Raw genomic sequence first — 72,089 nt, 5'->3', positions numbered from 1 at the left:
TCAAGCTTAGTGGAAGAAATAAGCAAAGTGGTGAAAGGAAGCCTTCTTTGATTGATCGAATCAAGCTCTTATCGATCACACAGTGATCTTTCCAACCATGCCATGATGGATCGAGCCTTTTGTCCTTATCTTTAGGAAATTTCCCTGCTCGATCAATCCAACATTCCTTTCGATCGAATGAACATTTTTGATCTTATCCTCACCTACCACTTTTGTCCTTTTTCCTAAAAATATCCCGAAAATATCTCAGCTTTGTCATTATTCAAAAAGGCGCCGCCATAATTCGATCGATCGAAGCACCCTTGTGATTAATCGAATTGCCTCAAGTGCGAGAAAAACAGAGTTCCAGCCAATTAAAAGGTGTATTCATGGTGCAATCATTTGGAGGTCCTAGTACATGAGGTCTGATCATTGGGGGTGACATTTGAGCTACCTATATAAGGATTTTGGCCATTTGGAAGAAAAAAAGAGAATCATAAGGAACCATATACAATATAGAGGTTGGAAGAGTCTAGAGATTTGAGAGAGAGAGATACACACCATTTGGGAAAGTTCTTTCACTCATCTAGGGTTTCTACCAAGAAGAAGAAGATCATTTCTACCATGGAGATAGCCCTTGAGGGTTGGATGACAACATCAATGAGTGGCTAAACCATTCTCTTGGGGCAAGAGATAGCCCTAAGCATGCCTCCTAGACTTTGATGTTTTATAATTAAAGGGGACTTATGTTGTAATTCTTGTCTTGACATCTTATATATATATATATATATATATATATATATATGAATCTTGTTTCTATAATGATTTGTGTTTCTTAATACTTTTAATTGATTATTTAATTTTATCCATATGTCTATGTATGCTAGAATGAATATTCATGTGTTTATTTCTAGATTTTATGACATTGATGCACGTCTATGTGTGTTGATATTATAAATCTAGTGATGGTCAAGGCATGATGCTTAAATAGATTACTCTTGTGGTTTATTTGATGGTACATGGATTGTACCTTCTACTTAGTTTAATTAGTTTAATTTTCATGTCACTAACTTAGTTGTAGCGTAATTGCTTTACTTTCTTAGATAGGAGGACAATTCATGCTTATTGCTTGATGTTCCATACTTATGAATGCAAGTAGTATATTTCTCTAATTTGATAATATGCATTAATTGTGGACTTAAGGGAAGGAATAATGGTTTGATTTGAAACGTTGTGCTATTCACTAGTTTGACTAAACAATGTATACTTACTTGACCATCCATGCTTGTTAATTCAATTAATGGCGCACACTTTCATTTACAACATATAATCCCCCTAATCCATCAAACATTGAATGTCTAGGAAGGTAATGCTTAGTAGTAAATTCTAAGTCCCAAAACTCCTCTTTTATATTCTCTACACCTCATTTTACTTTAATTGCCTTACATTGTATTTATTTAGTTTAAATTGTAGTCTAATTCAACCACCAAACCATCTTTGATCATTCGACCTACTAACCCGACATTGATTTCCAAGCAAAAATACCCTTCCTTTCCCTTGGGACGATCCTTACTTACTCTACCTACATTAATAGTTAGTTGTGGTAGTGGCATTCTATAAATTTAAACTTGGCCACACTATACACTTTTGTGCTTTGGTGCAACGACAACCAATATATTCTTTAAATTCGAAGAAGATGGTATGTGTCTTTTGATTAGATATTTATTCTGAGGAAGAAATTAAAGCTCAGAAAAACAACTAGAACCATGGCAGTGCCATGGAGTATGACTTTTTGGATAGTAAAGATGCATGGTATTGGTGGCTCTGACTAGGTGGGTCACATCATGTTTGACTGGTGCTGATGAGATCCTTGGTTCTCTCCGAACCAACGAGATCGGTCCTTTCCATGTTGGTTGGTTGAGGAATGTTCTGGTTTGATCTTTCGAACTTCTTGGTTTGTGGTTCATTAATTTTATTTTAACATCAATTTCAACTAAATACCTTTATTTGTCTACCTATGGTCTAACCAGAACAGAAGAGCAGAGTGTTGGAGCACGTTAGACATGCGATCTAAGGAAGAAGATGACTAAGGACAGCGGTTGACCCCGGTGCTGTCAGTGCCGACAATTTGAAGCATCGTAAGAAGCCAAGCTACATGGAGAAGACGATAATGGGTATCGGCACATGCCGTTCGCGGCGTTGTTGTTACAGCTGGTGATGGAGGAGGAGAAACAGCAAGAAGACCCCATTCAACAGTAAAAGGGGCACTTCGGGAATGAAAATACAATGTACAGTAGATTTCCATAATTTTGGCAATTAACCTCCATAAATTTATTTTTTTGGAAAGGGTAGATTTGACTCCATGGATTTGGCAATTCACCTTCAAAAATCCTTTTTTTTGGAATTATCCCTAATTAAAAGTATCTAGTTCAAGTTCCTAATACAAAATTTCATTCATTAATTTTTCGTTATTACAAGTGAGAATTTTCTAGGTTTGTTGAGCACTAGCTAACTACCATTTTGACTCATTAAATTTCTTTTTAAATAGTTTTCATTGTAAGAGGGAATGAGAGATAGACAAGGTCTAAGGTTTGATTTTACTTGAGTGTAAATAGTTCCTTGAAGAAGATGTGAGGAATACTGTACACAGTTGAATTTATTTTCTTTTGTTTAATTGTGTTACTTAAATGTAAATAATTTTTCTCTTCAATTTGTATGGTCTTGCTTAATAAAAAAATTAATCGAAAACAATAGTAAATGTAATAAACAAAAGTATTATCAATCCATACTAAATTTTTATGTTTATTATTTTTTTTCAGAAAATTTTTATCTTCAAAATAGTGTTTATCTTATTATTTTTAACCCCTTCAACGGGATAAATTATTTCACATTATTGGTACAATTAACTAATAGAAATGTTTTAATAAAGTAAAGTGTATATTAGTTTTTTAATAATTTACTAAACTATTGCCTAACCAGTAACCACTAAACTGTAACAGTTGTGGAATCACTTCAGTTTAATAGAGCGTTACTAATGAATTTCTAACTGAGTCAAATGATATTGTTTGAATTTCAAGATTTGTAGTCCATTACATTGAGACGTTTTTGAGATGCCTTTTGTGATCTTATAAGTTATAAATCATGACTATGATCTTATAAGTTATACCAGTGCATCTCATATATAGTCATAGGTAAATTAACCTTCGTGCCCCTCCACTACGTAGCTTAGACTTTTACAGTCTTAGAAAATGTTATTTGGTTGTCGGTCCTTGAAAATTGTTCAGTTTCCAAGAAAACTAGGAAGAAGCTAAGTCAATGTAAACATGTACCATTTGAGTGTCTCCGTATCTTCCTTCAATTTTTCTCCTTCTTCCTTGCAACTTCTATATATAAGGATATACATATGTGGTTTTCAATTTTTTTCATGACAACTCATATCCTTCCAATCGATAAAGACTTCTCTGCATCTTTAATAATTCGTTATATATGCTATCAACTAATTGTATCATGTCACGTAAAAAAAATTATTTTACTTTAATATATCATATCACTACATGACAATATTTAATAGATTGGTGGATATTAGGGGATTTTGCGCACATGTAACACAGTTATGTGGGTGTCACTTATTTGAAGCTGATGTGGCATGTTGATAAGTCAATACAACCTTAGCCGAATCCTCCGTGGTAATTTGAAAAGTCAAAAGCCTCGAAAGGTCAAAATTCGAGCACTCTAAGCCCTGGCATCGCTCCAGGCTCATCAAACCTCGAAAGATCAAATCTCGAGCACTCTAAGCCCTGGTATCGCTCCAAGCCCTCAAGCCTCGAAAGATCAAATCTTGAGCACTCTAAGCCCTGGCATCGCTCCAGGCCCATCAAGTCTCGAAAGATCAAATCTTGAGCACACTAAGCCCTAGTATCGCTCCAGGCCTTCAAGTCTCGAAAGATCAAATCTCGAGCACTCTAAGCCCTGGCATCGCTCCAGGCCCTCAAGCCTCAAAAGATCAAATCTCAAGCACCCTAAGCCCTAGCATCGCTCCAGGCCCATCAAGCCTCGAAAGATCAAATCTCGAGCACTCTAAGCCTGGCATCGCTCCAGGCCCTCAAGCCTTGAAAGATCAAACTTTGAGCATACAAAGCCCTGGGATCGCTCCAGGCCCAATAAGCCTTGAGAAGCTGATCCTCGAGCACCCCAAGCCCTGGCGCCACACCAGGCCCATCAAGCCTCGAGAGACCAACTCTCGAATACCTCGAATCCTGGTGTTATGCCAGACAATACTGCTTTGAAAGGCTGGAGCTCCTTAGCACGGGATGAAGGTAGGATCTTCGTGTTATAGTAATCCATATTTGAGAAACTTAAGAGGATCTTGGATTGGTGGATGAGAAGTCAAGAGGTGCCTTCGCTCTCGGCAAGACCCAATTAACAAGATGATGTGATTATACATGTCATGATAGCAAACCTTAAAATCACAATTAATACTATGTCAGACTTGACCAGCCGACGGCCAAGCAACATTTAATGCCCCTGATTAATGGAGAAGTGACATGACAACATGGGACAAGACTCGAGGAAAGGATTTGACCATTCAGACTCCTAAATCTCCAGGATTACTCACGTAATCCAGATTGGGGGTAATGCATGCGAGGGACCATGCATGGAAGGAACCATTGGATAATAACCAATGGAATCCAGATCTATAAATGGCACTGTCCTATGAAGCAAGAACTAACCCCGAAAGAAGAAAAGCTGTCATGAGATATTGTATACTCGCCCTACCACCATCTTTATCTTGATAGTTGGTCTTCTTCTCCTCCTCCTACACTGAGCATCTCCTCTGTTTTCCTTCGTATTTGTATTTTTGATAACTTTATTTTATTGTTGTTTTATTATCTAGTAGAAAAGAACCCCTACAAGCTACATCACACATCTTTATCAAAATGCAACATAGTTACATCACAAAATACAACGTTTTTAACACTCATGCAACAATTTTTAAAAATTATAAGATGCATTTATATCGAAAATACAACACATAAATGAATAATTCAGCACATTTATGTAATTGTTGCATTATCGTTTTTAAGTTTGCATTAATAATATAAAGTTGTTACATTATGTAAAAGACAGAGGCATTACAAAAATGATACAAAAAAGTAATTTAGCTAAAATATCCTCAAATGATAACACAAATGGTAAATGCACACCAGCAATAGCATGAACTGTTGAGTTGACAGTCTTATCGTGATCCAGGAAAAATGAATATTTGGTGATTGTTTCATTATATATATGTGTGCGCGCGCGCGCGCGCAAAAATATAACAATATACATATGGATTAAGCAGAGTAATTTTGATATAACATCGATCTTCAAAGAGAGAAGATGTCGCTTGAAATAGATGGTCTAAAAAAATAACCAATTTACGCTTGTTGATCATATGCGTTAAATGAAATATATATATAGTAAAACATAAAATAAAAAGAAAAAAAGGTTGGTACTGAGAGTGGACTTGGTCTTGGTCGTCCTCTCTTTTTAGTTTTAAACTTGTATGTGAATGTATTTTGTCTAATTCCTACCGTGGGGGACAAGTTTCTACAATTAAACAAATATTAATTCATGATGTGGAAGGAACCCTCTATTATTGAATTTTTTGGCTTCAATATCTTTGAATATCATTGCAGAGCCATTAAAAAAAGTCGGAACTTGGAAAAGAAGTTTACTATTGGATCATATATAAGATAGAAAAGAAGTTTACTATTGGATCATATATAAGATATAAGTACTAGTACTCTTCTGAACTATTAATTTGGGACTGAGAAGTGAGAACTCAAATTATTCTCATAGAGATGGTGAGGGCTCCTAGATCTGAGTTTTAAAGAAAGGCACATGGAGTCCTGAAGAAGATCAAAGGTTGATAGCTTACATCAAAAGATATGGCATTTGGAACTGGAACGTGACTCCAATAGCTGCTGGTATATAAGAATCAATTCTCTGATGCCACGTTTGATAGCACTGAATCGATGATTGGAATTGGATGAAATTTAATTGAAACTTTCAACTAATTTTTTTTTTCAATTTTAATTCCAAAACGCCAATACTCCCAAAAATAACTTGAATATTTCATATACTATTAAAAACTTCATCGATCTGAGTGTCTTTTCATTTGCTTCATTTATTACATATATGTTTATGCTAACCTTCTTGAGTTTGATTATATATTTTCCAGGTTTGTTACGTTGGGTGAATTATTTAAAGCCGGGCATAAAGCACGGAAACTTTAGCAAGGAAGAAGACGAAACCATAGTCGAACTGCATGAAATGCTGGGAAACAAGTAACTGGTCATCTTTAGAAATACCTTTTATATATATTCAGTTATGTCAAAAAGCAACTGCTATATATACAACCAAAACCTTGCTATACAGCCTATACATTAACCATACTAGTTCAAACTAAGCATGGTTAAAGTATAGCAAACCTTGCTATGCATTATTCTCTGTGGAATACTGTGTGCACCTGAAAATCTTGAGCTGTAAGTTTATTTCTTGGTAAGGTATAGTCTAGATACTGTGTGGAATTTGCCAAATTAACATGCAGAATTTATTAATTATGTTTCGATAAAATTAGGTTGCAAAGTTCTGTTTGTTAGAATCATTAAAAAGATACTTTACTAATCTATTGATTAGGATTTAACTTTGATGCACAAAAACCCCATGAATTATAAACTTTAGAAGTAGTATAGATCTCACCTTGATCCATCATAAGTAATAAATAAATAAATAATTAAAACCTTAGAACTTGATCACCGCTTTTGTGTTTTTTAATTTCGAGTGGAGAAAATTCAGACTGCAAAAACACTTTTTAATAAATCTGTTATAAATTGATCAACAGAAGTCCAAATTCGATTATGTCTGTCCAATTAGAAAGTAGACTCAGAGATCATTCCAACCATATATGACTAATCAAACCCTAGTTCCTTATGTATGGAGTTTGGTTGGACTTCAAAATTGGCCCTAAGACAGATTCAGCACATATATTGTCTCAATCTTTTATGTAAAATAAGATCTTCAAACTACTAAATAGTGTGCTATTTCATTACACATGCAAAAGCCTTATGAGAGAATATTGATTATATACCATTAGTAAACTATTGGTACGTCTTCCCCATCAAATTTTTCATTAGGCATAATAGAATATTGATCACCTAACTAGAGAAGTGAAAGAGATTATTGTAATTCAAAGTTCCTTGTATCAACCTTTATGTTGTCATTTTTACACTTTCAATCTTCCAAGCACTTAACAACAACAAAATTCTTCCAAACACTTTGGGCACTTAATAATTGGATGACTTACCAATAATTAATTTCATAAAATTTCTTTTTATAGAAGAATCTAGTACAAAATATGCAAAATAGTCATGCAAAGGACACATTAATTAAAATGATAAATTTCTAACATGTGATTATGATATAAGCTAATTTCTAGCTGCATAAATGAAGATACAACTCTTACATATATATAATTCTAAACTTTCTTGTAGAATATATGTAACTTCCAGAATTGCTGAAGATATTTTTTGGAAAGTAATTGCTGAAGATATTGCATGTGATATTGATGCACTGTGTGCATTATGTTAGGAATTGTATCTCAAATTCTACTCTAATTAGGTTTTTATTTTAGAGGTGTATTTTTTTAGGTAATTTATTGTTAAAAAAGTCTTGGGCTTCAAGGAATTGTAATTATTAGAATTGATTTATAATTTTATAAATAGTTACCTAGGTTTGAAGTTGAGACTTATGAGAATGAGAGACATGTAGCCCTAATTCTAAAGTGGATGGTGGTAGCCCTAATTTTATAGTGGAGTGTGGTAGCCTCATGAGAGAGTTGATGGGTAGAGGTAGTTTATGTATGGTTTGATAGAGTGGGGAACATCGATGGCAAGAAGGAGTCGCGTAGTAGCCCAGCCTAAATCTTGTGTTTGGTTGTGTGACTGATTTATTTATGCCTTTTGCATTTTTTATTTATTTTGGAGTTAAGAAAAAAAACCTAGCATTCACAAAATTTTCTTCCTAGTATCAGAGAATGTATATTCATAGTAACCTGATATATTATATATGCAAATTGCAATGTTAGAGAGCTGCATATATTCATCTATTATGTACTGAAACTGACTTGATCAGAGAAGGATACATATATTTAACCATAAAAAATGAACTTCAAACCAAATGGCACCAGGTGTGGCACAAATTCAAAATATGGGAGATTGAAGTTCAAGGTCAATGTTTTTTTTTCCTATATACAACACACACATCTATAACTTATACAACATTTATTTGTAACATATAATTATATATAAGACCTTTTTGTGATAATTGAATTCTTTTGTTGGAGGAAAATATAATGTTTAGGACTTCTATGTTCGGATTGATATTACATAGGTTTCTTGTCTTCTTTCTCTTACTACAGAAGGTCAGCAATTTCAGAAAAACTGTGTGGAAGAACTGATAATGAAATTAAGAATCACTGGCACTCCCACTTGAAGAAACACTTGAAGGACAAAATACCAGCATTAAACAACTTAGCTGAGACCAACCTTCCACTTTCTGGTGTCATAGAAGCTTCAAAGTCAGTAGGCTCCATGAACATCGATATCCCAATTTCACCACTCTCATCCATGGGTTGTTGCTCTTCGTCACATGCAGCTGATCCCGCTGTTCAAATTGATGAATACATGACCATAGAGTCGATTGGCTCATCAGAAACATTCGGAGATCTTTCAAGCTTTTGGGCACAACCATTTTCAATGGAAGATTTGTACATGGATGATCTCCAAGCGACGTATATTGATCCCGAACAAATAGTTCAAATTTGTCAAGTATGGTACCAAGAACATATAAGTCCATATGGCTTTTATGACGATGCATGCAGTGATTTTTGGTTCAACCTTCAAATTCCAGAAGATGCAGATGCAACCAAAGAGCCTGATGTCCATTTTTAAGTGACTGCCTCCCTGGTCTTGGCTGGGTTTTGGAAACTAAAGAGCTAGTGTGCATGGACAAAAATGACAACTACATAAAATGCAAGAGAAATGAGGAATATTATACAGATAGTGTGAGTTTTTAAAAAAAAAAAAAATTTCATCAGTTTTTTAAATCGTATACGTGCGAACAAAATATGAAAGGGCCGGTGTAATAATAGCCATGCAACTGGCTATTATTTTTGTGTTAAATTACGTTTATGAATAAATAAGTGTTTTTGGTTAAATTACATTCTCTTTATGTTTACTTGAATGGAATTATAAATGATTATAAATAAAATTATTAATACTATAAATTCTCTAACAACTAAATTCTTTGTAGCACTCTATTTTAGTTCATTGATTTGTTAGTGCGTTGCTGAAGTTATATAATTTATATAAGCAAATACCTATTAAAATAAACAATACAAATTTAAACAATTTACAATAATTTATCAATAGGATTTTTATGGGCTAGTTTATTTCTATATATATATATAAAAATATATATATATTTAGTTAAAAGGTAAGCATATATTAAGATGGAAAGAATAAAATGTACAGGATACCCCCAAGTAGGGGGAGTGTACAGCATAAAAACTAAACATGAACAAGCAAAAACATCAACAAACACTAGTATACATCAACACTAACTGGGACTGAACATCCCTATGACCTATAAGACAACCTCCAAAATTGGCTAATCCTCTGAAAGAAGCCATGTGTGGCAACCAGCAAATGCACATCCATCTGGGAACATCTTCTGCAGATTCTCTATTGAATGTTTTTGGTTTAGCTCAGCCTCTTTCTTCAAAACCAGTGTTGATAATCTTGCTCTGATGCAACTTTTGATAAGCTGAATGATGTGTTGAGCATTAGAAGCCTGTTTCTGAAGGCCCTGGCATTCTTTTCAAACCAGATAAAGTAGACAACAGTCGAGAGCAAGAGCTTATGCAGTGTGAAGTGATTCATTTGCTAGTTGGATGAAGACTAGGAAATGAGATAAGTCCAACAATTAGGCCTAATGTAAAACCCAGCAACATTCTGTATGAATTTCCAAACTGAGCTACTGAATGGGCACTTGAAGAATAAGAGATCCAATGACTCCCAACCAGATATACATAAGTAACATCTATTGGTGCAGTGTTTATTCCGCATAGGCTTTGAATCAAGGGTGTAAAATCTCTCTTTGACATCCATCCAAAAAATATGATTGTGCTTGGGAATGTTGTGCTTGAACCAAACAAGTTTGTGCCAACTAAATGACAGTGAGGGAGGGGAGAAGTAATCCATTGTGGACCTCTGTGAAAATCCAGTGGTTAAACTTGGTAACCATTCAATCAAGTCAGGTGAGGCTGAGGGGGAATGTAAGCTATGTAGTTGAGAATTGAAGGAGTTAGAATTAAAGAAAGATATCTGTTGAAGAGATACTGGAATTGACTACTGAAAGTTGGAAATTAGGCTATCAACTTTGACATAGGTTATGCTTAAGTTGAGAGGGATTGAAAGGTGGTTTTAGGTGATTGGGTGATTAGGATTTCAAGTTGTTGGCCGGCCGACGAGGTAGTGTTACTGTTGGAGGTTTTTCTCTCATGGTTTCTCTCATGGTTCTGAGGATGCCAAAAATGGTGTGGGTCAGATACGATCCACATGATAGTAATAGGCCGGGTAATTGATCCTGGTCCAAACCAAGCTCTCGCAAAACAGGCCAAGATTGAAGAACCATGCCAAATGTGATACCCCTCGGATCTGAGACACAGGTAGATTAAGCCCAGGCCCAAACCCGAGGAAATATCAAACAATTAATATTTAAAACGAACACAGATTACAAAATAAATTTAGAAGAAATAAATAATAACACTAAACGAATACTAAATAATAGATACCTCAATCGTTAATCATTAAAACTAAACTTTCTAGAACCTCCAATCCATACAACTTGGGAATCCATCCAATGGACCACTTAATAAAATCCCAAACTAAAACTAAAACAACTGAAGTAGAATTTAAAACTAAACATAGAAAGCAATCCTACATAATCAAAAGAATGAGTGTCTGTATCTGCTCTGCACGTCCAAGCTCTAACCCTGGAAATGACGAACACCTGAAAAATAAGAGAGTGGGTCAGGCCCACATGCAAGTCCTATCCTACTACGATCCATACAGAAATCCGATATGCAGATACATTCTAGATAGCTCAACAATATCTAGAGTAGTCCATATATGTATATGTTACACACTATAGGACGCTCGCTAGTCCAATAGGTCTGTCTTAACCTGAATAGAAGACAACATGCGAAAACGCACCCACAGGTGGGCATGAGTACCTAGACCTACCAGGGAACAACACCTATGTCCAGTTATCCATCTTAGGCGAAAGACGCACCCTAACCATGGTTCTGAGACTCAAGCTCATACCATGGCACCATATCATAAATATATAAAATTCGTATACTCCTAATACAAAATATCATCCATCTAATATAGTGGTTTGATATATGTATAACAATCCATCCAGAAACCAAAGTAGGTCATACAATTATTTTATTGACATGACACAAGTAGGAGATGGATTTAACCTTTATGGTTAATCCATACCTTAATCCAGATTAGGTAGGATTTAACTTATTTGGTTAATCCGTCCCTAGAATGCCACCGTCCCATACCGATGCATTAATCCATCCAGTCCAACAAATGATGTAACAAAATAATAATACATCAATTAAACCAGAAATATTATGATACAAAATTAAACCATCCAGTCCAATAAATGATGCAACATAAAAATAATACATCAATTTAATCCACAGATAATATAATACACATCATACAGATAAATATGGCATTTATTTAAGCAATACCACAGTTTAAATAGCATGCAGCTAACTTACCCTCCAAGTCACAACATACATCTCAGATAAACAAATATAACGTTTCACAAACATTGTTTAATCCGTTTAAACATTAATTTCAATTGTCAAAGTAATTAAATTTACCCTTCCATCTGATCTAAATAACATATAAGTTATTTAAATTTCCAAACCATCCACCCTTTTAGCATATATAAATATAAGATACATTTTGGGATCTTCCTAAGTCCATTAAACCCATTTAGATTAATTAAAATAGGTTTAGAAATAATTCTGGGCAATTAAAACCAACATCCAGGTCGCTGTTCAACTTAGCTGGCTGAGTTGCCAACTTAGCAGGCTAAGTTCCCAACTTAGTCGGCTGAGTTCCCAACTTAGTCGGCTGAGTTGGTGCTAAAGTCATCTTCTTCGTCTGTTCAGCCTCTGTAAACCCTAAAACTCCATAATTAAAGCCTCTAAGCTTCAACCTAAGTCCCATACATCCATACTAAATTATTTTAGATATTTTAACATGCAAAGATTTAACTTAAACATCAATTATGCATCAAAAATTCCAGAATCATTCAAAACAAGAATATAAAACTAAAAACATACAATCCTTTGTTTTAGTTCAATTAAGTATGCATAATTACTCAATTTTAGCATTCATTAAACCCCTGGAGACTAGTTAGGCATGCACAGAACACAGATTTAAAGGAAAGAGTAGAATAGAGACTTGCCTTTGAGTTTCAGATTTGAAACTCTAATTCCATGGTCTCTGAATGTTCCGTTAATGTCCTAGACTGTAGTTCCACCTCTGTTGCTATTGGTTTCACCTATGAGCAACCTCTCCTTCCTCCTCCTTGGTCCAACCTAGCCTTCCTCTCCTATCTCTCTCTATAACTCTCTGTTTCTTTCACTACGGGAATAGGGGTTCTCTGTTTTTGGTTTACAGAATTAAGTTTTCTGTTCTAAAACCCTAAGTCGACATATCCTATAGTATTTATAGGCTTCAATTAACCAAAACCCTATTCCAATTCTAACTATAAGTCGACCATGCTGAATCCTAAAACCCTAAGTTACGATAAACAAAAAAATAGATACGATAAACAAAATAAATAAACAGTGAACCAATTAAATAAATTAATTAAATAATTAAACTAATTAAAACAGTTAAGGCAACCCAATTACTAAATACAACTATTAATTTTAATTTAATCCAAATAGTCAAACAGTTACATATTAATAAAGCAATTAACTTAATTTAAATAAGTCAAATAATACAAATAATATAATAAATTCAAATCATACAACTAATTCAATAATCACCACAATATAAAACAATTAAGCAAATAATCAAATAAAATGACACATAATCAAATAAAATGCAATTAAATAATAAATTAAATACTAGGAATATCCTTTTAAAATTAAGGGTATTATATTCTTCCCCCCTAACAAAAGGAATTTCGTTCTCGGAATTCGTTCTTACCTTCTTCCACTATTTCAGGAAACTGCGAGCGAAAAACATCCTCCCGTTCCCAAGTGGACTCAGCCTCATTGTGATGACTCCAGTGAACACGCACCAAAGGAATAACCTTATTACGAAGGAGTTAATCCCTCCGGTCGACAATACGACACGGTGGCGCCAAATATGTTGCATCCGGCTGCAATTTAATCTCCCTAACATCGATATGCTGATACCGATCCTCATCGCGCAGAAATTTTCGTAACATGGAAACATGGAACACATTATGCACATGATCCAAATTATCCGAAAGTGCCAACCAATAAACTACAGTGCCCACTCGATCCGTAATCATGAATGGACCGACAAACCATGGTGCCAACTTCCCTTTCTTCCCAAAGCGCATAACACCTTTCATAGGTGACACTTTGAGTAGAACCTGATCTCCAACCCTGAACTCCGAGTACGACGATCGGCATAACTCTTTTGCTTACTCTGAGCAGTACGCATACGATCACGAATGAGAACGATCGTCTCAGAAGTATCCTTAATGAACTCAGGACCCAAAAAGTCTGTGCAGTTGAACAAGCTGAACGACTAACTGGATTTCTTATGGATGGATAGGATAGGACTTTAAATATACATTTATGGTACCGTGGCATGAGCTTGAGTCTCAATGTCGACGGTTAGGGAGCGTATATGTAGTAAGATGCGTAGCTGGCCATGTTGGTTGAGGTATACCCTGTTAGGCTTAGGTACTCATGCCCACTTAGGTGCATTTTGCATGTTACCTTCTATTCAGGTTGAGACCCTCTTCATAGTTCAGTAAGAGTCCCGTAATGTGGATATACTTATGTATGGACTATTAGCTATTGTTGAGTTGGTTAGAATGTATATGCATATCGAGTCTCTACTTGGATTGTAGTATGATAGAACTTGTTCGTGGGCCTGACCCACTTCTATTTTTCAGGTACTCGTCAGTTCCAGACTTAGACTTGTTCGTGCTGAACAGAGACTACTACTCACTCTTCTGACGACGTAGGACTTCTTTCCATAGCTTAATTCTAGTTGTTCTTTTAGTTATTTATATTTCAGTTGGACTGTTATTAGGGGTCCACTAGAGATGGATTCCCGAATTGTTTATAATGATGGAGGTTTTGGAAAGGATTTGGATTTTATTAATATTTATTATCTGAGGTTTTTATTTAGAGATCTTTCAGCTTTTATTATTTATACTTAATTCATTTTGTAATCTGTGTTCGTTTTAAATATTAATTGTTTGATATTCCCTCGGGTTTAGGCCTGGGCCAGATCAACCCGTGTCTCGGATCCAGGGGGTATCACACCAAAGGTCTACTGAAAGTAATTAGGCCTATAACTAGAGAGGCCCAGGGTGTGGGCCCAACATAAGAAGTTAGTTAGGTAGCTTCTAGAAAGATTGTAACAGTCTATAAATAAACGGAAATTAAAGGGAAAAAGGGTTGGAAAATCTTGAAGTGTAAGGATATTCTGTCCAAATAGAGAAAGATATTTCTTGCGTCTTCAATGGCACCGTCTGTGTGAACTGATCAAGATTGATTCAATCAAGACTAGTTCGTAAAGAAAAAGCTTGATCTCTGAAAGTTGAATCCAAATTGGTGCGATCGGAATTTATCTTGCAGAGTTTCGATTCTGGCTGGTGGTGAGAGATTCACATTAAATCTACGCAATTGTGATTTGTTTAGTGAGGCTAAATCTGATAAGTTTGAGGTAGGAGAGATTCAGATCCAGCAAAAGAAGATCATAATTCAGCAGGTTCGAGTCTAGATCTAGTACGTTCGCATTAGTGAAGCTCAGATCTAATCTGAAACTTGCAGCTACTGACTTTGCTTTGATCAGGAATGATGATAGAGGGTGAGAGCTCAAATCCATTAGAGAATGGCCAACAGTCGAAGCTTGATGAACTGATGAGTATGATCGAGGTCCTGATGAGAAAGAATGTAGAATTGCAAGCTAGAATTGAGTATCGAGAAGTGTTGGCCTAAGGATTTTATCTAAAGGTCAATCTTATGTTTTGATGATTACAAACCATTAATGATGTTTAAGTACTAATGTTTTAATTGAGTGATATATAGTTGATCAACATTCAATCCTCAATGATGAGCTAGAAGATCCATTCCAAGTATTCCAAAGCATTCCAAACATTCAAGCAATGGATTCAAGGAAGCATCAAAGTTGCAAGAAATCAAAGAAAAACTTGGACTTCAAAGATCACACAAAGCATTTCAAAGAAAGAAAACAAGTCTTCATCAAGCCTAAACGATCATGGTCAAAGAATGAAGAAAAGGGTAGATAGGATGGTGAGAGCTTAAGATTCAATGTCAAAGTATATTTGAATATTTTTTGAAGCTCAAAATTATAGGACCATGCATATCATATCTCATTCATATGCTCCTATGACCATTTGCAATAGACTAGGAACTTCATTTATATATATATTGTCATATGAAATCTTTGCTAAAAAAGAGTTAGTTCATGTTTGATAAGCTTTGAAAGAACTCATTTTTTAAGCTAGAAATTCTAGGACCATACACATTAATCATTATATTTATTTTGGTCTCTAAAAAGAAAAGGAAAAGGCATTGAATTAATTTTTCATCTTTAAAGCCTTTGTTGCCAAAATTTGGTAAATAACTCTAGGACACAATGCACTTGAAATTTATCATCTTCATATGTCCCTAGACTCTTAGAAACAGGCCTTGAACTTAATTGAATCATTCATCAAAGTCCTAGGTGCTAGAAAGATGGATATCTCAAAATAAGCTATTTTCAGCCTAGAAAATTTCAGACCAGCTTGCACTAAAACTGCTATAACTATTTGTGTAGTTGGAATTTTTACACAAGGCCAGTGGCATTGGAAAGCGGACTTCGAGCCCTTAAGTTTAGACTCAAATTTCACCTAAATTGGATTAAAAATGACTGAGATATGAGCTTCACAAAATACCTGATTCTGCTCTGCAAAAATTCTGACCAGGTTGCACTTAAACAGCCATAACTTTTTTTATGGTTGGAATTTTTGAGCAAGGCCGGTGGCTTTAGATAGCTGACTTCAAGACAATAAATTTAGACTCAAATTTCACCTCATTTGGAGTTTCATGGACTGAGTTATGTCCATTTGAAATCATGCACTTTTTTCTGTCCATTTTAGCAGCAGCCTTCATGAAGCAAGAGCAGCCTCTATATGAAATAGAGCCAGCTCTCTCAAAGACTAGAAAAGGCTCTACAAAATTAGAGACGGCTCAGGAAAGTAGAGAAGGCTCAATGAAAAACTAGAGAGGGCTCTACCAAAACGTAGAGAAGGCTCTACGAAAGTAGAGAAGGCCCTAAAAATCTAGAGAAGGCTCCACTTTTCCATTGAGCCGTCTCCTTTTCAAAAAAAAGAGCCTGCTCCACTTTTCTAATGGAGCCGCCTCCATTTGAAATTGAGCCGCCTCCACTTTTGCAAAGAGCCGGCTCCTTTGAGGGTTTTGAATTACAACGGTAATTTTTCTGCATTTATTTCCTCTAACCACTTCTAACAGCTATATTGAGCTATGAATTTCTTTATATATACAGAGGGTTTGTCTGAAAAGAAAATACGTTTTTAAGAGAGATCATATTACATTGCAAAAAGAGCTTGTGTTCTCAATCTTCTCATCATCTCTCTCATTTCACTCTTATTCTATCTTGAGAGATTCCAGTAAAGATTGAAAGGGCTGTTGCTCTTGTTTTAATCTTCATAGAGTTTTTGCTCTATTATACTTCTTGAGAGAGCATTCAAGAACATTCATTCAAGTGCATCAAAGAGAGCTTTTGGCTCTACCATTATACAGAGCTTTTGTTCTGGTTATACTCACTCATAGAGCCTCTGTTCAGACATCGATCTGTATCTCATATACAAGCTTCCATAGTTGAATCAGAGTGAACTTCAGAGAGCATTTAGTGAGCCTTTGCTGAACTTTTGTTCTAGTATTTCATCAGAGCTTTTGTTCTGTATTTTCCTCATCATCTCTCATACATTTCATACGTAGAGTTTGAGCTTCACTTGATTTCATATATACTCTATTGTGAGGTTTGATTTGTATCAGTTCTTGAGAGGATTTCTTGTACTGCAAATTCTATCTACAAATCTGCTGTAAGCCTAGGAGGAAGAGTTTCTCTTAGCAAAGAAATTGTAAGGGCTGGTGTGGCCTATGTAAAACTAAGAGAGGTGGTCTCTTAGCAAGGATACTGTAAAGGGTTGGTGTGACCCAAAAGGAAGCCTAGGAGAAGGATGTTCTCCTAGCAAGAAAGAGAAGCAAGGTCTTGCTTCAGTTGAAGGTTTGCTTTCCACCATTAAGGAGAAGCTCTAAGGAATTTGGGAAGTCTCAAGAGGAATCTTGAGCCGAGGAGTAGGAGTTTCCGAACCTCGCAAAAATCGCCGTGTTATTGTTTGCAATTTCTCTTCCCTTATCTCTTTTACAGTTATGCTAAATTGATTACTTTCATATCTTGTTTATTACATAATTGGTTATATTGTTGATTAGAATTGTACTTCTATAATTTGCGAAAATTGGCCATTGACTCTATTCACCCCCCCCCCCCCCCCTCTAGAGTCAATTCTTGGGTAACAATTGGTATCAGAGCCTAAACTCTATTAAAGGACTTAACCGTCTTAGAGCACGATCATGGCCAACAATGGTAGTATGACACTCTTAGAAGGTTATCCCATTGATAAACCTCCTTATTTTGATGGAAATGATTATATCTATTGGAAAATTAGAATGAGGGCATTTTTAAAAAGTATTGATATTGATGTGTGGAAAGTTATAGAAAATGGTGGTCATATCCCAACTAAAGTTCTTGAAGGAAATAAAATTCCTAAGTCGAAAGGAGAATGGGATGAAAATGATCATAGATTAATACAGTGTAATACTTTAGCCATATGCCATCTTTATTGTGCATTAAGCAAAAATGAGTTCAATAAGATTATCTTTTGTAAAACGGCTAAAGAAATTTGGAACTCACTTGAATTAGTCTATGGAGGATCAATTAATGGTGAGGAATCATATATGCCTATGTTTATTGAAAAAGATGCTGTTTCCATCATAAATGAAAATGAATTAGTTAGTGAGATGTATTCTAGTTCTACTAACTTTACTAATCATTTGAATTTTCTTAGTAGAACTTACTCTTCTTCCTATAGTGAAGTAAATAAAGCAACTCAAAAGAAGAGTATTGCTCTCCAAGCTTCTAGCAAAGAAGCAAGTGACATTAAAGAGTTGGACAAACTTTGTCTCATGGCCGATGAAGATGAGGTAAATTCTAATTATGAATTTTTTGATATAGAAGCCTCTTATAATGAACTAGTTGATGCACATAATGGATTACTTGATGCGTTTAAAGAGTTACATGGTGTGCTAGATAAAATGACTGTGAAATGTTCTTCTCTTAAAAAGGAAAATCACAATCTCTCTCAAAGACATGAAAAAGTCCAAATGGAAAATGATTCTTTGAAAATGAAAAACCATTATCTTGTGCAAGAATTACAAAAGATCCAACTTGAAAACGAATCCTTGAAAAAGGAAAAGGATAATGTACTATCTATAGAGCCACCATCAATTGATTGCGTTTCCGAGTATAATTTTTCAAAGGAAATCATTGATGATCAAAATGGCACTTTAGCAAAGACAACCAAAGGAAAAGAGAACTTAAGTTCTATACTTGGAAATCAAAGAGTTGTCTATTTCAAAAATGAGATAAGACGTGATCCTCATACTAAAGATGCATGCTTGTTGAGAAGAAGAAATCCTTTATATAATCACTTTGTCAAAAGTGGTACCCATTCCTTTAAATGCAATTATTGTAAGAGGCTAGGACACACAATTCATGATTGTCCATTTAGAAAGAAGTTGAGGTCAATGAAGGTTTGGGTTCCAAAAGGAACTTATGTTCCATTGCCTAACTTATATGGACCCAAGAAAATTTGGGTACCAAAAGAAGAATACCCTTCTTATAGGGTTATTTGATGGCATCAATCAAGGATTTTAAATGATGCATCTATTTGAGAAACAACTTCCAAGCTAATGAAGTTAGTACCATGGATAAATAATTCCTTTCTCATTATTTTGCTCTTATATAAAATATTCAATCATGAAATTCTAAGCATGACGCTCTTGATATGCTACTTGTTCCTAATAGATGTAAAAATGTCTATGTTTTGATATTTTGCATAAAAGTTTTTTTTTTTGAGTTATGAACATGCTAACAAGAAATGTTTTTCTATCTTTCAAATGATCTTTAGATTAACTATGCCCAGTCTTTGTGATGGATTTATTGGAAGATATGCCATCAAATGAAAGCATACATTATCTAATGTAGATCATCAATTCTATTTCATGTGAACCTTATCAAATGTATTAAAGTAGCAATGTATAAAAAGTCATCTATATGCTTTTGTGATCTTAAATGTTTTATCTACTTATTTGTGTCACTTCCATACATATAGTAAATGAGGTTGTTCAACTTGAGGAACAAATCTCATTGGAAGAGCCATCTCATTAAAATGAAGAATGAGAATGTATATTGTTTTCCTAAGGGTTAGAAGTGTGTGGTCTATACAAAGGCTGTTATAACAAATTGAAAGGGTAAGCATCAAAGTAAAAAGAAAACCCTTGAAAAGAAAGCTAAATGAGAGTGTCTCGAGAGGCCATATGAACACATGATTTCCTGAGTTCTTAATCAAGAATGAAAGCTGAATACATTCTCAGAAATCAGTAAGCAAATGTAATATACATTAAAGTGATGATGGATGCTTAATAAACTGAAAATTTGGTGCAAAAGGTGTCTGGAAGGACTTAAATTTGCTGGAATCACTATCTTAGCTTGAAGAAGGTTTAAATAAGCTCTTATATCAAGTTTACATCTGCAGGAGGTGCTCACTTGAATAAAGTTGAGCTGAAGTAAGTTTTTCATATCCCTAACCCTCATTTAAGCTTATTTTCTGGTTCAACCTCTAATTTATGAAAGGAAGTGTTAATATCTTGTTGTGATTCATCTGCCAATCATTCTAGCAAATGTCTGTGGTTGAATAGAGACTAGTGAAGTTCAGAAGTTACATCAAAACTGACCAACTTGAAGTTTGGCCTAGTAAACCTAAGCTGTTAAGGTTTAAGGCCTGAAAATCTGGGATTCAAACTATGAAAATTGTTTACCATGCTTATCTTGATGTATTTACTGTCTGAGTAAGTGTATTTACATGAAATATATCTGAGAGGTTCGAATTCAATGCAGTGGTGCAGTGATTTTACAGCTTTGTCCCTGAATGCAGAGTTTCTACAGAAACTGGTCTATAACAGATTTTGAGGCTGAAATTAAATTATGAAATGAATTGCTTAACCTCTGAGCTTTTGTGAGAAGATGAACCAACAAACTGCAGCAGAGCCAGCTCCATTCAGAGTAGAGCCGTCTCTTTGAAGAAAAAGAGCCGTCTCTACACAAGGCAGAGCAGTCTCCACAGATGATATCAAATTGCTTGCTCTCGGGATCTCAAAAATTTTAAGAAAGAGCCTGCTCTATTAAAACAAGAGCCGACTCCACAACCTGCATACAAAATTGGAATAGGAAGAGCCGTCTCTCGAAAAAGGTAGAGCCGGCTCCTTCAGTGCTATTTTCTTCCAACTCTCGGGATCTCCTCTGCAGACAATTGAGCCTACTCAACAAAAGGAAGAGCCGGCTCAAAAATTAATCTTGAGCTGTCTCCAAAAATTTTAAGAGCCGTCTCCAAAAAAAATTTTCGAGTAGTCTCTACAAAAATTTTAAGAGCCGTCTCCACAAATTATCCAAGCCAGTTGCCAAACTGCTTTAAAATCTACTCTCTCAAGATCTAAGATGTGGGTGAGCGGCAGAGCAAAGAAAATATACAATGTTTTGAGCCATCACAATGAGCTCCACTGAACTTCATAGAAAAATGTCTTGGAGAGCTTAAACGGAGAGAGAAGAGTATCAATTCAAAACCAGTGAGCTCCATTGATACATGACTGTAGATTTGAAAAAAAAAAAAAAAAAAAAAAAAAAAAAAAAAAAAAAAAAAAAAAGGAGAGAGCTTCTAGGTCTTGGGTGTGCTTCGGGTGTCTATTGACTCTGGTGACGCCCGAGCTACCTTTGAATTCCATATCAGTCCAGCGAAAGTCCGACCAAGTAAGCTTCAGTCTATCAAACCAATTTGGACTCAGCTGTAGCTCCACTAATGTGAAGACGAATGGCAGATTCAAACGATGGTGAGTTTCAGTTCCTAAAAGGCGAAGTTACAGTTCAGCTACAGTAAGGTTCCAAGACCAAACTGAAAGCTGCAACAGCTGCTGCCATAGCTTACATCATCTACAACCTCCAGCGAGCTTCCTTCTATTTCAGAACTGAGTACATCAGTCCGGTGAAGATGCTACAGCAATCAACTTTCCGGCAATAGCTCAGATCAATAAGACCCAAAACCAAAAGCTCTAAGCTTGCATTCAAGCTCCGATGACCAAATCACAAGTTCCAAGCTGCAATTTCAGTCCACCGACGAGACACAACTATCTCCGTTAATACCGGCGAGCTTCATACTACAGCAATAGTTCAGGCAAGCTTCACAAATAATTATATTCTATAGTGTTTCAGCTCCGGTGATCAAACAAGCAGAATTTCAGTCCGGTGAAGTTTCCATTGATCTCGGAACGAAGAAATCATTGATTCCATCAAGCTTCACAGTTCGTCCAATTGAATCTCAATCCAAGCAAGTTTCAATTTTGATCGAGCTTTAATATACAGTCATATCTTTGAGCAGAAAAGAATATTGAAAGAGATGTTGTGGGTTGGTTCAATGATGCTGTGTGGAAAGTTTCTTGTCACTCAACATAATAATTGAAAACACGAAGTGACAAGTGGTTGTGCAATTGGAGCTTGAGTATATGCATCATTATTGGGGTTTTAAATTCTGAGGGCACATATGCTTGCTTACAAAGCCTCCTTCCAGGATCTCTTCAATGATGGAAAAGAGCCGGCTCTATTCAATGTTGAGCCGCCTCTAATGGAACAATAGAGCAGGCTCCTGATAAAACAAGAGCAGGCTCCAAGGAATTTATAGAGCCGACTCTATATAACATAAGAGCCGGCTCCCATGATGGTTATAAACATCAGTCTCTCAGCATCTCAAGAAGAGCACAAGAGTAGGCTCCAACAATGCTATGAGCCGGCTCCATCTTTGTTGTTATATTAGTCTCGGCATTTTCTATATTAGGCATTTCAGTTGAACATTCTAGAGACATCTCAAGGCAGCCATCACTTGCGATTTGGGCATTGTGTTCTAAAATTTTCTAGAAGTATAAATGGGTAAGCATCTCGGCTAGGACTTTTGTTGAGCATCCTTACCAGTAAGTTTCCTTCATCAATATTTTCTTTAAAGTTAATATGATTCTTGCTTTTAAAATGAATTCTAGTGATTAATTTTGGTGTCAGATTTCTTCTCTTTCATATGAAAAAGATTTCTTGAAATAAGAATTGCTTAGTCTATGGTCTCCAAATTCAAACCCCATTTGTCTTGAATTTATCTTTGCATAAATTTTAAACATATGTTATCTATGGTTCATTTGGGCAGAATATTTCAAGATTCTACTGGATTTCCACTTTTAGGCTGAATTTATCAATTTCAATCTCTAGATCTTGTTATATTAAATTTTGTTTTGGGGTTTTCAAGTATAAATTTGTCTTAGCACTTAAATTGACTGAATGTGAAATTTAAACTAGATTGGTTCATTGTTTCAAAATCATTTTAAGTACTTCTATTAATCTTCAGCCAAAACTAATTTGAGTCTTAAAATTTTCATTGTATTTTAATTAGATTTTTATTCTGAGAATTCCTTTTGTAATTTCAGTCTAAACTCTAGAAATATCCATGGCTTCTATAGATGTAAAATGAAAATTTGCTTCAAATTTCTTCTTTTTGTTTAAATCTTTCAAGTTTCTTATGCTTTACTACTTCAAAATATGGCAAGAAACTAGATTTTCCTCCCACCTTTTTGAGATGACAAAGGGGGAGAAAGATGTGTGATTCATTATGCTTGTTATGCTTATGCGTATATTGCTTTTCACTTATTTTAGATGCATATTGAAAGGGGGAGTCTTATACACTTTAATGTCTAAAATATTTGTTGTAAAATCAAGCATGCTATGATATTCAAAATATGCATATTGATAGGGGGAGCATTCTTTCAAATGCAACTTTACTTTGACAATAAACACATCAATGTTTTGTCATCATCAAAAAGGGGGAGATTGTTGGCCTAAGGATTTTATCTAGAGGTCAATCTTATGTTTTGATGATTACAAACCAGTAATGATGTTTAAGTACTAATGTTTTAATTGAGTGATATATAGTTGATCAACATTCAATCCTCAATGATGAGCTAGAAGATCCATTCCAAGTATTCCAAAGCATTCCAAACATTCAAGCAATGGATTCAAGGAAGCATCAAAGTTGCAAGAAATCAAAGAAAAACTTGGACTTCAAAGATCACACAAAGCATTTCAAAGAAAGAAAGCAAGTCTTCATCAAGCCTAAACGATCATGGTCAAAGAATGAAGAAAAGGGTAGATAGGATGGTGAGAGCTTAAGATTCAATGTCAAAGTATATTTGAATATTTTTTGAAGCTCAAAATTATAGGACCATGCATATCATATATCATTCATATGCTCCTATGACCATTTGCAATAGACTAGGAACTTCATTTATATATATATTGTCATATGAAATCTTTGCTAAGAAAGAGTTAGTTCAAGTTTGATAAGCTTTGAAAGAAATCATTTTTTAAGCTAGAAATTCTAGGACCATACACATTAATCATTATATTTATTTTGGTCTCTAAAAAGAAAAGGAAAAGGCATTGAATTAATTTTTCATCTTTAAAGCCTTTGTTGCCAAAATTTGGTAAATAACTCTAGGACACAATGCACTTGAAATTTATCATCTTCATATATCCCTAGACTCTTAGAAACAGGCCTTGAAATTAATTGAATCATTCATCAAAGTCCTAGGTGCTAGAAAGATGGATATCTCAAAAGAAGCTATTTTCAGCCTAGAAAATTTCAGACCAGCTTGCACTAAAACTGCTATAACTATTTGTGTAGTTGGAATTTTTACACAAGGCCAGTGGCATTGGAAAGCTGACTTCAAGCCCTTGAGTTTAGACTCAAATTTCACCTAAATTGGATTAAAAATGACTGAGATATGAGCTTCACAAAATACCTGATTCTGCTCTGCGAAAATTCTGACCAGGTTGCACTTAAACAGCCATAACTTTTTTTATGGTTGGAATTTTGAGCAAGGCCGGTGGCTTTAGATAGCTGACTTCAAGACAATAAATTTAGACTCAAATTTCACCTCATTTGGAGTTTCATGGACTGAGTTATGTCCATTTGAAATCATGCACTTTTTTCTGTCCAATTTAGCAGCAGCCTTCATGAAGCAAGAGCAGCCTCTATATGAAATAGAGCCAGCTCTCTCAAAGACTAGAGAAGGCTCTACAAAATTAGAGACGGCTCAGGAAAGTAGAGAAGGCTCAATGAAAAACTAGAGAGGGCTCTACCAAAAAGTAGAGAAGGCTCTACGAAAGTAGAGAAGGCTCTAAAAATCTAGAGAAGGCTCCACTTTTCCATTGAGCCGTCTCCTTTTCAAAAAAAGAGCCTGCTCCACTTTTCTAATGGAGCCGCCTCCATTTGAAATTGAGCCGCCTCCACTTTTGCAAAGAGCCGGCTCCTTTGAGGGTTTTGAATTACAACGGCAATTTTTCTGCATTTATTTCCTCTAACCACTTCTAACAGCTATATTGAGCTATGAATTTCTTTATATATACAGAGGGTTTGTCTGAAAAGAAAATACGTTTTTAAGAGATATCATATTACATTGCAAAAAGAGCTTGTGTTCTCAATCTTCTCATCATCTCTCTCATTTCACTCTTATTCTATCTTGAGAGATTCCAGTAAAGATTGAAAGGGCTGTTGCTCTTGTTTTAATCTTCATAGAGTTTTTGCTCTATTATACTTCTTGAGAGAGCATTCAAGAACATTCATTCAAGTGCATCAAAGAGAGCTTTTGGCTCTACCATTATACAGAGCTTTTGTTCTGGTTATACTCACTCATAGAGCCTCTGTTCAGACATCGATCTGTATCTCATATACAAGCTTCCATAGTTGAATCAGAGTGAACTTCAGAGAGCATTTAGTGAGCCTTTGCTGAACTTTTGTTCTAGTATTTCATCAGAGCTTTTGTTCTGTATTTTCCTCATCATCTCTCATACATTTCATACGTAGAGTTTGAGCTTCACTTGATTTCATATATACTCTATTGTGAGGTTTGATTTGTATCAGTTCTTGAGAGGATTTCTTGTACTGCAAATTCTATCTACAAATCTGCTGTAAGCCTAGGAGGAAGAGTTTCTCTTAGCAAAGAAATTGTAAGGGCTGGTGTGGCCTATGTAAAACTAAGAGAGGTGGTCTCTTAGCAAGGATACTGTAAAGGGTTGGTGTGACCCAAAAGGAAGCCTAGGAGAAGGATGTTCTCCTAGCAAGAAAGAGAAGCAAGGTCTTGCTTCAATTGAAGGTTTGCTCTCCACCATTAAGGAGAAGCTCTAAGGAATTTGGGAAGTCTCAAGAGGAATCTTGAGCCGAGGAGTAGGAGTTTCCGAACCTCGCAAAAATCGCCGTGTTATTGTTTGCAATTTCTCTTCCCTTATCTCTTTTACAGTTATGCTAAATTGATTACTTTCATATCTTGTTTATTACATAATTGGTTATATTGTTGATTAGAATTGTATTTCTATAATTTGCGAAAATTGGCCATTGACTCTATTCACCCCCCCTCTAGAGTCAATTCTTGGGTAACAAGAAGCTCCGGTTATTCCACGACCACCTCTAGTAGGGGACAGAGTTTTGCAGTCCAATGTTACTCATCAAAATGATTAGGAAGAAGACAATCACATGGATCTTCATCGTGAGGAGATCGTGCCAGGAGATTTACGGCCAAATGTTCATCAAATGGAAGACCGAGAGGGATCTATCCACTTGGATTCGCATCGGTTGTGGGTCATACGAGAAGAAGCCACAGCGTTTGATCCAAATCAAGGAAGATTGAGGCATGAGGAAGCAATGGAGTTTGGCCATTATAGAGCTACGTCAGCATGGCAGAGGGAGTTCACGGAGGAAAGATCGTTTGATCCACCCTACTAGCCTTCAATGGCTATATATGATTGTAGGAGTTCAGAGAGGAGATCTAAAGATCAGAGGATTCCCTTACAATTTTCAAGGGAAAATGAATCCCTCCGTTCGACAGCACGAATGGTTGTCTCTCCATTCACTGATGAGATCTTGAACGCTCCGAATCCGAGGAAATTTTCTATACCGGTATTTATTCTGTTTGATGGAACGACTGATCCAATCAATCACATTTACCACATTCAGCTAAAAATGGCTCTGAACACGGGGAATGATCCTTTGATGAGCAAGTGCTTCCATATAAGTTTGGTCGGGCCAGCACTCAATTGGTTCAAGAATTTGGCCCAAGGCTCAATTGCTAGCTTCCAAGATTTGTGCGACAAGTTCATAAGCCAGTATTATGGGAATAAATGCCTGGCCAAAGATGTTTCAAGCCTTTTTACAATAAAGCAGCACGAAGATGAGAAGCTCCAAGCATTCCTCACCAGGTTCAACCTTGTCAAGATCATGGTAATGGAATTTCATCCGTCCACGGCGGTTCAAACATTCAGGCTAGCCATGAAATGAGGGACACCGTTCCACACAAGCCTGGTGGTAAATACGCCGAAGACCATGGATAAGCTGAAAGAAAGAGCTGACGGATTCGTACATCTGGAAGAAGAAGAGGCAGCTAATGCGAGAAAGACATTGATTATATCAACAGAGGAGAGGTCTAAAGCCAAAATCCGGCAGAAACAAGCTCCGCCATAGTGTCAAACCTCTTGGAAGGCAGAAAAGAGGCCGAAGGAAGAAAAACTGGTCACTCCACTTAAGGTCACCTTGGCTAGGTTGTTCTAAGAAAAACAAAGATAAGTTTCGCTCTCCCCTACCAATTAGAAAACCTCTCGAACAGAGGGATCAGTCCAAACACTGTGCTTTTCATAGTGATTTCGGTCACCTAACTAATGAATGCAGGAACCTAAGGAGGTAAGTGGAAATGCTGATATCCAGGGAGGAGTTTGCAGGATATGTCCAAGGGCCACCAATGGAGCAGAACCGACCGGCTAAACAGGTTAAAAGAAATCAAAAGTTGAGCCACCATAGCGCCCAACCCGTTCGAATTATAAACGCAATTCATGGCCAACCTGAATAATCCAAAGAGTCAAAAGAGTTAATTTGAAAGCGTCTCCATTAAGCACAGATGAAGAGGAGAATAGGCAGCGTAAACGCTCTACACCAACAGAATACCTCAACACAGATAACGTTTGACAGAACAGACTTGTTGCGAGTTCAGATTCCTCATGAAGATTCTTTGGTCGTTAGTTTGACGGTGGCAGATTGCCTAGTGCGAAGGGTGTTGATTAACCCAGGGAGCAGTGCGAACGTCATGCCAAGGGTCACGTTCGATCAGCTCGAGATCAAGCCTGAGGAACTTAAACCTACTGGAAATTCGTTGTTAGGATTCGATGGAAAACAAGTAGAACCGATCAGCATGGTAGAATTGTTTGTCCGAGCTGCCAAGAGGGAACTGGTTAAAAGCTTTGTGGTAATTAAGATCCATCCATCTTACGATCTATTAATGGGAAGAGGGTGGATCCATAGGGTCCAATGAGTCCCATTGACCCTACACCAGGTAATGAGATGTTTGAGCCCGAATGGGAATAAGGTGATTGATATCCATGGGGACCAGGTTGCAACCAAGGAGTGTTACTCCGTAACTCTAAAAGCCACTAGGAAGGGAAAAGCTCCCATCCGCACTGCTAGCCCGAGATAGTAATTACAGGAACCTCCCCCCAGCATGAACGAGGAGGAGGAGCCTCCAGTGTTGACCGAAGAACCTCTGGTTGAAGTGCAAATTAATCATTTGAGGGCAGACTGAACCACAAGAGTAGGTTCAGGGCTTGTAGAGGAAGAAAAGCGCCAAATAGTTTATTTCCTTTCTCAAAATGCAGATGTGTTCGCTTGGAGCCATTCGGATATGCCAGGGATCGACCCCTCTGTCTCTTATCATTCCCTTAACATAGATCCGAGTGTCAAGCCTATATGACAGAAATAGAGGAGGTTCGCCCGGGAGCGCAACCAGATCATTGCCGATGAAATTGATAGGTTGTTAGAGGCTGGGTTCATTAGAGAGGTTCAATATCGTCCTGGCTATCGAACGTGGTTGTAGTGCAAAAGAAGAATGAGAAGTGGAGAGTTTATATTGACTTCACCAACCTGAATAAAGCCTGCCTGAAGGATAGTTTTCCACTTCCAAAGATTGATCAGATGGTGGATGTTATAACTGGGTATGAACGGCTAACCTTTCTCGATGCCTATTCAGGCTACAATCAAATCCCTATGGATCCGAACGATGAGAAAAATACTTCTTTCATTACTGAACGAGGGATCTACTGTTACAAAGTCATGTCGTTCGGACTGAAGAATGCCAGAGCCATGTACCAAAGGCTAGTCAGTAAGATTTTTAAGAATCAAATGGGTAAGATCGTAGAGGCTTATATCGATGACATGGTGGTAAAGAGTAGAAAGAAGGACCATCATTTGCAACACTTGCAAGAGGTGTCCAGAGTACTGAGAAGGTACAGTATGAAGTTGAACCCGACCAATTGTTCGTTCGGTATAGGTTCTAGGCAATTCCTTGGCCACGTAGTCAACAACAGAGGGATTAAAGTTAGCCCAACCTAAGCGGAGGCTCTACTGAAAAATGCAGAACCAAGCACAGTCAGGGAAGTACAATCTCTCACTAGACGCATAGCGGCACTAAGTCGATTCATAGTGCAAACCATTTTTCGATACAATAAAGAGTTACAAAAAGCGATCTTGGGGGGATGAGCAAAGTAAGCATTGACCAGGTTGAAAGAGTATATGCGAAACCCACCAGTATTAACTGCCCCAAAACTAGGTGAAAAGTTTTTCCTATACCTTGGAGTCTCTAACATTGCAACAAGCGTCGTTCTGATACGATGTGAAAAGGGTAAGCAATTCCCAGTGTTCTATATCAGCAAAATAATGTCCAAGCCGGAAAGAATGTATTTAAAGGCCGAACAAGTGATCTTATCAGTGGTGAATGCAAAGAGAAAACTCAGGCACTACTTTGAATCCCATCATATAGTCGTTCTGACTACTTTTCCTATAAGGGTGATTCTACATAAGCTAGATTTGTCTAGAAGAATGATCAAGTGGCTAATAGAGCTGAGCTCTTTTGACATAACGTATGAACCCCGAATGTCCATAAAGGACAAGCGATGGCTGATTTCCTATTGGAGTGTGATGTAGCAAGCCCAGAGGAAATCCTGGAGAATCTTCATAGAAGTTTTTTATTGATGGTTCTTCGAATCAGATGGGGGCAGGAATTGGGATTAAGTTGCAGATACCAGAAGGCGCCACGTTGAGTCAAGCGATCAGACTTGAGTTCAGGGCAACCAATAATTAAGCAGAATATGAGGCATTGCTGGCTGGATTGAGGCTGGCCAATAAACTAAAGGTTAAAAGTTTAGTTGCTTTTAACGATTTGTAGCTGATTATTCAGCAGGTGACTGGGAGTACGGAGCCAAGGATGAAATAATGGAGGCATACCGTTCTACTGTTATGCGTGAGGCTAAAAGTTTTGATCAAATCAAGTTCATCCAATTGCCGAGGGAGCATAATGAGGACGCCAATCACTTAGCATGCAGTGAGTCGAGTTCTGGAGAAACACTGGCAAGGGTGATTCCGGTTGGTGTGTTATGCCAACCGTCTATCTTTGAAGAACCATCGAGCTCGAATCCTTGGCAAGTGAATGTCATACCATAGAAGCCAAGCTGGATAGATCCAATTATGACTTATATAAGAGATGGTGTTCTGCCCGAGCAAAGGGATGAAGCAAAGAAGATCAGATCGAATGCTGCAAAGTATGCCATAGTGCGTAACCAGTTGTATAGGAGGTCTTACTTAGGGCCTTACTTGAAGTGTGTTACCCCCCACAAAAGCTAGGCAGATATTACGAACTATTCATGAAGGTGTATATGGTAATCATTCAGGGGGGAGGTCTCTAATGAATAAAGCGATGACACAGGGATATTTTTGGCCGAACATGTCACGAGATGTGGACGAGTTCTCTAGAAGATGTGATAAGTGCCAAAGGTTCGGACCATTAATCCACCAACCACCTGAAGACTTACACGTGATGGCCAAACTATGGCCTTTCACGCAATGGGGGATGGACCTGGTTGGCCCGCTACCGACTGCTAGATCGCAGAATAAATACATTTTGCTTGCAACAGATTACTTTACCAAATGGGTGGAGGCAAAACCATATCCCAACATGACACAAACGTAAATGAGACACTTCATTTAGAGTAATATCATTTGTCGACTTGGTGTGCCAAAGTCGATTGTTGTGGACAATAGGACTAATCTTGACAGCAAATAAGTGAGGGAATTGTTGGAAAAGTATGGAATCAATCAAAAGTTAGCAGCAGTTAGCCACCCACAGGAAAATGGTAAAGCTGAGATCACGAACAGAATAATCTTTGCTTGTATAAAGAAGAAGCTTGAAGAATAAAAAGGAAAATGGTTGGATAAGTTCCCGAATGTCCTGTGGGCTTACAAAACAACCCCGAGAGGACCGACCGGAGAAAGCCCATTCACTATGGCTTATGGCACTGAGGCAGTAACACCGGTCGAGCATTTAGTTCCGACTACGGAGCTTAGCATGGAATCAAGAGCAGAACGATAACATGTTGAAACTCAACCTTGACTTACTAGAAGAAAAGAGAGATGCAGCAGCAGTAATGCTTGCAGCTTATCAGCAGATGCTCATGAATAGCCACAATAAAAAGGTGAGGCATAGAGATTTTGCACTTGGTGATCTAGTTTTGAAGAAGAAGGTGGGAATTGTCAAGAAGATGATGTCCCCATGGAAAGGTCCATATAGGGTTGTGGAAGTCATAGAAAATGGGGCATACATTCTGGAGACCATGGCTGGAAGGTTGGTCAATAAACCATGGAACGCTACATCCCAGAAAAGGTACTACCAGTAAGAAGTTGAATCCCATTTTAAGCAATGCACGCTTCGAGTTATGTATTCACAAATGTATGCATGGAATTTCTGAAATCTATAAAAGATACTATTTTGCTTCAAGAAAAAAGAAAAAGCAAAAGCTGACTGAGCAAAGAATATTAAGCCAAGTAAGTAGCAAGTGGCACTATGAGCCGAACACCAAACACTTGCACAAAAATGAAAAGTGGAAGTGGCAAGTGGCATTCTAGCTTAGCGCCAAGCACTTAGCAAAGTAAGTGGCAAGTGGCACTATAAGCCGAACGCGAAACACTTGCACAAAAATGGAAAGTAAAAGTGGCAAGTGACATTCTAGCCGAGCGCCAAGCACTTAGCAAAGTAAGTGGCAAGTGGAACTATGAGCCAAACACCAAACACTTGCACAAAAATGAAAAGTGGAAGTGGCAAGTGGCATTATAGCCGAGCGCCAAACACTTAGCAAAGTAAGTGTCAAGTGGCACTATGAGCCAAATATCAAACACTTGCACAAAAATGAAAAATGAAAGTGGCAAGTGTCATTTTAGCCGAACGCCAAGCACTTAGCAAAGTAAATGGCAAGTAGCACTATGAGCCGAACGCCAAACACTTGCACGAAAATGAAAAGTGAAAGTGGCAAGTGACATTCTAGCCGAGCGCCAGGTACTTAAACAAAGTAAGTAGCAAGTGGCACTACAAGTCGAACGCCAAACACTTGCACGAAAATGAAATCAACTCATGTTAAGAGTTGGAACAAGGATCAGCAAAAAACACTTCATTTCATTCATTTCATAAAATTCAAGGTTACAAGAATGGAATATCTTGGTGAAATAAGTGTAGTTCGAAAAATGGCACATCTATAGAGTCCTAACTAGCCCTATCAGTTCCTTAGGTCTTTTGACCATGCTCGGAATTCCCCTCACCATTGATAGCCACCCCATCTCCTCGAGGAGAGTCAAGCTGAATAATCATCTCATTTGGCTGAGTTTCGCCCTCTGCGCAACTGCTGGGGGAATCATGGAGGATAGAGGAGGAACATCCAGTGGACAGATGAGGGGATAGGAATGACCCCAGAAGATGTAATCTCTTGGCATTCTTTAAAGATGTGCTTGCCAGAAGTGGGGTCAGGATCAGTATAAACTCCAGGTGGGCTGATCTTCAATTCCTTATCAACGTCATCTGGACCAGCATAGGAGCTAGTTTGACCTTCGGGAGGAGAACGGTCAGTATAGCCGTCTCTGTACCCTTCGGCGTACCTGAGGACCCCGATCCAAGAGAAACGAGCATGGAGAGCCCTCATTCCACCATCAACCCTACCTACAACACTGAGCAAGGCATTACATTCATCCAAAGCTCTCTTTTCAAGAGCCAGTCGCGCTGTCCTTTCATCATCTAACAAGCATTGAAGATTTCCTTTTTCAGTTCTAAGTGTTTCATACTCGGTCTGCATAACACTCTTTTCAATTTGAAGAGCATTCTTTTCATCCTGAAGGGAGTCTGCATTTTTCTTTAGAACATCTCTCTCTTTCTCAGCATTGAGCTGCACCATCAGCTCGGCGTTCTTGGTGCTGATGATGTTATTTTCCTTGTTGGCCGCTTCAAGCCCATTGGCAAGCTTACGTGCATGAGCGTTAGATGACTCGATGTGCTTCTGCATTGTCATCATCCTAAGAAGAGTCTGTAAACAAATGCGCGAATACTAATTAAGCTGAATGTATATTCAAAGAAGGCAGAATATGAAGGCTTACTTAAATTATCAAATAGGGGGTGAAAAATTACCTCCATAGCAGCCAAAGGAAAATGGCTGAACGTCTCCTTCTGAGTCAACGCTTTAGCCACTTCAATGTCCTTAGGGAACCACAAATGCTTGTAATAAGCCAGAGCAGTCTGACTCTCCTTGAACATAGTTTCATTAGACTTAACGACCTACCCATCCACTCGGATGAATCACGGAGTCCATGGAACTGCTTCAGAAGGGGAAGAAGAAGCTTCACCAGGCCCAGGGGCGGCCGTAGTTTTGGCTTGGGAGGTTGTGGATGCACCCACGCCAGTGGTTCAAACCCTCCTTGACAGAGGCACGTCGTCCTGGTCGGGCTCACTGTCAGGTTGGGGTCTTTTCTCAGGCTCTTTGTCTGGAGCAGGTATAAGGGCATTGAAAGGGTTGCTTGCCCTTGGAATAATGCTTAGATTGATAGGAGGAGCACTCACATTAAGGCTGGTGACAGCCACGACGTTCGGCGTGGTGCTAGAAGTAGTGGCAGAAGTGGATGCCGAGGCTGGGGAAGAAGCCAGGACAGAACGATGACATTCCTAGGAAGGTCTTTCCTTCAGCTGAAATAAGATATCCGGAGCTGAGTCATGGTAGTGCCGAGGAGTGAAATATCGCTGAGATTCTCAGACACAAGGACTTCTGAACAAGAAGGAACGTTGCTCAGAACGTATTCCTTCAGGTGGTTGATCCTATCCCTGCAAATACTGTAACTAAGTTCGTTATGAGGAATACCCAAAGAATTACAAAGAAAAGAATTGAAGCGAGGAGTGCAAATTTCACAAGGGCAATCGCTCTTGTGGTTTTTGAATTTTTTGTAGGAAGAAACAGAGCATTCACCGAAGGCGTTCGGGACGGGGTAATCCTTAGCAGCCGGAGCAAACCAAGCCCCCCGAACCCCAATTATGTTCTTCTTCCACCCTTTCTCAGAGTCGAGTTTATCCGTACAGATAGATCTTTTTTCGATAGGGTAAAAATGATAATACATGTCATCCAACCTGATCATGCTGACTTTGTAACAGAGAAGGAGATCTATAATATCAAGATCCAAACCTCTGTCACGGTTCAAAAATAGCAGAATGGACAGAACCCTAAGAAAATTAGGGTTAACTTGAAGAGGGGAAAGTTTCAGTCTATTAAAGACATAACAAATAAAAGGGCGTAAAGGAAATCTAATGATATTTAAATGAAGGAGGGAAAGCAAAATTTCACCGGAAAAAGGCCGGCACCGGTTCTAATGTCACATTCTTGGGGCACTCCCTAATAAGAATGTTGTTAGGGAGTTGGAGTTTCATGCAGAGAATATCTAAATCTATGGGCATGGTTAAGATGAATAGGGCCCCAGAGGAAGTGTATAAAGTTTTTAAAGCAAATAGAAAATGAAGCAAAACTAACCTCAAGAGGATCGAAGATAGCAAAAGATGCTGTTGAGAAGGGAGAATCTTTCGCAGGAATTCACCGGGAAAGATTTGATTTGCTTGCAAAAGATGAACAGTAATTTGATAGACAGCGAGATATGATAAAGATGGTAGAGAATGTTGAGAGTATGGCTTGGGGGTTTATAAAGAAGAAGTGGACCCAATAGCCGAGACGTCAGGAAAATAAAGAGATTTCAAATCTCAAAACATCGGTTCCAGAGACGACCGCTCACTCCCCACGAAATCGTCTAGAGCCGCCAAATCATGATTAGCTACCATTAATAATCACACCTTAATTAATTAGGGAATGATTATTGGGGCAATTGGGGATACCAAAAACGGTGTGGGTTGGATACGGTCCACACGATAGCAATAGGCCAGGTAATTGATCCTGGTCCGAACCAAGCTCTCGCAAGATAGGCCCAAGATTAAAGAATCGTGCCAAAGGTCCACTGAAAGTAATTAGGCCCATAACTAGAGAGGCCCGGGGTGTGGGCCCAACACAAGAAGTTAGTTAGGTAGCTTCTAGAAAGATTGTAACAATCTATAAAGAAAAAGAAATTAGAGGAAAAATGATTGGAAAATCTTGAAATGTAAGGCTATTCTGTCCAAATAGAGAAAGATATTTCTTGCATCTTCAAGTTCCTTTCATGGTTTTTACTTTGATCTTTTAATGAACCAATGTTTTTTTTTTCTTTATATTTACTGCTACTGCAGTGTATATATTTGAATATATATTATATATTTTAGAATGGATATGTAGTAATTAATAATTTTTGAAGTCATTGTAATAATATGTTTTCATGATTTATGCACTTTCATCTATTATAAGTATCTTGGCTCATCTCTAATTAATTTTATGTGTCGCTGGATATATCTCTATATGTCGCTATCTATGCAAATAGTTGTGAATGAATTACTGCATTTTGGGCAGAGACACCACTAGTCTATAATTTTAATTTGTTGATTAAGTTCGGCATGAGATTGTTGATATCTGTAGTATACGTAATGTAAATTAACAATTACTTAATTTGACTATAATTAGCATTAAATAATGATTTTTTTCCCTCAAGTAATTAATGTACATATTGTTGGGTCTGTAGAATTAATTCTTGAGAGTAATATGTTGATTTTTTAAATGAAAACCGTGGTCAGATCTATTTGGCAATAGGTTTATTGAAACTTAATATATATGCGTGATAAAAAATAAAAAAAACATGTGTAATATATAGACTAAGAAAAAAACTCGATGCAAGTAGAAAAGATGGTTCCATAAAATATTAAAAAATAATAATTATGTTAATTAAAGAAAAATTACAACATATTGAGTAGATTACTTTACAATTACATATTTATAAAAATATATTTTGACACAATGAAAGAACATAGTTTTTTTTTTTTTCTTAAATACTCATGGATATCATTACACCTTGAGATACGGGGAGGTAAATTTATTTTAAATTGTATTGTATAGAGCAAAAGAAATTGAATTTATATAATTATAATTTTTTTTTTTGAATACTCATATATATGTTTACTGGTGAATTTTAAAGTGTCAAGTTTAAACTCTCTGCATCTACTAATTTAATTTTTTAACACTTCTTGTCTTGAAAAAAAAAAAAAAAAAAAAAAAAAAAAAAAAAAAAAAAAAAAAAAACTATGTGCCACTCTAAAGTTTTGAAATTACTTGATGTATAAAATTGTGAGGTAGTAAGTATATTTATTTACTTTTGTTGGAAAGAAAATTTTAGAATCTGAGCTAGTCAACTGATATTATTATGATTTTAAGTCTATGAGACAGGTCAATGGGCATGGAGATAAGAATCAATGCTTGAATGCCACTACATACATATATTAAAGAATATATAAGAGTCTTTCCTCGTAGCCCACGAATTCTCAGAAAAAATAAATAATAATAATAATAAAATAAAAGGAAAAGAAAGAGAGAATAAAGAAAATAAGGCCAGAGTCTTACCTTTCTTGCATTCCATGTGTATATTTTACATAAAATAATATTTGAACGTATTCTTGGAGATGGTTTTTGTAACATCCCTGCTTTTATTGTGACGTGGGTAATATATATATTATATATAAAAACGATAGAATCTGTTGGGTATGTATTTCGTTGTCTAACCACTTACCTAGCAATGTGCGGACGTGGAGAGAATCCTTTAATATAAACATTAACCATTTAGAGTTTGATTAAGTTGTACAATGTATTCAGTGTCTTTGAAGAGAGTGGTTTTGGGATGAAGTTTAAGATAATCAGTATTCCCTTTAGTTGTTATTTAGGTTTATTTAAATATTATATTTGTCGTTGATAAAAGAGTAGTTTTGATAATCAGAATGATTGACGTTAAAAGGACTTTATGTTGGATCAGGGACTATCATCACGTGAATAAGGGAAGTTTAATATTTACCTTCTTCTATATATATATAAGGCAAAAATCTGAAAACCCCTTAGTTGTTTATTGAAACTATCTACTAACCTCTTCGAGTATTAAAAAAAACCCTGATATAACACAAACTATCACATTACCCCCATTCCGGCACAGAACCATTAAGTGCCTGCAAAATGACAAGAATGCCCTTGATAGTATATTAATATTTATTTAAATATAATTATAGTAATTATATATACAATTATAGTAATTATAATTATAATTATAATTATAGTAATTATATATAATTATAGTAATTATATATTATAGTATACAATTATAGTAATTATATTTTAATGGTTTATCTGAACAGGAGATTCTCAATAAACTCAGTCATATATCAATGGTAGCCAACAATTATGTTACTTCACATAACCTTAGTCAGCCGGAAATAGTTGATTTACTTACTTCGGGATTTTCAGGAATGTTAAAATCATGGTGGGAAAAACATGCCACTGAAGATTCTCGTGGAAAGATAAAAAAAATGCTATCTAAAAAGACAACAATGGCCTTCCCATCTTTGATGAAACCATAGGACGTGGTATTCCTAATGGAGTTAACACACTCATCTATACCATAGTTGAACACTTCATAGGCAGTCCAAGTAACGTCACTTCCAGAATACATGACCAGCTTACCAACCTTACTTGTCCAACCATGAGTGATTTTAGGTGGTATAAAGATGTATTCCTTTCCAGAGTCATGCTTAGAGATGATAGTAATAAACCATTTTGGAAAGAAAAATTCATTAATGGCCTGCCCAATCTCTTTGCCCACAAAATTAGGATACTCTTAGCAAAGCCACAGGTAACATTGATTATGATAACCTCACTTATGGTAATATCATTGGCTTAATCCAAAAAGAAGGGTTAAGAATGTGTATTGACATGAAAATCAGTAACCAGTTACAAGATGATAGGAAACGAGCTAAATATGAAATGGGAACCTTCTGTGAACAATATGGTCTCCCTCCTATAGCTCCCTCAAGACAAAACTCCAAGAAAACCTACAACAGTCACAAAGGTTATCGTAGGAATTACAAGAATAGAAAATCAGTAGTCCCCAAAATTGAATACTATTCTAAAGAAAAGTCTAGACCTAAAAAGAAATTCCGTAAAAACACTTCTAGACAAAAAGATAACAAAGATACCAAAGATGTTAGCAAAATTAAATGTTATAAATGTGGTCGACTAGGTCACTTTGCAAAAGACTGTTATGCGAAAAAGAAGATCAGTCAGTTGCACATTTCTGATGAAATTAAAGACTCTATCTACCAAATACTCCAGTTAAGAGACACTGATGATAGTAGTAGTGACCCAGAAGTTAGTTCTTCCTCCCAGTCATTTAATAATTCTCCTAGTTCTCCCAACATTATATTAGGATGTAAAGATAGTTGCTGCAATCCCAATAAGTCACTTAATGTTCTCATAAAAACTGATGAATGATAAGCGCCGAAAACTGTATATTCAAGCGCCCTAAATTACATTAGTTAAGTCCATTAATTGATTATTTTATGTAGATTATCTCCATTTGCATATTTTTGTACATTTTCAGGTTAAATTGCAAAAAGGAAGCAAAAATGATGCCTTGTGGAATTTTGAACAAAAAGGGTGCCAATTCTGAAATTCTGGCAGCAGTAGAGCCCGGCCTTCCTCGCCATTTTTGACCTAGAAAACTCGAGAACTGGACTCCCATCAAAACATAAAGTTTGTAAATCCCTGAATCAGCTTTCCAAATCTTCAAACGATTCATCATTCGGAGCTCGGAGCAGAGAGTTATGGCTTTGTTACCAGAGGTGCGCAGAACTGCCTGGCAGCATTGAAGTGCTGCCTTTCTCCCCATTTCCGACCAACCAGACTTGAGAATTGGGTCTCCACCAAACATGAAGTTTTTAAAGCTCTGAATCAGCTCTCCAAATCTTCAAACAGTTCATTATTCGGAATTCGGAGCACAAAGTTATGGTCATTCTTCCACAGTGGGTCAGTGATGGACAAGAATTGCATGTTACACATTACACTAATTTCGAGTGCTCGATGCCACCCTTCGAGTCCTAGAAATTTGGCCAGATTGCAGCTCGGAAATGAACCCCTCTTCAGCCCACTTGTGCATTGGTTTCCACATTTCCACCCTCCTTCTTTATGGAGTGGTTGGGAATGTCTTTGGAGGAGAGAGAGAGCTTGGTTGAAAGATATAAGGCAACTAAGGGCCACATGCATCATATCCTTCATTTTTTTGACAAGAGGGAGGAGAGAGAAGAGAGCAAAAAAAATGTGTGTTCTTCAAGCAAAGGAAGGAGCACGAAAATGGAGTCTTGGATGGAGCTTCTTCCTTCTTCTAGCTTAGCAATGGGTAACTAACTCTTTCTCTAGGGAGGTGATGAAGTCCCTCCCTTGTAAGCATGTCCTAGGGTAGTCTATATTGGGGGATTGCAATGTATATTCATGGTCTTTTTCATAGCTAAGAGCACTTCATTTGGTGTAATGAATGTTTATATATGTATGGATGATTTTTTCAAGCTCATTATCTTATGTTAGGTGATGTCTTGTATTAATCTTTTTGCTTGAGTTTACATGGTGAGAATGGAAACAAGGTTATGAAATGATTTAATGGCATGTTGATAGGTGAATTTGATAGACCATTGCTTAGGAAATCCTTTGATGGTGTACGCTTAATCTCTAGCTCCATGTGCTTCATCATTTTGTCAAGAATTTAATAGTCTTTCATTTAAGTAAACGTGTATAAGCTACACCTTAGTTAGGTAGTCTAAACATGTTTACCCTTTTGATGGATTATACTTGTTTGAGACCTAATGTACCTCTTGATTACTTACATGGCAACTATGTGTTGCTATGTAGTTCTTAACCATCATATGTTGTTTTTCCCCTAATTTAGGTCTAATCTAGCATGTGTATAGGGATGGAGGCGGATTCACTTCCTTAGTCTTCTTTACTCGCCTTTCATCTCTTAAATTTTTGCAAGTTTTTAATTAATGCATATTTCAATTCATAGTATAAGTGACAAACAATCAACAACTCTTTATTACACCTCATCATGCTAAGAATGATTCTAGACACTAAGGTTGCCGTAAAACTAGCGCAGTCCCAGTGGTTCGACTTACCCGACCAATAGCCCTATTTTACAATGATTCGTGCTATTGCGAAGGTTGATATATAGTTGATCAACCGATCAATGAACAATAGCATCTACTTATTGATTTAATCAGCAAAGTAGATGACCCTTAATTAAAAACCTTATATCTTAAAAAACTTAAGGTATTACTGGGTAACTTAGAAACTGAACCCCCAACAGTTAGTAAACCCAATTTTAGCCTATATAAAACATTAGAAAGGTTTAATAACCAACCTAAAGATATCACCACTCAGGACCTTCAAGCAGTAATTAACATAATCAAAACCGAAATTAAAAATCTCAAGTTAGAAAACCAAGTCATAAAAAATGATATCAAGGAGTTAAACACAAACCCTGCGTTTTCCTTTAAAGGAAAAGAATCATCTAATGAAGAAGGCTCTGAACATTCAATACATTCAGAACCCTCTTAAAAACTCCAAACTTTAAATCACATATCATTCCAGAAATGGTATGCTAAAGTTACATTTATCATCAACAAAGATTTCAAACTTGAAGTCATTGCTTTGATTGATACAGGAGCTGATCTTAATTGCATTCAAGAAGGTCTCATACCAACCAAATACTATGAGAAAACCTTTAAAAGGCTAAGCTCAACTAATGGAAGTAAAATGAATATAAAATACAAGTTATCTAAAGCCCATATTTGTCAAAACAATGTATGTTTCAAGACATCCTTTGTTTTGGTAAAGAATATGACTGATAAGTTAATCCTAGGAGTTCCATTTATCTACCTCATTTATCCATTCACTACTAATAATGAAGGATTAGTCACTCGTCCTTTTGGACAAGAAGTCCAGTTTAAATTCCTAAGCCCCCCCCCCCCCCCCCCCCCCCTCCTCCTCTAGGAAAGAATTAAAATCAGTAATTGATTCTTCTGTTTCCAAATCCGTAAACCTACTTCAAAGTAAAACTCAACAGTTAGAATTTTTAAAAGAAGAAGTTAATTATAAGCACATTGATGATCAGTTAGCTGATCCAATGCTTCAATAAAAAAATTCAAGATTTCGAACACCAAATTAAAAACCAAGTTTGTTATGATCTTCCAACTGCCTTTTGGCATAGAAAACGACATTTGGTTAGGTTACCTTACATTAAAGGCTCTAGGAGAAGACACATTCCCACTAAGGCAAGACCAATCCAAATGAGTCCTGAAGTTATGAAATTTTGCAAGAAAGAAATTTCTGATCTTTTACATAAAAAGATCATTAGAAAAAGCAAGTCCCCTTGGTCATGCCCAGCTTTCTATGTTCAAAAAAAATTCTAAAATAGAGAGAGGAGTTCCTCGCCTAGTATAAACTACAAGCCCCTTAATAAGGTTTTAGAATGGATCAGGTATCCTATTCCCAATAAGAAGGACCTTATTAGCCGCCTAAGTCAGGCAGTCATTTTCTCTAAATTTGATGTCAAGTCAGGATTTTAGCAAATTCTTTTGAGAAAAAAGGATAGATATAAAACTGTTTTCACCACTCCCTTTGGTCATTATGAGTGGAAAGTCATGCCCTTTGGGTTAAAAAATGCTCCTAGTGAATTTCAAAATATCATGAACGATATTTTTAATCCTTATAGTCATTTTTCCATTGTTTATATTGATGACATTCTCCTCTTATCAAAGTCAATTGATGAACACTGGAAACATTTAAAAACGTTTCTTGCTGTCATCCAAAAAAATGGTCTTGTAGTCTCTGCTTCAAAAATCAAGTTATTCCAAACCAAAATCCGCTTTTTAGGTTATCGCATTCATCAAGGCCAAATCCGTCCTATTGGCCGATCAATCCAGTTTGCCGATAAGTTCCCTGATGAAATTCTTGATAAGACTCAACTTCAGAGGTTCTTAGGATCTCTCAATTACATTGCTAATTTCTACAAAGATCTTCGTAAGCAATGTAAACCACTCTTTAATCGTCATCAAAGTAATCCTCCTCCATGGAATTCTGTTCATACTAGTATAGTTAAATCTATCAAGCAATATGTTAAGTCATTGCCTTGTCTTGGCATTCCAACTACTGATTCTTTCAAAATCATTGAAACTGATGCCTCAGACATTGGTTATGGTGGCATCCTCAAACAGCGGGTCAGTCCAAATACACCTGAACAATTGGTTCGGTTCCATTCTAGTGTTTGGACAAAAGTACAAAGTAATTACAGTCCTATTATAAAAGAAATTTTATCTATTATTTTATGTATTAGTAAATTTCAAGATGATATTTTAAATAAAAAGTTTTTAGTTTGAGTTAATTGTCAAAGTGCAAAATATGTTTTAGAAAAAGATGTTGAAAATATTGCTTCTAAACAGATTTTTGCCCGGTGGCAAGCCATATTAAGTATATTTGATTTTGACATAGAATATATTAAATGCAGTAACAATTCCATTCCAGATTTTCTCACCAGAGAATTCTTACAAAAATCTGATGGCAGACCGGCAGCCTCCCCAAAGGCCTCAACCAGTTAAACCCTTTGATATTTGCTTAGGCAAAGCTTCAGTTACCCGATCACAGTCACAATCCTCTTTTGCCCTAGCAGTGGTCAACCGGTTCCAACCACTTGCCTCCCAATCGACCTTTAAGTCAGCTCTAGTCAATCCAACACCAGACCCCTTCCAAGTCCAAACACAAGTTCAAACCTAGTCCCAAGGCCAAAAATCAACTACTAGAAAGCCATCAAGTCCATATTATGAAAAAGCACATGTTGTTCTATTCCACATTGAGCCACACCTTAGTCACATTAAGGACCCTATAGAATTAGCTCACTCTTATTTTCCAAGTAACCTTTACTATGCCCCAAATCATCCTCATAAAACTCTTGGGTTTTACAGAGATATTCTGTACCATACAGATTCCATCGCCATTAAGACAACTTATGATCGCAATGATTCTTCCAAAGTCATTTACCACTCCCTATATATCCGACGGATTATCTCCATGGAAGAATGGGGCAGTCATCCCTATTTACCCCAACCACTGTCTAGTCATAATATTCAGTTTACATATTATGATTATGTATCAGCCTAGTCCTCCATATTCCTATACCAAAATAAGTCATATACTCATTCCTGGTTTCTCAATTTTGATAGTCATTTCAAAAGTCAACTCTCTACCTGGTTTCTGCATTGGTGGTCTCATCATGGCATCATTCCAGACATCTTGCCACTTTCCCTTGCAGATCAAGTCAAATACTTCCACACAGTTCATAAAGCTAACAAACACAGTTCACAATTCCCAATCCTCTTGTTATTTTGCTACAAGTATAAGGTCCCATGGATACTCAAATGGAAATATGATATCCAGGACAACATGCTCATCCGTCGCCACTATGTTAAATGGTGGGACATTTTCAAAATTGACAGAATTATTGGGTATGTTGAAGATGATTACCCAAAGTAAACCATAAGAAAAGTCACTCCACCACCAAAACAAGCCATTCAACAAAAATAGTCTTCTCCTACAAACACTATTACATCTACCAAGTCTCGGAAGCATACTCCCAAGTCAGAAATTGAGGAACTCAAAAGGATGGCAGCCACACTGACTGATCGCATCCAAGAACTATCCCAAGATGAAGCAGAAACAGATGATGCTTCCTCTGCTGCTGAGTCAAGTCATCCATAAGATCCTTATTATGATCTTCAAGATGCCCAGAATCCATTTGAATTCTAGGCCAGAAAAAGTCAAAATCACTATTTGGTCAGAGTTACTATTTGCTACAGTATTGTCGGCAGATTACTATTTCTACAGTCACCCGACAAAACACTATTCATCTACAATGCCGTCGCTGTCAGCGTAAAAAGACAGGAACAGTAACATCTACAGTAAACCTTAGTCAGAAAAGTCAGAAGCATCTTTCAAAGCCAAAAGTTGGGCCGCAAATTCCAGAAAGATGTCTCCAACAGCCCTCCAACAGTGCCAGAACCCAGCTATAAAGAGAGAAGCCATTCCATCGGATAAGCAGGCTTCATTCAGAGGCAACTCAGGCTTCAGTTTTCATATAATCAGTCTTCATTTGTAATAATCATATTTTTTCTATCTTTGTTGTATTACATCTCCAGTATGCTATATACAACCATCTACCAGTAATCTATCAGTTTGTAAGTTACTAGTAATCCATTTGATTTTAAGTTATTGTATTATGTTGTAATTATCTTTCATTAATATCAATTAATTTCAGTCAATTTATCTTGTTATACTAAATTAAATTATTATTTTAACTTTAGTCAATTTATTTAATTATTATTTTCCTTTTAGTCAATTTATTTTAATTTATTGTGCGTATAATTACTATAATTGTATACTATAATATATAATTACTATAATATAATTACAATTACTATAATTATAGTAATTACTAGTATATAGGAATTATATATACACATATATACACACACATATTGTAATACCCCTAATTTTCAAAAGGATAAAATGAAAATTTAATATTTTTTTATTTGTATTTTTATTTAATTAAGTGACTTATGTGCTTACTTGTTTAATTGTGATTTAATTGTGTTTAACGAAATTTATTGTTAAATTGTATTTGTGTAATTATTTAACTTAAGTGGTTAATTATATTTATTTATTTGTTTTACTTTAATTGTTTAATTGTGATTTAATTTAATGATTTGATTTATTGGTATTAAATGACGTGTATTATAGTATGCTTTATTATTAATGATGTTAGGGTTTTATGTTTTTGTAATCACGTTGGGTTATGAACTAGCCGACATATAATTAGGCTGGAATTAGGATTAGGGTTTTATAGGAGCTTATATATATATAAGCTATATGTCTGCAAGAGTTTTAGAAATTTTTTTCCTGTAACACAGAGAGGGTTTGGGGGGAAAACACAGAAAGAGAAACAGAGAGGGTTTTGGGAGGCAAAACAGAGAATGTCTTGATAGTTAAACAGAGGGGCAAGGGATTTGTAAAAGGGAGTTGCTCGTGGGTTGAACCAAGAAGCAACACAGGAAGAGAACAGTGGTCAGAGAAGGGGAAACAGTTTTGGGGTTACCGGAACTCAGAAACGGTGGTTTAGGTTTCAAACCGAAACCTAAAGGCAAGTTTCATACTATTTCCTTCCGGTAAACTTGTGTTCTGTGCATTCTTTATAATCTCTAGGGATTAATTCAACTTTTAAAACTGATGGTTGATGCATGTTATATCGGACTGTAATCTGTTTTACGTTTAAATAACTGAAATCGGTTTCTTGCATAAACTGTTTTGATTATGATTTAAACTTCTGTCAAACAATTTGTATTGGAATCAGAGGAGTTTATAAGACTGTTGGGACTTGAGTTGAACCCTAGGAACTTTATAAAAAAATTGGAACAGAGGGTTGAACTTCGCCGGAAGCAAAGAAGACAAACAGAGGAAGCGGAGAAGGAAAAATGGAGGCTGAGAGAGTGGAGGCGGCTCCACATGATGTAGAGGCGGCTCCAAGGAGAATGGAGCCTGCTCAACCCAAAATTGGAGCCTCCTCAACCCAAAATTGGAGCCTGCTCAACCCAAAAAATTGGAGCCTTCTCAACCCAAAAATTGAAGCCTCTTCAACCTAAAATTGGAGCCTGCTCTATCTTTTGTAAATGCACAGTAAGTGCGTTTTGCTGATTTTTTTTATTACAAGGGCTTAAATGTAATTTCTGGAAAGTGATGTGGGGTTTTAAATGTTTAAAATTAACCTATTAAAACCTTAAAACAGTTAGTATATGCTAGTGTGTTAATATTAATGGACATCATGAATTTTTAAAGATTAATGTGCATGTTGTCCAGGAAGGAGGAAAATTTAAATTTCTAGTTTGTTTAGCCAATTGAATGGACTAAAATGAAAGATATTTTAGGGATGTTATATCAAAGATATATAACACATAATTAAGGCCTAGGAATGTGGGTGTGATCTGGAAAGGGACATCATGAAATTTTGATATTAATATACATGCTGTCAGGAGTTGAGAAAGTTTTAGTCGCTGGTTGTGTTTTAACTAATTTAAATAGATTAGTATCGAAATACTATTGGGGTTTCATAATGTGTAGTTTAGACTTCTAAGTGTCATTAGACCATGCACAGGATTTATAGTTAAGGATTGAATGGATGTCGTGAGATTTGAATGGTAATCTGCATGCCGTCAAGCATTAAAGAGGATTTGATTTCTGGTTTTAATTTAGCAAATCAAATGGACTAGTATGGAATTATTTTTGGCAATTTAGTATAATGTGCTCAGTTATAATTCTATTTATCATTATATCGTGTTGTGGATGTTAATTGATGAACTGTTATAATTTATGTTCTGTCAATTATATGGATATGGATGATTTAAATTGTTTATTGTACTTATTAAACGTGATCGAGAGGAGGCAGCACAATGGCTATTCCGAGATTACTTTGCTAAAAATTCGATTTATCCACCAAACATATTTCGTAAAAAGTTTCGGATGCGACGAGAGTTGTTTCTTTGCATTTTGAATGGTGTTACAACATATGACGAATGGTTCATCCAGAAACCCGATGCCCTCAGTCGTATGGGGTTCATTCCTATACAGATGATGACTGCTGCAATCCGTATACTCGCATATGAAATTTCAGCTGATTTTTGTGACGAACATATAAAGATTTATGAGCGCATTGCGATCAAAAACTTGAAGAGGTTTTGTGATGCTATAATTGCTGTGTATGCGGAGCAGTACCAACGCTTACCAAATGCAGACGACATTGCACGTCTGCTTCGAGAAAGGAAAGAGAGAGGTTTATCAGGTATACTTGGCTCTATAGATTGTATGCATTGGGAATGGAAGAACTGCCCCACAGCATGGTATGGCACGCACACGGGAAGAAGCCATAAACCTACCCTCATATTAGAGGTCGTTGCATCCAAAAATCTGTGGATCTGGCATGCTTTCTTTGGTATGGCTGGTTCACACAATGATTTGAATGTTCTCGATCATTCTCCAGTATTCAAGAACATGATCAATGGTTCAATGCCTCCAGTTAATTACGTGGTGAATAGGCATCGGCGTACAATGGGGTATTACCTATCTGATGGTATATATCCTAAGTGGACAACTTTGATGCAGACCATCCCGCACCCAACAACTATCAAAGAGAAATTATTTGCTAACAAACAAGAAGCTGTTAGGAAGGATGTAGAACGAGCGTTCGGCGTGTTGCAGATGAGGTGAGCTATAACGCATCAACCGGTACTTTATTGGAATACAGAAGATCTAAACAAGATAATGAGAACGTGCATTATATTGCACAATATGATCATTGAAGACGAGGGCGAACACATTTTACAATGGACACCTCCGACAGATGACCCAATCTCCCTTCCACATTACGTTCGAAACCCATCAATGTTAGCGACACACATTTCCTCTCGCCTAAGTAGGATTCGCAATAGATCAAACAATGTCGATATTAGGAGAGATCTCATGGAACATTTGTGGATGAAATTTGGTGATGAAGATGCTTTAAATTTGTTGTAGTCAAATAAAATGTAATTTTCATATTGCTAATGAATAAAAAATATTATAAAAATTATTTGTTTCGATTAGATTTGTTAAGAAATTTTAAAAAATATCCATTAAAAAAATTTTAAAAAAAAATTTAAAAATATCCATTAAAAAAAAAAGAAAGAAAAAAAGAAAGAAAAAAAAATTACATTAAAGAAAAAAAGAAAAAAAAATAATTCATTGAAGCTGCCTCTTTTTTTTTTTTCAGATTCTTTAAACAAAGAAAAAAAATCACGAAGAAGGTGCCTTTTTTTTTTTTTTGGTCCAGCATCAAATTATGGAGAAGCTACCTTTTTTCGATTTGGTCCAGCATCTGTCATATTCTTTAAACAAAGAAAAAAAAATTATGGAGTATTCTCAAAAGCCGCTCCATCTGTAGAGAATGGTATAAATAATGTTTCCAGGGCTCAAAAAAAAGTCACGCCACTTCATTCTGTACACCGCCCCTCTCTCTCTCTCTCTCTCTCTATAATGACACAATATCATTCTAAAAATAATTGCGTCCTGATGCTCTTGGAGAATGTTCTTTTGGTTGTTGTTCCTTGAAATTTGGGCTGTTTCTTAGAAAACTGGGAAGAAGCTAGTTTTTCTGCTTGTTCCTTGCAACTTCCTATGAAAGGGTGGTTTCAATTTTTTCCATGTTATTCAACAACTCGGGTTGATTTCTACTTTTTTTTCCACCTTATACAATAGCTTAATTGGATCCCTCCAGTCTAGGGGATTAATTGATAAATACGTTTGACTGTACTACTACGTACATATATTGAAATATATAAGAGTCTTTCCTCGTACTCCACGAATTCTCGGAAAAAATAAAAAATAAAAAATAACAATAATAAAATAAAAAGAAAAGAAAGAGAGAATAAAGAAAATAAGGCCAGAGTCTTATCTTTCTAACAGCTTAGAATCTAGAGATCCCGTGAAGAAGATTCTAGAAGCAATTCATATTACAAAATTAATTTAAAACATTATATATTTACGGATAGAAAATTATCTAAACAAGAGTTGTCACGAGGTGTGACTTACAGAAATTTTTTAACTCTCTAGAAACTCTCATGAAAATCAAGATTCAAGTAGGTAGCCTGTTGGTAACTGCAATTCAATTACATAAAAGCCCAATAAGCCCAAAATAAGTTTACAACCTGAAATCCAAAGCATAAACCAGAGAGATGAGATGACATGACCGTTACTGGTCAACAAGTTACAGTCCGGTGATGAAGGATTAATTGCAAGTTCAAGTTCTCAACTTGTACCCATTGCTGCCTATAACCTTTTTAAGTTTTAAAAACTTGTGTGGATTGTTTTTTTTTATGAAAAAAAAAAAAAAAAAAAAAAAAAAAAAAAAAAAAAAAAACTTCAGAACTTTTTAAATTGTAAATTGTTACAATTCATGTGAACAAAATAGGAAAGGGACTAAATAAAATAGCCAATGTCTAAAAATTATTTATTGAATATGCATCTTTAGTTTACAGTCATGTCATTTGGTCAAGGACTCAAGGGTGTGAAGTAGCCTATAAAAAAATTGAAAATTCTTCCTTGCCTGCAATTTTTCCTGTATATAACTATTCTATCCTATAATCCTGCAACATTCTTCTATATTCTATATTATGTACTGTTGAATTTTGGGCAAGATGACATGGAAGATTTGGTAATTGTAAGTGTGAAGTAGCATATAAAAAAACTAGGTAAAAAAGAAAGAAAAAAGAAATAGCATGCATATAAGAGATAAGGGTGAACTACATTAAACCCTTTTTTTAACCTGTGTTTTATATTAAATTCTCTTTTTTTATTTATTTTTTGTTAAAAAAACTCCTCTCAACTATAGGGGGGTTATTTAATTGACGAAAACTAGCTGAAAGGGATCTGTTTGGACATTAATTTTCTCAAATATTTTTGAAACAAAAATGCCCTTATACCTTTTTTAATATACCCCAGCATATATATTTACTTCATTATATCACTCTTAGCTGCATATCCTCCCCCATTACAGCAGTACGTATTCTTCTTCTTACTTAACTTCTTATATATAGAGATATATATATATATATATATATATATATATATATATATTATATCATTCTAATATTATATATAATATGTATCGTAATATAATGGTATATATAATATGTAAATATTATTTATACTATATTTGCATTTTCATCCAGCCTTCAGAACTATATAAATTTGGATTTTTCTTTGATTATATATATTTTAAAATTATATTGTGCATTCATTTGTTTGGTTTTTATTGATTTTCATTTTATACAGATTTGTTATAGGGACATTACGAGAAATAAAGCCTAAATTTTTTTTTACTTTTTTTATATTATTTGTGCCTACATGTTTTTATTCTTCTTCTTCTTATTATTTTATATTTCAAAATAGTTTTCTTTTATAAAAAAATATATTCCTTCCATGTTTTTATAATAATAATAATAAAAGTGTTAATTTATATGAATGATGTTATTTAGGTTGTTTAATATAAAAAAATCAAGAGGCACCCATAAAGTAGATTTTCAAATAGGCCTAATATATAATATTTAAGTCAATTTATATTTCAGTTTCCTTTCAGGTGCCGTCTTGTTTGATAAGTCCCCTGAATAGTTGCCTGAGAGGTTTTTTGGCAAAAAAAAAAAAAAAAAAAAAATTGAAAATGGGGATTTAATGCAAAAACATAAATAGAAAAGGAAAGTTTAATATAATTCACCCAAAAGATAATCCAAAGTTCCAAACAATTAAAAATGAACAATACTTATGTTCACACTAGTGAGGATCTATACCATCCTCATGTGAACTAATAATAAATAAACATGTCATTCTTAATTATCAAATTGGTGGAGTAAATACACACTTACCAAATCAGAGATGATGATTTGATTATCATCTATATATGATTTAGTAATTAAAATAGAATATGTCCATTTATTATTGATCCACATTATCGGTAAGGATGATATAACTTCTTATTAGTGAAAACTTAAGTATTGTTCATTAAAAATATTTATATATTACTCGTATAACTTTCTTATATGCAACTTTCTTCCATATTATACATTGGACAATACTTGGGTCCTCCCATAAGAGGACAAACTTTGTCCTCTTTGCTGATGTGGCCCAATAAGATTTAAACACCTATTTAAAATTAAATTTTTTTGACGTTGAAAAATATCCATCTTCTTACTGTTTAACCCCTTTTGTTTTTTTTTTTTTTTAGCAAAGCAAATCTCCCCAACTGCAATTATCCCCAGGACACACCTCGTTTGGTTCACACATGAAATTCTAAAACACAACTTTATCCTATGATGTGCCATTTTGCACAAATTGCCAACCTATGATCGTAACACAATGGCTCATTGACACACCCCAAACCTCTGTAGCCTTTGCTCATCACAACCTGCATCACATGACCACCTCTCCTTTCGATGCTCATTCACCAATCTCTTGTGGAAATTTTTACAAACACGTTACGCGTTCTACCCTCAACCTTCATCATGAAGGGAATTCATCACTTGGGCAGGCCAAATTTGGGTGGACAGAACATTGTCAGAAAAAATTGTCAGCAGCTCTAGTTTATCATATATGAATGTAGCGAAATCGAAGATACCTTAAGGGACCATCACTCTCTGTGAATGCCTTAATCGCATTCTTATTGCTGTTAGACAAGAATTGTCTTGTTTCTCTGTGAAATATTGTTTTAATGCCAAACGCATTATGGTAGAATGGACGCTTCCTGGATCATTCATTCGTCCCCCATATTAATATTGCAATGGCCTCCACTGTTGGTACTACTTCCTTCGGAGGTCTAGAAGACACACGAATGTTAGCATTGAAATGCAGTTGTTTGGGCCAGCTGACCATTTTTGTAAATTGCAAGTCTTTTGGGCAAATAGGCCACCATGTATTCCCGGCCCAAAATGGGTTTGAACATTTGTTTTATTAATATACTCAACTTACCATAAAAAATAAAAATAAAATAAAATAAAAAAGCAAATCTTATCCATCCATTTGGGTTTTATTTTTGAAAGCTAGAGTTTGGGATCTTACATATACAAGGGTTATTTCTTTAAGAAAAAAAAAATTATTTTAAAAATATAATTTTCTTAAAATTTTTGATGTATACAAATATAGAAAAGGAAAATGTAATTTGCATATTTGTAAAAAAAATAAATAAATAAAAAATAAAAAATTGACCCGTGAAACCCGCCAAAAATATTGATGTTTAAAAAATAAATTTTTCTTAAAATTTTTTATGTTTACAAACATGGAAAAGGAAAATTTAATTTGAATATTTGTAATAAAAAATAAAATAAAAAAAAAAAGACCAGTGAAATCGACCGACCCACTTAAAATATTGATGTTTAAAAAAAAAATTCTTAAAAATTTTGACATATTTGTAAAAAAAAAAAAAAAAAAAAAAAATCACCCGGGAAACCCGACGGACCCACTCAAAATATTAATGCTTAAAAAATAAAATTTTCTTAAAAATTTTGGATGTTTACAAACATGAAAAAGGAAAGTGTAATTTGCATAAAAAAGACCGTGAAACCTGACCGACCCTCCCAAAATATTGACGTTCAAAAAATAAAATTTTCGTAAAAATTTTGATATTTACAAACATGGAAAAAGAAAATGTAATTTGTATATTTGTAAAAATAAATAAATAAATAAAAATAAAACTTGAAACATGTCCACTCGTCCAAAATATTGATGTTTAAAAAATAAAATTTTCTTAAAAATTTTGATGTTTACAAATAAGGAAAAGGAAAATGTAATTTGCATATTGCAAAAAAATATAAAAAATAAAAAATTTGACCATAAAACCAGCTCTACCCGTCTAAAATATTCGGACTGAGTTATGAACATAACCCATTTTAAATAGAATTCAGGTCGACCCGACCCAACCCAACCCAATCCAAAATTGAGTTGAGGTTGGGTTTGGACTGAGCTGGGTCGGGCCAGCCCAAGTTGCGCCAGCCCAAGTTGCACCCTTAGAGATGGGCATCTTGATGATGATTGGCTACTCTTTCTTTGCCAATAATGGCCATTGAGTCAATGGCATCCAAAATTTCCGAAAGCTTTTGAGGGTACTTATCCATGAATGAGAACAACTGATGAAAATTGAAATTGGCAAATGAGAACAGCAGGTGAAAATGAATATAGATATTATGCGCAATAACACTAGAGGTTGGGAATGGAGATTTTGGCTTTGATACGGAGACATTGTCTGAGAGATGAGAGAGAAAAAAAAAAAAAAAAAAAAAATTAAGAAAGGATGGTGAATAAGAAGAAAAAAAAATACTTATCCAAAAGCCTTTCGGGCTGGACGCTTCGCGTAGCACCGGATCAATAATTGAGTCTAGCTCTACTATCAACGGAAACGAGTAGGCACTTGGTTATTTACTTCAAAACTTAAGCTGTTTGGTAGTACTGCATACCCACTCATATATACTCAATTACTTTCTTATCCGAATCCGATGCGGACAAATGATCTTATTACAATTATATATTATTGACTTGATACTTAATTGTCCACGTGGCATAAGAAGCTACAAAGGCTTTAGCACATTGTGATATACTGTGTCCCTCTCCACTTTACAGGCTATAAATTTTTTTCCTCTCTCTAAATTTAATATAATATTGTCATATTGATAATTTCTTTACTAGTGGTATTATTCTTTAATTAATTATTTTAAATAAATTATATTGTGTTATTGTAATAAAAGTAATTATTTTATTGTTTTAAATTATTACATTTTTTGTTATTAAATTACGTTCTTTTTATAGTTACTTGAATCTAATTGTAAAAAATTAAAATTTATAGTACAAATATCTCAACAGATTGGGATGTATTTTGCTATTCTGTACCAAATGTTGTGGCTTAATGGTACTTTATTTTTCAAAGTAGAAAATTGAAAGTAAAAAATTGAGACTAGGGACAAGTATTTTTCTTGTCGATGAAGAAAGAAAAAAGAAAAAGAAAAAAAGAAAGGTTACTAAGTAGTCTTATAAAGACGTAGAGAAGAGTTGTCAATCAAAAAAAAAGTATTAGATAAGTGGCATCCAAGGACCAGAATGGGATTGAAACCCTCCTGTGTGCTGGATCTGCAGTTACCCGAATTTATTTCAACATGTTTCATGAATACATTAGCTGGATTCAGGTTGTAAAGAGAGACATAACCCCCACCAATTGATACTTTTTTTGTGTGTGTGTGTGTGGAGGGCTATGTGCACTTTGTCATGCTTACTTTTTCTATCTTTAGTTTTGAAAAAGAGAATTTGAGAGGCTCACTGCTAAATTAATATGCTTAGAAACATTTAATAATTAATTCCTCTCATAAATTTTCTTGCGGGAAAATAATTTTAAAGTCAACAAGTTAGGCACATTGGTCAATGCATGCCAAATATAAGAAAATAGAATCATCCACCTTGTTTCTTTTATCCAATCAAATATATTCGGTCAAAAAGTTCTGTCTAACCCTCCACCCAAATATCACTACTCGTTTTTTATAATTTCCTTCCAATTGATTTTTTTGGATCTCAATGAAGTGCTCAAATTGCTTACAACAGAAATGATCATGATGCCAAGTGATATCATGTGGTAGTACTCGTGGCCCAATCACAAAATTTTCTTTCAACATCTTTCGAGTTTGAAAAACGTATCATAGATCGTGCCAATATAAAATGATGGAATTATATATTCAAATCTTTCAATTTGTCTGTATCATTTCCTTTCGTCCATATAATACCTATGGAGCAGGGGAACACAGAGAGAAGTTTTCTCACTTTATAATTTATACATTTATAAAGAAGTGATATCCATACTATATATATATATATATAGGGACGGAGCTAAGATTGCAAAGTAGAAAGTTAAAGACAAAAAAATTTGAAGATAAACATAATAAAAGTTGTGAAATATTAGAAAATTTTCTTGTAGAATTGAAATATGATAAAGGTATATTGTATTCAATAAGGTCTTATTTCCATGTCCAAGTAACTAGATCATGAAATTGATTATTTTTTTTACTGAAGATCCGATCCGAGAGCATTTAAAAACCTAATTTACCATGTTTAGATCTCAACTTAAAATCAGATATAAAAACATGTTTGTTATCCACCATCAAAGTATCCATTAGAATTCATTTTCCGGGTAAAAATAAAATAAAAAATTATTCAATTGAATCTTGAACATCCATTCAATTACTAATTGAAAAAGGTGCTTAGATTTTGAAATAACACAGCCCATGTTCTAGGGAATATGAGTTTATGTCCTAATTTGAATAAAAAGTTTGATATTAGTAGTTGTAAACTTTTTGAATTGTAATTTCTAATTAATATAATTTATGCTCTTGCTTAAGGGAGAAAAAATCAAAGATAAACACAAGAACACTTCGAAGAAGAAGGATAATAGCAGCATATAGCCCAGATAAACAGATGAACAATTGGGCTAATAGGAAAAGGAAGAGTAGTACTACAAATTGATTACATATGCATTGGGCTTATATGAACAGTAGTATTATATATATTTTTTTTAATTAAACCTTGGCTACAGCCCATTAATAATTCCTCCTTTATATAAATAAACGCGCAAGGAACCAAATACCAAAAAAAAAATAATAATAAAAATAAATAATAATAAAAAAAGACATAATCACTTTCCTCCGGATGTCTCATCCATCCCTTTTTTTCTCCCTTCCATCCAATTTTTTTCTTTCCTACCAAACGAAACATAAACTAAAATGTTTTTCCTTCTTAATCATATTACCATTAGATGCGCTAAGAAGTCATATTTTCTTTAAGGTATATTACTGAAAAAAAAAAAAATGAGAAGAAAGGATATACAGAAACTAAAACACATTTTCATGTTATATACAGAAATCAATTATATTTGTTCAGTAAATTAAATTGTTTATATAGGTACATATTGTAAATATACCTAAAAGATATAAACGTTATTTAATTAGGTTAATTGACAACTTAAACACCCTTTGGAATGTATGTCTCTTGCAGAAAAACAATGCTTGACAGGAATTATCAATCCATTGAAATAACGATCTTTATCTTTTGAATTCTCTGTTGGGGGTTGTTGGACTAGGCTTGGTACTTTAAATTTGTATTGGGCCTTCGCTTGTTCAAGTTAATTGGACCGTCAGACTTCTTTCTTTTCGCATGATATTTTTTTTTTTTTTTTTTTTGTTTTCACTAGCCTAGCCCATTCTTTGGACCATGTTACTCAGATACATAAGGTTCAGTGAAAAAATATATACACCGGTTAAATTATACAAATTTTTACAAGATAACCAACCATTATAACTTCCCTGAATCCCTACCCTCAAAGAAGAGCGGCCGGAATTTTTATCCCAGCTTAGGCAATGTTATGTGTAATTTACAGGATTTTTGTGAATATGGTATAACTTCCCAACCCCTAAAGAAGAGCGGCCCGAGTTTTAATCCCAACACAGAATATTGTTGTATGTGAGTAACGTGGAAAAATAATAATAAATTAATAATAATAGGATGTGTATGAGCAATAATTATTTTATGCGATCATTATGATTGCAAGTCGTTGTTACAGTATTTTTTTTTTCTTATCTTGACAAAAAGGCAAGAATTTTATTGCAATGGGAATTTACATTAGATATGGCTGCTGCTTGTATAAATACAAAGATTTCCCATACAAAAGCACACTCCCTTTGATTTCTCAAAGTCACTTAGCTAAAAGCCTAAAACACGAGCCACATACTTACCTATTCGAGGTGCAGAAATACCTTAAAAACTCTTGTGATTATAGAATGCTTTACAAGTCGGACACCACCATCATCAAATACATACATATATATATATATATACACACACACACACACACAACGGAAAGATTCAATGAGCTTGAACAACTCTGATTAACCACCCTAACCACTTCCGCAGCATCACACTCAAAAATTACCTCGCCTAGGCTTGGGTGATTGAGAGAAGAAATGGCTAAGAATTTACAATATACATATTTTTTTTCTGGAAAGTGAATTTACAACACTGTCCCCTCTGTATTTTATAAGTATCCTATACTGCGGAAAATTAAACATTAAAGCCCTGATTTTTTATGACCAAAAAATTTAAACAGTCTCACTAGTCAATTTTTGAAATTTATCAACTATAACCATTTGGGTTGACAAACAAGTTTTTCAAATCAATTACAAAACCAACAAAAATCACTATTTAATTTTTTTTTTTTTTTGAAGAGTCACTATTTAAACTTTTTCTCGTTGACAATCCTCCTTTACACTATTTCATGTCGTAAACCTTCAATACAAAATTTACCTACCAACAAAAATTAAAAAATAAATAAATCCTCACTACAAAATGTAAGCACTATGCAAAACTTTTTTTATTTTTTTTGGGAAGGTATCCCCTCTATCATAACCATGTATTCTCTTCTTTCTTTCTTTCTCTCTTTTTTTCTTTTTTTTTTTGGATAATTACTTCTTTTGTTCAGTTTAATGCATTTTTATTTGAAATAAAAAATAAAAATGAAAAAGAAATGTAGACCCGTAATTACATGGATTGACAAAATTACCACTTGGGTGCAGAGCAATTGCTCCCACTAGAAATTTTTTAAAACTAATGTCATCATGACATTATGGATACTTACTCACATAAATTAGTCAGACATTCGGATTCCTAATCATTATTCTTTTTATTTTTATACAAAAATTTTGATACTTATAAAAGCGCCCTGATAAGTACCAAAAAAATTCATGAACGAATTTAAGAAAAACTTTAAAAATTAAAAGAGACACCTTATTTTCTAATTCATTGACCCAACATAATTTTTCAAATTCAGAAAATAAGTCTTTTTTCCTTCAGCAGGACCCGCAAAATTTTTCAGAATAAAAAAGAAAATAAATAAATAAATAAATAAAAACACCTCCCCTATTATATTATTTCAAAATTTCATCATATCATTGTACATTTTGGTTCCAAATTACAAAGTAGGTGGATTCCATCCAGAAAGAGACGTGGATGTGAATGGTTGATTTTCGTAAGGTAGCATGGCAATGACTTTTGACTTGCAAGTGCATGCACTAGGGAGTGCATGCACCTCGTACGTACTTGGACTACTTTTACGAATACTAATTAAGCAATTAATTAAGTTTAATTAATTCTATAAACATGTGATTTCACACAAGTTAGGCGTCGTTCCGTATTCTTCCAAAGGGCTACAACATAAGTTTGTTGAAACCGTGTTTTATCTCCAATTAATAATTAAAGAGATAATCCAAAATGGTTGAAGAAATTAAAATCCTCCAAACAGAGTGGAACTTATTTATTTTCTTGCTATTAATTCTTGTTGGGCATATAATATATCTTGTTAATCACTTATTGACGAAGGGGACATAAGCCCCCCAAAAATAAAGAAAAATTATTTTTACTATGGGTAATTTTAGCCAGTTCAAAATAATAATAATAATAATACTAGCCCATTCCAAAATATATTAACACAAAAAGAATAAATTTCAAATATGGTGTACTGTGTTTGTCTTAAATTTAATGAATTTCTTATGACACTATACACAACTTGTTCATTTAAAACTAATTTTTCCTTCTTTGATTATTTATTGGTTCGTTCTTTGATTATTGGTTGCGCAATACTGATGATGTTAGTGCAGTTTAAGCATTATTAATTTATAAACCATATTATAAAGTTTTTTTGAGGTCTTATCATGAATCAATCTTCTAATTTTTTACAAGTTTATGATTAATAAGAGCGTTAATTAGCTTGTTGATTGAAAACAGATGCTAATTAGTTACTTAAATTAGGCCTACAAAATTTATGCAATGATTTATATTCTCTTATTTTCTGTTGCTTTCATTTTCATAATTGATTTTTATCAAACCAAACCGAATATTAGTATCTTTAAATTGTAAAGGTTTCAAAATTTTACTCCTGTATAAGTAGACTTACCTATACTTCATCTATAATGCTATGTTTGGTTGGAGGGAAAGATTGTGAGAAGATGGATGAGAGGAGGGATGAATAAATATTTTCGTGTTTGGTTGGAGGGAAGAGAAGAGTTAGAGGAAATAAGGAGGGATGAAGGCAAGCTAAGCATCGCTCCTTCCTTTATGTTTTTCTATTCACCCACTTTTGGGAGGTAGAGAGGAGAGAAAGAAAGCATAACTACCTATAAATTTATTATTTACAATTTTAGCTTTTTCAAAAATTTTGAAATAAATATCTACATTTTATAAGTTTATATAAAAGGGTGTATTCGTAAAAATAATATAAGGACTCTCTTTCCCTTCCCTCCAACCAAACAAGAAAAAAGTATCACTCCGTTCATCATATATTTCTACCATCCATTTCAGTCAACCAAATATAAAATGAAAAAGACACCCTCTTTATCCTTCTCTTATCTCTTCCATCCATTTTTCCATCCTTATAACCAAACTAAGCATAAATGGTTCAAAACACAAAAGGGATTGGTTGTATCGTTGAAACAGTGCACACAGCCTGATTATTTTTTACTATTTTCTCCCCCATTTATTCCCAAAAAACTAACTGCGCATCATCGAATGCTCTTCATATAGACATTTGTGACTCATACGAATTGTTCTTTCTTTTTAAAGACATTTGTGACTCATACGAATTGTTAAATGCTGAATTGGTTTAAAGGTCAAACTAATGTTGGAGCTAATTACATGTTTTATAAATTCATTTTGTTCCTTTCAAATATTTTATTTAAAAAATACTAAACATCAAAAATATGATTTGTTACTTAGTATCTATTAGAAATAGATGCTAAACATCACAAATATTGCATTCGAATTAGATGCTAAACATCACAAATACATTCATCCCTCCACACAACCTGCGACCCATTATTTTGGAATCCAAGGGGATCTTCTCTTTTTTCTGAATGAAATCTAGTCATTATCTTTTGGGTTAAGTGTCTTTTACAAATTAACCCGTAAAACTAAAAATTGTTCCCTTAAATTAGTAATTTGTTATAATTAAGGATAAATTCATTGTAAAAAACTATTGGAAAATGATTCTTGCATCCTATTTTTTAAAATTGGTCCATCTATGCAACAAATAAGGAAGTAAGGCATTCTACTTACTTGTATTATGCATAAATAATCAATCATAAACTTCTAGTTAGCTAATTCACTACAACAAATCGGTGCAATTATCACTACTCAAGACTATTTTACCCTTTTTCATTAAATTTGTCTTTTTTAATTAAATTATTTTATTATATTTTCTCTTATCAAAATATTAATTATACTATTTACCTTAATTTTATTATTAATTATCAATTTATCATAAAAATGATAAAAATGTATTTGTAAATACCATTTTCAAAAATGATTAACTTATTATTAAAATTTATTATTTATAATAAAACTTATTATACCTTGTTTAAACTTATTTATCGTAGAAAAATACATTCTTTTTCATACAATATATTGATGAAAATTTAATAAATTACTTAAATAAAAAATTCCTTCTCTTTCATTTAATATATTCATAAAAAATTAAGAAATTAATTAAATTGTTTTAAAATTTTCTACCTAAGATTTTTATTTAAGCAATTAATTATAAAAATTAAAGGTAAATTTATGCAAATTTAATGGAGAATATGTCCTCAAATTAGTATGAATTTTTTCATAATTTATTTTAATAAGAAAAATAAATTAAGTGTAATTCAATTAGAAATAGTATTATTGTTATTTAATGAAATATAGTTTAGACATTGGGACATTTTACAACATAATGTGATAATTCATGAGGTATTATGCACAAAATATAGTTAAGAAGAGTTATTTACAAATTCAAACATAATCAATTGATTTTTTTTGCACTTTACCTTTAAACTTATCTTTGAAATTGCCAACGATGCCAATGAATTCCATAAAGAGGCATGTATATATAGACTTGTTTGGTTCTTCAAATTCCATATACTAAGAATAAATCCAAAATTGTTTGCTCCGCTTGGCTCCAATAGTTAAAATATATTGTTTGACAAATTTTTTTAGTCCAACTTTAGACCTAATACTTTCTGAGGTGGGAGGACCAAATGACTTACTGTTAGATATTTGTCCCACGTCGGATCCAGATAAGAAATATAATGAATATAAATAAGTTGGATGTTAGTCCCGCTTATAACTTAAATTTTTGGATCGAATTGCGAAGCACCTAACTCGTTATAATTTGTATCAGAGTCGGACCCAATTGGAACGACCTAATTGGAACGAGAACTCGAATCTGGCCGAAGCACCCAACCTATTACACTTACTTATTTGAGCCAACCTGAACTTAATTCTAAAATTTGTAGTCCATTAGATTGAGATGCCTTCATATTATAAAAATATAAAAATTTGTTTGACAATTACAAGATCCTAGTTTCCAAAATTTGTAGTCCATTAGAGCATCTTAAGTGGTTGGGTATATATATATTTTTTTGTGTAAATCTTATATGTCATAGTAGATTTATACAAAAATTTTGGACTACTTATCTTTAGTTCCAATAATTTTATTTTAAAATTTTTGTGTAAAATTGTATTTGCCAATAACAACCAACCAACTAGGTATCCCTACATAACTTATACAAACATACTTCATAGAAGGTTAATTCGTTAATGGAAAGAGAAAAAGGGAAGAGAAATGAAATATATTGATTTAACTGTGTAAAAAAATTGTGTAAAATATACAACAATTTTACATATTTGTGTATCTTAACAAATTGTATTTGTGAATCTTAACAAATTGTTGAAGAAAAAAAAAAAAAAAATTACACATTATAAATGAGTATATATTTTAATCAAAATAATAATTTAACAAATTCTTGGAGATGGTCTTACATTCAGATTCCTTTTGATCCTATAACACCATGACAATGAGTTCCTTCCTAGAAGATCACTAGAACCACGAGTTTGAGCCATATAATAACTATTTTTCTCACTGCATCTCATTGTCAGTCATGGGTAAATCAACCCATGTGGCCTTCCTCTATACGACAGTCTTAGAAAATGTTCTTTTGGTTGTTGTTCCTTGAAAATTGTGCTGTTTCCAAGAAAACTGGGAAGAAGCTACTCATTGTCAGTCATGGGTAAATCAACCCATGTGGCCTTCCTCTATACGACAGTCTTAGAAAATGTTCTTTTGGTTGTTGTTCCTTGAAAATTGTGCTGTTTCCAAGAAAACTGGGAAGAAGCTATGTGTTCCTTGCAACTTCCTATGAAAGGATGGTTTCAATTTTTTCCATGTTATTCAACAACTTGGATTGATTTCTACCTTTTTTTTTCCATGTTATACAACTTTTTTTCCACGTTATACAATTACTTAATTGGATCACTCAGTCTAAGGGATTACTTGAACAGTCAGGAGCGGATCAATAATTTAAGGTACTAGGTGAAAATTATAAAAGTGATACCTTAATATGAGAAATAATATTTATTTAAATGAAATTCTTTGATAAGACCATTCATACTTTCTCTCTACGAAGACTCGACTCTCATCATCTACTTTGAAAATTAAAGGAGATTTTACTAGGATACAAGACTCTAGATGAAAAGTTTTACAATGAAGTAACAATGAAAACTATTTTTGTAAAAATTCCTATATTAGTTAGAGTCTAATAATATAAAAATAAAATAAAAATGTTAGAAAATCTAATAATATAATAAAATAATGATTTTAGAAACGGTAAATATGTACTAATAATTTTAGGGGCTTACTAAATACTAATACAAGGAAATAAAAATTTTAAGTAAGTGTGACAAAATAAGGAAACAATAAATTTAGGTGTTTTGCAATTGATTGGCGCCTTAGGCCTAAGGCTCCAATCCTCCTGTGCACGAGTGTAACACAGCTTAAGTATGTGTTATATATGTCATAATGCAACAAAATTACATTAAAAAATTTAATACCCAACAACAACTTTTAAATAGCTATACAACGCATTTATATCAAAAATACAATACTCAAGCAACACGCAAATATTTAACAGAAAAGAAAAAGAAAAAAAGGTTTGTACTGAGGGCGGACTTCCTGGTCTTGGTCGTCCTCTCTTTAGTTTTAAACTTTTGTGTATTTTGTCTAAATTCCTACCGTGAGTGACAGAAAATGAAGTTTCTACAATTAAACAAATATTAACCTTCTATCATTGATCCATTTTTTGGCTTCAATATCTTTGAATATCATTGCAGCCATTAAAAAAATTCTGAACTTGGAAAACGAAGTTTACCATTGGATCATATATAAGTGCTAGTACTCTTCTGAAGTATTAATTTGAGACTGAGAAGTGAGAACTGAAATTATTCTCATAGAGATGGTGAGGGCTCCAAGATCTGAGAATAGGGTTTTAAAGAAAGGCGCATGGAGTCCTGAAGAAGATCAAAGGTTGATAGCTTACATCAAAAGGCGTGGCATTCAGAACTGGAACATGACGCCAATAGCTGCTGGTATATAAGAAACAGATGCCGCGTTTGAGAGCATTGAATCGATGATTGGACTTGGATGAAATTTAATTCTAACTTTCAACTATTTTTTTTTTCAATTTTAATTCCAAAACGCCAATACTCCCAAATATAACTTGAATATTTCATATACGATTAAAAACTTCATCAATCTGTACTGAGCGAGGGTATACTGTCTAGGTCTTGGTCTACAAGAGTAACCAATTTACGCGTTTGTTGATCGCAAGAAGTCCGTACTGAGCGAGGGTATACTGTCTAGGTCTTGGTCGTCCTTTGGTTAGTTTTGTCTACAGTTAGTCCTTTGGTTAGTTTTGTCTACTTGCTACAAGTGAGTGAGTGACAGAAGTGGAAGTCTTTTTAACAGTACAAATTGACAAATATTAAATTAATTGATGTTTTGGAAGTAAGTGAGAAACCCTCTTTTGAAATATATATATATATGATGTTTAAATAGCTACTACACAATGAGTGTTTTGTGACTGAGAAGTGAAATTAAGAGAGATTCTCAGAGAGTGAGAGATGGTGAGAGCTCCTCTTCGCTCTGAGAATGCGGCTTCTTTAAGGAAAGGGGCATGGAGTCCTGAAGAAGATCAAAGGTTGGTAGCTTACATCAGGAGATATGGCATTTGGAACTGGAATGTCACCCCAAAAGCTGCTGGTATAAATATAAGAAACAATTATAATTCTATGAATACATATGATTAATTATGAAATCGATCAAAACCATCTTCGATCCAAATCTGTTCATTATTTTTACATGTTTATTAATTTGAGTTTGATTCCATATTTTCCAGGTTTGTTAAGGTCCGGGAAGAGTTGTAGACTTCGTTGGGTGAATTATTTAAGGCCAGGCATAAAGCATGGAAACTTTAGCAAGGAAGAAGAGGAAACCATAGTCGAACTGCATGAAATGCTGGGAAACAAGTAACTGGTCATCTTTAGAAATACCTTTTATATATATTCAGTTATGGCAAAAAGCGTTGCTATATATATATACAACAAACAAAGCCTTGCTATACATAATTCTCTGTGGAATACTGTGTGCATCTGAAAAATCTTGAGCAGTAAGTTTATTTCTTGGTAAGGCCTAGATACTAGTGGAATTTGCCAAATTAACATGCAAAATTTATTAATTAAGTTTCGATCAAATTAGGCTGCAAAGTTTTGTTTGTTAGAATCATTAAAAATATACTTTACTAATCTATTGATTAGGATTTAACTTTGATGCGCAAAAGAATTATAAACTTTAGAAGTAGTATAGATCTCACCTTGATCCATCATAAGTAAAAAAAATAAAAATAAAAACTTAAAACCTTAGTCCTTGATCACCACTTCTGTGTTTTTTTCGAGTGGAGAAAAATCAGTCTGCAAAAACACTTTTTAATAAATCTGTTATAAATTGATCAACAGAAGTCCAAATTCAATTATGTCTGTCCTATTAGAAAGTAGACTCAGAGATCTTTCCAACCATATATGACTAATCAAAACCTAGTTCCTTCTGTATTGAGTTTCATTGGTTGGACTTCAAAATTGGCCCTAAGACAGATTCTGCACATATGTAAAATAAGATCTTCAAACTACTTTTCTTTCTCTCGGCCGGTACTAAAATGTGTGCTATTTCATTACACAAAAGCCTTATGAGAGTATGGTTTGGGGCCTTAATAATATAACATTAGTAAACTATTAGTACGTCTTCCCACCAAATAATCTTTCATTACGTAAACTCTAACTTCATCTTCATATTAGAATATTGATCACCCAGCCAGAGAAGTGTGATAGATTATTGTAATTCAAAGTTCCATGTATTAACCTTTATATTGTCATTTTTAATATAACTATAAAATAAACTTTAAACCAAATGGCACAAATTTACTTCCCAAATAGAGGTCAGGGTTCTAGCATCAGTGGAGGCATGGTGCGTTAGTGAATTGCTTTAACTTCAAAAAAATTATGCGTTAAATATTATAAGATCTTCTCATGATATTTGATTTCATCTGTTGGAGGAAGATATAATGTTCAAGACTGGTATGTTAGGATTAATTTTACTTAGGTCTCATGTCTTCGATCTCTAATCTCCTATTACAGATGGTCAGCAATTTCAGCGAAATTGAGTGGAAGAACTGACAATGAAATTAAGAATCACTGGCACTCCCACTTGAACAAACGCTTGAAGGACAAAATACCAGCACTAAACAACTTAGCTGAGACCAACCTGCTTCCACTTTCTGGTGTCACAGAAGCTTCAAAGTCAGTAGGCTCCATGAATATCGATATCCCAATTTCACCACTCTCATCCATGGGTAGTTGCTCTTCATCACATGCTGATCCCGCTTTTCAAATTGATGAATACATGACCATAGAGTCGATTGGCTCATCAGAAACATTCGGAGATCTTTCAAGCTTTTGGGCACAACCATTTTCAATGGAAGATTTGTACATGGATGATCTCCAAGCGACGTATGTTGATCCCGAACAAATTGTTCCAATTTATCAAGTATGGTACCAAGAACACATGTGTCCATATGTGTTCTATGATGATTTATGCAGTGATTTTTGGTTCAACCTCCAAATTCAAGAAGATGCAGATGCAACCAAGGAGCCCGATATCCATTTTTAAGTGACTGCCTCCCCGGTCTTGGCTCGGTTTTGGAAACTAAAGAGCTAGTGTACGTGCATGGACAAAAATGACTACCACATAAAATGCAAAAGAAATGAGGAATAATATTATACAGATGGCGTGAGTTTTTTTTAAAAAAAATAAATTTTCATCATTTTTTTAAATCGTAGATTGTCAAAGAGAGTGAACAAAATATGAAAGGGTGTAATAATAGCCATGCAACTGGCTATTATTTTTTTTTTTAAATTACGTTTATGAATAAATAAGTGTTTTTGGTTAAATTACATTCTCTTTATGTTTTACTTGAATGGAATTATAAATGATTATAAATAAAATTATTAATACTATATATTCTCTAATAACTTATAAAGGGGAGGTTGGGGGTTCGTGTTGTGCGGAAAAGTGGGCCCAACAAATAAATAATAGTGGTTGTGATCACACACACAAGAAGAATACACTCACAAAATAATAAATAAGAGAAAACACACACACAAAAAAACGAAGACAAAATTTTACGTGGTTCGGTAATGTGTCTTCGTCCACGGGAGTTCATGTAGTGTTTATATATATAAGTTAAATAAATATTTATTTATTTACTTGTGGGGCCCGCATGAGTTTTAAGTCAATGACTTAAGAGTCATTGTATAGCCTTTTATTCTGCTCTCTCTTTCTGCGTCCAAACCCTCTCTCTCGACAGTTTCTCCTTTTTCTTTTTTTTTCTGCAATTTCAAGCTTTGATCTAACTCTATCCCTTTGAAATTTGGTAGAACCTTGTGAAGCAAAGTCGGAGAGCTTGTCAAGGCCTTCAATTTGATAGGAGCCAATCATCACTTGGTGCACTCTAGGGAGTTCAAATTTCTAGGGTTCTTGGGCTTGGATTTGGGGATTTTGGGAGTTTTCACTTCCATTGAGGTAGGGGTGTTCTAATCTACAATTTCTTAGTTTTTTTGTGAATCTTTCCCCTTAAATTTGATCCTATGCATGCTAATTTTGATTATCTAGTTTGTGGTTGAAGTATGTTTAATTAAAATACTAAATGTGTTCCATGTGTTATTTGAATTCATATATATGACTAGATTTATTACGGTGATTGAGCATGTTTGGTGTTGACATATTGTATGTCCTAAGATTATGTATTTTTTTATTTTTTTATTTATTGTTTTGAAAGAAAATGATGTTATGGTCAATAAATAAATAAAAGAAATGATTGCTTAGTAATTTCTATTAAATTGTGATAATGATGTAAATGAAATGTGTGAGAGCCTATGGTTGAATTGATAAATCGAAACATGCACATTCATGCATTCATTGGGAAAGAGAAAGGAAAAAAAAAATATATATATATATATATATATATATATATATATATATATTTGAACAAACGAAATTATTTTGGGGAAAATATTTTTTAAAGGATTTTGCGAAAACCGGACGCCTAGGAGGCGCCTAGTGGTCCGTGGTGTTAGTGTAGTCTAGAAAGGATCATGGTTGAGCTAACTAGGCCGGATGCAACGCCTTGGAGGTGCCTTGTGGTCGTGGATAGTTAGTCAACCCTCCATTCGTGACGCCTTGGAGGTGCCTTGGGTCGAATTACACTAACGATTTTGGAAGTTGAAACGGAAATGTTTCGGAAAATGGGGAGTAACATTTGCATATTACACTTCATGACATTGTGGTTAACTTGTGATTGGGTGGTATTTGCTACATACTTGTTATTGTATTTGAGAGTGTGTGTTCCTTATAGCATGATCCCTTTCACTTTTTATCTATTCATTGTATGGATTCACGGGGATATAAGAAGTGTGTCTTAGACACTTCCTACTGAGCTTATGCTCACCCCATTATTTCTAACATTTTTCAGGACATGGAAAAGAGGTGGCGGACAACGATACACCACGATTTTAGACGAGCACGGAGACCTATCTCATTTTTTTTGCTATCTTTTGTATTAAAACTCTCTAATATTTCGTAAATGTAATATTAACTAACTCATAAAACTTTAGTTTAATTAGTATAATGTTGTAAGTCATGGACTTTTAAATTCTAACTACGCTTTTCGGACTGTAACTTGATGTAATCAAAGTATGTTACTTGTTGGATGAGATAGAGGAATGGGATTTTGTATGTATGTAGTCACTTTGGAGATGTGATATAATATATGTATATTGCGTTGGGACAGGATATGTTAGATTTAAGGCCCAGTGAGGCCATTGTATTTATTTTTTTTTTGTATTTCAACAGGTTGTTTAGAGACATTTTCTGCGAAAGTCATGCCGAAATTTTTATAGATTTTTATTATTATTTTGGTATCCTTTTGGGTCGTTACAAATTTGGTATCAGAGCAATGGTTCGAATACCAATAGGACGACGGGTAGAGGCCTGCCTAGGATTGCATGGGGAGTTGAGTTATTTGCTTACTTGTTTAATTGCTTACGTGATTGCATGCTTATCTGTTTATGTGTTAAGGTGTTTAATTATTTGAAAGGCATGCTTAATTGTTTAAATGCTTATATCATTATGTGTTAAGTGGTTAATGTTGTTGTATATTATTATGATTATGTTTATCCTTAGTTGGGTATTTTGGAAGTATGGAAGGTGTTTATGTGTGATGAGCACTGAAAAGTGGGTATTTAAACCCGTTAAGCTTAAGCATTCTAGTACCTTTATCTATCTTACTTTGCCGTTTTAGACTTATTACGTGTTATTTATATTTTCAGGCACTAATCCCAAAATTGAGCTAACTCAGCCAAATAAGAGCTTAATTGAAGCAATCCTGAGATAAACCAAAGGAGGGAGCAAAGTGGAGAAAGAAATGAGCAAAAAGGAATCAAGTTGTGCAGCTGAAAAGTTCGATCGATCCAACTTAGAGTTCGATCGATCGAACATCTATGATCGATCACAATACTTCTCGATAGATCCAACCTTGGCCTTTGATGAATTCCAAGTTCGATCGATTGAACATCACCTTCGATCGATCGAACCCTATTTTGTCCTATTCAAATGATTGATCTTATCCACAGCTGTACGCCTACCAACCACTTTTGTCTTTTTCCCCATAAATAGTTTGAAAATATCCCAGCCTTGTCATTATCCGGAGGAGTCAGACTACTTCGATCGATCCAAAATGCAGTTCGATTGATCGAACCCATTTTCGATCGATCCAAGTTAAGGTTCGATCGATCGAACTTCCTCCAGCGAGAAAAAGTTAAAGTCTAGCTCATTTATTCCGTCCTTCATCCAATGATTGGAGAATATGCCTTGCACGACCACAGCTCATCATGGGGTGTATTTGACCTACCTATATAAGGAATATGATACACTTTTTGAGGGAGTCTCTTGTCACACATTGAAAATTGATCTTAGAGGATATTCTTGGAGAGGAGGAAGGAGGGAAGCTAGAGCACCATTGGAGGAGATCTTCACCAACAAGGAGCAGCCATGGAGTTAGCCCTTGAGGGTTAGATCATCACTACCATGAGTGGCTAGACATCCTCTTGGGGCTAGAGTTAGCCCCAAGCATGCTTTCTATACTCTAATCTTGTGTATTATTGAGGGATTAGTGTTGTATGATACATCTTGATATTTATGTATATATAAATCTTGATTATTTCATGGTTTGTATGGTTTAATGCTTCCAATTGACTATTATATTCTATCCATATGTCTATATATGCTAGAGTAGGACATTCATGTGCTTATCCCTAGATTTAGTGTTTTTGATGCATGTTTATGTGTATTGATGCTATAGATCTAGAGATTATCAAGATGATATGCTTAATGAATGCTATTTTGGTTCATTTGATGGTTTATGCCTATTCTTGATGGTTTGTGCCTCTTCCCTAGTCTAGATAGCTTTATTTTCATGCTAGTAGTGTAGATTTTGTGTAGTGGTAGTGTAATGTTAGATGGGAGGACAATCTACTCTTGATGTTTGATGTTCCATGCTTGTGAGTCCAAATGGCATATTCCTCTAATATTGTGTTGTATGTGGATTGTGAGCTTAATGAAGAATTAATGACTTGTTTTAATCTATTGTGCTATCCCCATGTTGTCTAGACAATATATGCTCTATTGTTTAGATATATTGTGTTCTTCACATGATGTTTAGACAATACTTGCTTGATTTGTCATCCTTGCCAATTGAATCAACCTAATCCACACACACCCTTATCATATTGCAATACATCCATTACCCTCAATTGATCACTTGTTAGTAGTATAGAAAAGTTTTGCTTGGTGGTGATCTCTACACCCCAAGACCTCTCTCTCTCTCTTGTTTACTTCATATTATTTTATTTAGTTGAATTCAATTTAGCTTAATCAACTAACCAATCAATTATGTGATCACTCGACCTACTAACCCTAATTACCATAGTTTCACAATTTGATACACCATCTAATCCCTTGGGACGATCCCTACTCGCCCTGTCTATATTTTATATAGAGAAAGGTAGTAGTGGCTTTCTATAAATGTAAAACTTGGTCACCTCTAAATTCACAACTCTTCAAGCTTTGTTGGTTGTGGCGACTCCATCAAGGAAGCCAACAACAAGTTTTTGGCGCCGTTGTCGGGGATTTTAAATTGGCAACGTCGAATTGTGAAATTCAATTAGGATTAGTACTCTTTTGATCGTGTCTTTACTTTCTTTTTATTTCCTGTTTTTTTTTTTATTACTTATTAAGTTTGTTCTTCATTAACAAGGTGCATTGAGCAAGGAGCTAGCAAAGAACTTCAAAACTAAGGAGCAAAGCAAGCAAAAAGGAAAAAAATGCTAAAAATGAAGAGTTGCTAAAAAAAAAAAAAAAAAATTTGCTAAACTAAGCTTTTAAATTTGGAGTTGAAGTGCTAAAGGACCATTGTGAGACCTTCTTACTCAATCTCCTTAGTTAAATCGGGGGCCCACGTGGTGGCATTGCATATCATTGAAAGCATGGGAGTATGGGAATTATTGTATATGGAGGAAGTTGTTGATATTTGACTTGTTGTGGAGGAGAAGTGTTTGTTTGATTGCTTTGTTGTGATTTGTAGTCTTTACTTGATCATTTACTCTAGGCATTCACATGGAAAACCTAGAGGGTAATCTTGGCTACCTAGACCCGCATTTCATGCAAAACCTCCCTCCCGATCAATACGGTCTCGGAGCTCAAGCTCCAATGCCTCCAATGGTACTTCATGACTATTATGATCTCCATGCATACCATGCACCTTCTTGTATCATGTTGCCTAATTTCGAGACAAATCAATATGAAATCAAGCCCGAAACTATTCAATTGTGTCCACTTTTCTATGGTCTAAATGATGAGGAGCCTTATAAGCATCTAAATGAATTCTTTAAAATATGTTCCACCATTAGATACATGAATGTTCCGGAGGAAGTGATTAGACTACTCCTTTTCCCTTTCACACCCAAAAGCAAGGCAAAGCATTGATTCAATACTTTGGAAGCAAATTCTATAACTTCTTGGATGCAAATGCAAAATGAATTTTTAAAAAAGTTTTATCCCATGAGTTTGACCAATGCTATGCGTACTTCAATTAGAACTTTTTCTCAAAAAGAAGGGGAGTTATTACATGAGGCTTGGGAAAGATTGAATGACTTGCTAGGGAAATGCCCACATCATGGCATTCCAAAATGGCAAGTGGTTCAATACTGCTATGAGAGCCTATCCGACATTCATAAAGATATTGTTGATACATCATGTGGAAGATCATATTTTGGGAAACATGAGGATGACATTTGGCAACTCTTTGAGAAGATGAGCGAAAACTCTTTACAAAAATTTTATACTTCTCAAATTGACCATGAAAGAAAAGAGAAGAAGAAAAATTCTCAAGTTTGTCAAATTGAGAGTTCAATGGGAATTGTAGCCGAGATTAAAACTCTTTCTCAAAAGTTTGACCAATTCTTGTTAAATCAAAAACCGGCTAACAATTCATATCCTCATCATCATACCTCTCAAATATATGAGCCTTGTATGACATGTTCAAGTGTTTTGCACACTACTTTTGATTGTCCCCACGGACATGCTTATAATGAACACTATGAACAAGTCAATGCTACATTTGCTCATCCCTATTCCAATGCTTATGTTGCAAGGTGGAATGAACATCCAAATTCTTTTCAAGCTCAGAATTTTCAAAACAAGTACATTCCACCTCACAAGAAAAATGAAAGTTTTCA

The 72,089-nt window shown here is 34.8% G+C and overlaps 3 protein-coding genes across 3 annotated transcripts; all 3 read left to right on the top strand.

Moving 5' to 3' along the window:
• The first annotated feature begins 2,163 nt into the window (after nucleotides 1–2,163).
• LOC132277557 (transcription factor MYB30-like) lies at nucleotides 2,164–8,972 on the top strand. Its single transcript, XM_059779407.1, has 2 exons — nucleotides 2,164–2,234; nucleotides 8,441–8,972. Exons 1-2 carry the CDS (start codon nucleotides 2,164–2,166, stop codon nucleotides 8,970–8,972), a joined length of 603 nt encoding a protein of 200 aa, XP_059635390.1.
• Nucleotides 8,973–46,736: 37,764 nt separating this feature from the next.
• LOC132277549 (uncharacterized) lies at nucleotides 46,737–47,480 on the top strand. The gene has a single exon (XM_059779401.1). It carries the CDS (start codon nucleotides 46,737–46,739, stop codon nucleotides 47,478–47,480), a length of 744 nt encoding a protein of 247 aa, XP_059635384.1.
• Nucleotides 47,481–63,805: 16,325 nt separating this feature from the next.
• Nucleotides 63,806–65,907, top strand: LOC132277544 (transcription factor MYB4-like). Its single transcript, XM_059779395.1, has 3 exons — nucleotides 63,806–63,948; nucleotides 64,085–64,214; nucleotides 65,376–65,907. The coding sequence occupies exons 1-3, from the start codon at nucleotides 63,810–63,812 to the stop codon at nucleotides 65,905–65,907; spliced, it is 801 nt and encodes a 266-aa protein (XP_059635378.1). The 5' UTR covers nucleotides 63,806–63,809.
• The last annotated feature ends 6,182 nt before the right edge of the window (nucleotides 65,908–72,089 follow it).

Source organism: Cornus florida, unplaced genomic scaffold, assembly GCF_030987335.1.
Source record: "Cornus florida cultivar Cherokee Brave unplaced genomic scaffold, ASM3098733v1 CherokeeBrave_3.0.0_Hap2_Chr01, whole genome shotgun sequence".
Lineage (NCBI taxonomy): Eukaryota > Viridiplantae > Streptophyta > Magnoliopsida > Cornales > Cornaceae > Cornus > Cornus florida.
The sequence above is the reverse complement of the archived record's forward strand: the minus strand, read 5'-3'. Positions and strand labels throughout refer to the sequence as shown.

Bases quoted from the DNA above. Each gene is read 5' to 3' on its own strand.
- LOC132277544 (XM_059779395.1), top strand. From the start codon at position 63,810: ATGGTGAGAGCTCCTCTTCGCTCTGAGAATGCGGCTTCTTTAAGGAAA. The intron at 63,949-64,084 runs GTATAAATATAA...CATATTTTCCAG, and splicing joins TGTCACCCCAAAAGCTGCTG to GTTTGTTAAGGTCCGGGAAG. The intron at 64,215-65,375 runs GTAACTGGTCAT...CTCCTATTACAG, and splicing joins CATGAAATGCTGGGAAACAA to ATGGTCAGCAATTTCAGCGA.
- LOC132277557 (XM_059779407.1), top strand. From the start codon at position 2,164: ATGCCGTTCGCGGCGTTGTTGTTACAGCTGGTGATGGAGGAGGAGAAA. The intron at 2,235-8,440 runs GTAAAAGGGGCA...CTCTTACTACAG, and splicing joins CAAGAAGACCCCATTCAACA to AAGGTCAGCAATTTCAGAAA.
- LOC132277549 (XM_059779401.1), top strand. From the start codon at position 46,737: ATGCGACGAGAGTTGTTTCTTTGCATTTTGAATGGTGTTACAACATAT.